Raw genomic sequence first — 72,089 nt, forward strand, 5'->3', positions numbered from 1 at the left:
AACGTATTAATTGGTAACTTGCCAGTAGTGTTAAGTAATTTAATGGGTGTTACAGAAATATTAATTGAAGAACGTTACCTGGTCAAGTTGGAGAACTTAATCTTTTTTGAAACAAAGTGTCTCAAGATGACTTCGATAGCCTCAATGTAGCTGATTGTCTTCATGTGTTGTATTACAATGTTGTAGTAATTTGTACATCTAAGTCTCCGAGACAATTCTTTATTGTTACTGTACACCTCTCCGAGTTATTGACACCTGGATTTAATATAAATCTATTTGTAACTGGAATTAAAGTATATCTTCAAACGACTAGTTATACGGCCTCCAGTTACACAACATGGATACTATACAAGGTTTTGTTTAGTATAGATGTAAGAATAAAGATTACTACGTGAAGTTTTGTTAACTATTGAAGTAAGAACTTAGATTATTATATTTTGTTCGATACAACACTGACTATGTAATGTACGTACAATGATTATTATTATTATATTTTGTTCGATACAACACTGACTATGTAATGTACGTACAATGATTATTATTATTATATTTTGTTCGATACAACACTGACTATGTAATGTACGTACAATGATTATTATTATTATATTTTGTTCGATACAACACTGACTATGTAATGTACGTACAATGATTATTATTATTATATTTTGTTCGATACAACACTAACTATGTAATGTACGTACAATGATTATTATTATCATATTTTGTTTGATACAACACTGATTATGTGATGTATATACAAAGATTATTATTATTATATTTTGTTCGATACAACACTAACTATGTAATGTACGTACAATGATTATTATTATCATATTTTGTTTGATACAACACTGATTATGTGATGTATATACAAAGATTATTATTATTACATTTTAAAAACTATGGTTGGTACAATTATATGATTTACTTCCCTTTTCCCTATTTTTCGCTTTCAGATAATAAATAATTAAATTCAAAGAAAAAGAAAGCTCGTAGGATTTTATATCATGAAAGAACTGTCAAAAACCTGACTGGCAATCAAATACTCACGTCACGTCATTAATTACATTTTCTAGGTTTCGGATGTCAACGTTCTGAAGAAGGTTAGAAGTGAAACAAATGGAAAACAAACAGTGAGGAACTAATTAAATTCAGGGTCTGCTTTGCTACCTAAACCACCAGGTGGCACATAATTAGTCCTGACTTATGTCACGTGGTTAGTCTTCTGGAATTACATTTCGTGACACTAATTATTTAGTGAAGGTCGTCGACGCTGAAAGTGTCAAGCGTCACCAGTACATAGCTGACAAGCGTACCGTCACTCTGTATTTCGGTAAATAAAATATAAAAGACACGAGTAAAGTAACAAAAGAACGAGTTTAGACATCAATGAAACAGATGTAACCAAGAACAAATTAAACATCAATAACTTTCTTCTTGTTTCTTTGTTTTGAAACACAAAGTTATACAATAGACTATTCGTGCTGTGCCCATTAAGGGTATCGAAACCCAAGTTTTAGCGACTAAACCCAGTTTTTTTTTTCTGTTTTAGGAAAACTGTTAGAAAGGCATTTGTTTTAGCCTTTCCTAAATTTGAGGTAATAGGTCAGAGGGAAGGCAGCTAGCCAACACCATCACGAGTAATTCTTGAGCTACTGACCGCTCAATTAAGCCTCCCTTATATATATTAAGCCTCGCTCACACACACACGACTGGAAAGGGCGAGCAGGTTTGATGGGTCCTGACCCATTAGGGACATTTTCTCTTAACTCTTTCATTGTAGCGTTTGTAGACAAAGAACTCTTTCCTTTAGCCAGGTTTATTTTTAGACAATTAAAAACATCCAACAAAAAACGCAAACGTTATTATATTTTATCAGTTGTCTGAAACTTTAAACTAGCATGATTGGAAAAGTTTCAAGTGGTAATATTCTTTCTTCATGGCAAAATTTCACGGACACATGAATAACATCGTACTTTCCAACACCGGAACAAAGGCAGTACAGCGTGTCTCGTATATTTGTGCCCCTAAGAATGTTCTAGATAGATCAGAGGTTCTTCACCTGGGTTCAATCGAACCCAAGGGGTTCGGTGAGTCAGTCTCAGTGGTTCGGCGGAGGTCAAGACACACACACTGTGTGTGTGTCCGTTCCGTTCACTCCACTCGTATGATTCGTGACGTCATGCTCCACTTGGCCATCATTGGCTGCGGGTGATCACGTCACATCACTTGACCTTAATATTTGTGCTGCAGGGAACTTCGTGCGCTTAGCAGTCGACTTTTGACTGTAGTAATCGTGCATCATTTGTGATTTTTTCCCACTATTTCAATCCCTTCATACTAACTATGTTGAGCAAAAACAGAAAGTGGTCGGACGAATACGTACGATATGGATTCACGTGTATAACAGAACATGATGGGAGACAGCGTCTTCAATGCATGATTTGCAATGCCATGTTGAGCAATTCTAGTCTACCACTGGCAAAACTAAGAGAACACTCCCTAAAGCTGCATGGATATGGGAAATACAAGAACACAACGCTTGCTGAATTCAAGGTAAAGAGAGCCAGATTCGATGAAAAGACTACTTTGCTTGTTCTCGGCTTTGTACCAATCGACAAACCGATCCTCACAGCATCGTACGAAGTTGCGTACTTGATCACAAAGCAGGGCAAACCACACACCATTGGTGAAGCACTCGTAAAACCAGCGGCGTTGAAGATGGTGAATATCATGCTGGGAAAAGCTGCTGAAAATAAGTTATCCCAAATTCCTCTTTCAAATGACACCATCAGCAGCATAATAGATGACATGAGCAATGACATCTTGGTTCAAGTAGTTGCAAATCTGATTTCAAGTCCAGCAAAATTCAGCCTTCAACTCGACGAGACCACCGACGTTTCCAATCTAAGCCAGCTTGTTGTATTTTTGCGCAATGTGAAGAACGACGAGATAAAAGAAGATTTTTTAAATTTGTAAGCCTCTTACAACAACAACTAAGACAGCCGACGTGAAGAAACTTGTGGATGACTTCTTCAGAGACAACGATCTTTCGTGGGATATGGTTTCTGCAGTTTGTTCGGACGGAGCTCCAGTCATGCTGGAACGAAACTCTGGTTGTGGTGCGCTGGTGAAAGCCGATGCACCACACATCACTGTAACGCACTGTGTTTTGCGCAGGCATGCGTTGGCAACAAAAACCTTGCCTTCAAAACTGGCAGAAGTATTAAAAATTGTAGTGGAATGTGTGAACTTTGTGCGAAATAGTGCCCTGAAGCATCGCATCTTCAAAGAGCTGTGTAATAAAATGTGCTTTGAATTCGGGGTACTTCTGTACAATTCTAACGTTCGGTGGTTATCCCGGAGATAGGTGCTGAATTGTGTCTTTGCCATGCGTGTGGAACTAGCTCTATTTTTGCGAGAGCACCGACATTGTCATGCAGATTGCTTCGCAAAATCTGAGTTCATTCTCATTTTGGCGTACATGGCCGATATCTTCAACGCTCTCAATCATTTCAATCAACAGATGCAGAGCGGTGGAGTCAACATCATCGAAGCGGAAGAAAACCTGAAGGCTTTTCAAAAAAAGCTACAGTTATGAAAACGACGAACAGAGAATGATAACTTCGCAAACTATCCCCTGCTGGACGACTATGTAAGTAAGATCAAAGATGTGTCTGAAATCGGAGACATTTCTGTATCTGGGGAACTGAAGCAAGCAATTGCCATGCACTAAGATGAGCTCGCAAAGTCTCTCGATGGATACTTCCCCACCAGAGATTCATATCCAGCAAGGGTGAGACAACCGTTCACGTTTAGTGTTGCGACAGCAGATGTGAATGATAAATACCTCGACGAAATCATTGAACTTCAGCAGAGCCAGGTTCAACAGCAACTTTTCAGAACAACAACTCTCTCAATGTTTTGGTGTCACCAAATCGTAGCGTACCCTCTTGTTGCTAAGAAAGCCCTTGAGATACTAATACCGTTTGTTACAACGTATCTTTGCAAGCAATCCTTTTTGAGGATGGTAGACATGAAAACGAAGAAAAGGAACAGACTTTGTTGCGAAAATGATATGAGTGGCACTTGCCAAGGAGAAGCCGCGCATTTCTGAACTTGTCTCTGAAAGGCAACAGCAAAAGTCACATTGATTTGCAGTAAATGTTCATTGAGTTATGTTTTTGTGTGAAATTCATGTTTTGTTGGTTTTGTTCTTTGAACATAGTGATATTGTGTGCAAGTGATGCATGGTTCATTTTGTGCACTAATAAAATATCTACTCATGTTTTGAATTTTAAAAAAATCATATTTTATTTTTCCAATTACGAAGGGTTCAGTGAATGCAAGTACGAAACTTTTGGGGTTCAGTACCTCCAACAAGGTTAAGAATCACTGAGATGGATGGTTCTCAACTTGAGGCCAGCCGACCACTAGGGATTCGTATACATTTTATAAACAGAGGGTCCGACGTTAAGGATCAAGTTCTTATGTCAGTGACGTTTCTGTTAATAGGCCTATCTGAAGACTAGAGTCTTTGGTTCACGAAGAAATCCATGAGAATAAAAAGACGCTAAGAAATGCTGCTCTAGACAAAAATAGCTTAGAGGTGACAGTGAAAGAAGTAGAAATTGATCGATCTCATAATGTGTAGGCAAAACTGAAACGGTTCGACATGGCCAGATGGTTAAGGCACTCGACTCGTGATCTGAGGGTCGCGGGTTAAAATCCCTGTCACACCAAACATGCTCGCTCTTTTAGTCGTTGAGGCATTATAATGTGACTGTCAATCCCACTATTCGTTGGTAAAAGAGTACCCCAAAAGTGGGCGGTGGGTGGTGATGACTAGCCGACTTCCCTCTAGTCTTATACTGCTAAATCAGAGACGACTAGCCCAGATAGCACTCGTGTAGCTTTGTGCAAAATTCAAAATAAACAAACAAAACTGAAACGTGTTGGTAAAGAACTGGATTTTAGACTTAGCCATTCATAATTTTGAACTGTAGACTATGTCATAGTTACCCTCAGCCACAAGTATTTTCTCCGGTTCTTTAAATCACATCTCGAACCCCGGATCTTTCGATCCTCAACCAAAATTGCTAAACGTTCGGTCAGTTTTGGCATACATTACATAGCTAAAGCGTTTTTCATGGAACTGGCGTACTGCATATTCATAAGATTTTCTGATAATAGCTAGCTGACTATACAGCTCAAATCTAACATCAATATATAAATAAACGTCAATATGATTAAACTTTGTAGACGGCTACTGCCTGTTATGGAGACACAAGTGTAGAGGACGACGTTTCGAAAGTCTTTCGCCTTTCTGACCTGAAGACGTCCTCTACACTTGTGTCTCCACAACAGGCAGTTGCCGTCCATTTTACAAAGTTTCGTCATGAATAATCTGCCTAACCAATCTGTCAGAGAAAACGTCAGTATGCTAATATCGCAATTTCCAAGACCGAAACGAAGGTTCCTTAAACGTTTCCTTATTTCTTGATCAGTCAGCAGATCTTGACACAGTGATACAGGATCACATGAGGAAGTTGATGATAGGGGTTAAACCCCTCATATAATTTCATATCTGATTTCACAAAAATTACCAAATCTTGACAGAGTGGCCCCCCGCTAGTACAGCGGTTAGTCTACGAATTTACAACGCTCAAATTAACGGTTCGATTCCTCTCGGTGGGCTCAACAGATAGCCCAATATGGTTTTGCTATAAGAAAACACACACATGAAGGGGTTCGAACCCGCGACCCTCAGATTACGAGTCGCACGCATTAACCCAACTGGCCATGCTGGGCCCGGTTTGTAAGATTTCATTTAGTCCTAAATTTACATCCCAAGCTGACAATGTACAGAGCAGCTTTATGTCTGACGGTTTGTGAGATTTCATTTAGTCCTAAGTTCACATACTAAGCTGACAATGTAAAGATCAGCTTTAAATCCTCAAATCTTTCGAACTTATTTTAATGATTAAAACCTATTAAAGTAACAATAAAGGTTATAACGGAGAAGAGGAAACGATATTTATCCATAAAACTTTTGTATTCGGTTTTATTATGTCAGAAATTGTTTCAAGATTAGTAATTATGTGCTCAAAACTTTACTTCGTTTTAATTATAAAGCTTTTAATAAAGACTGAAATTTTAAAGAGACAATACAGGATAAAAAGTATACTTTATACATTTCCTACGTGTCTGAATCGAGAAGCCCCCTAGTGACACAGCGATATGTTTACAGACTTATCCCACTAGAATCCGGATTTTGATACCTGTTGTGGGCAGAGCATAGATAGTTCTTGTGCTTAATAACAAACAACAACAACTAAATCGAGAAAAATCGTTTGGTAATATATAAAGCTACATTTCACTGGGCCTTGTTGTTTCTACACACAAAGCTACACAATGGACTATCTGTGTTTTGCCCAACGGATATCGAAATCCAAATTGTTAACGTCTTAATCTTGCAGGCTTACCACCGATTCACTGTGTAGGGAGCGTTTCATTGGGAAACAGCAGTTGTATTATTTCCCTTTTTAATGTTTTAATAATATATTATTTATTGAAATATTTCGACCTTGTCTTGTTAAGTAGTTTTTTTGTTTTTTTTAGGAACAGACTTTCGTTCTGAAATATGAAATTTAATTTTTACTTCTCGCTTGCTTACGCCTTGGCTGGTTAATCAGCTACGATCAATATGTCTGACAGAAGCTGGGGTTACTCTAGAAAACAGATAATCCGATTCCACTGGGATTTAGGTGGTAAATATTTTATTTAAAAGATAAAACTTAATTTTATGAACTACTGTAAGTAAGAAAACCTGGTGTTCTCAGGTGCTTAACTGATAATTTAAACAAACGGCCTGGGACCTGAGTAGAGCTGCGATCCAAACGAAGCATGCGCAGGAACTCGTTTTGCTTCTTGCGAGATCACCTCAGTTCGTCTTATCGTCGCGCATGATAACACGGGGAAGGAAGCGCAAAGTCTGAAATCGCGTATACGAAAGAACACGAGGAAGGAAACAGGAAGTAATTGCATCGTTTAATAAGGGAAACGTGGTTCGTGCTTTCACACACAGAGACGAATGTGCAGAAAAGATACGGTCAAGTAAAAATAACCGTAAGTTGCCACAACGTAAGTTAGTTTTCAAACACTATTTTCTTGTGTGTATATGCAATTAAGTAAACGATAGCGTGTGGCAATAGATATATATCTGGATTTAAGGAGAAAATGTCGCAATTCTGAACAAAGACCATTAAGCGGATAATTCTAAGATGTGAACATCCGTGTGGCATTACAGGTTTATTTTATCCACATACAAAGTCGATTTTGACAGAAATTCAAAACATCAGAAGCAAAGATAACGCCCTGAATATAACGTCAAATCTATCAGCCTGGACGAAAGATAAAAATTGTAGTTCAGAATTATCTTTAATTTCATTCGTTCGTATGAGAAATGGTTTTTGAAGCAGAATTAGATCTTGGGATCTTTTTGTGAATAACAATCAGTGATACGTAGCTGTCTGATCTGATCAAGTTTGTGGAAATGGACTTAATTTTATTTCCATTTGATCATTGATAGACAATTTTAGTTCGAAAGGACGATTCTCCGATGAGGTAGCAGTAAGTTTACGGATTTGCAACGTTAAAATCCAGGGTTTGATACACCGTGATGGACACAGCAGATATAAAATCAAACAAGCCAAAAACAAATATTGAGGAAATATTATATCTTTAATTTATTTATTTTTACATAGAACAGTTTATTTTACTAAGTTGTTAAATATACAACTGAGAGACCAAGTATCCAGAGGTGATACGTAAGAAAATTAATGCTTGATTTTATGTAATTATGGAACAATATATATGTTTGTTTTTTCTGTTTGTTCTTATTCTGCCTTTTGTTATCGCCATCTTGTTTTTACGAGCCAATATAGGCCCGGCATGGCCAGGTAGTTAAAACATTCGACTCGTCATCTGAGGGTCGCGGGTTCGAATCCCCGTTACACCAAACATGCTCGCCCTTTCAGCCGTGGGGGCGTTATAATGTTACGGTCAATCCCACTATTCGTTGGCAAAAGAGTAGCCCAAGAGTTGGCGGTGGGTGGTGATGACTAGCTGCCTTCCCTCTAGTCTTACACTGCTAAATTAGCGCAGATAGCTCTCGTGTAGCTTTGCGCGAAATTCAAAATATTCCAAAATAATAAGCCAATATAAAAAAAAAATGTTTTATTTCTCATGCATCTACTAACATTTTTAGGCTGTGATTAACACGGTTATTGGTTTGCATATTTAACCCTCTGTTCATAGTATAAACATTTTCAGGGAAATGTCCTTAATTTCGTGACATAAAGTAGTGAATATTTTGCACCTTGTCACATGATAACTAGAACTGTGCCCCTCTATTAATGTTATCGCAACATGTGTGAAGTTTCTGTATAGAGGGAAAGAAAATCAATGACCATGAAGTTATAAAAATCATCTGAATTTAAGAATGCAGCCTCACTTTAAAACAGTACCAGTACTAGCCTTTAGTGATCTCTAATCATTTGGGAGAAAAAACCTAAAGTAGACTAGTTGAAACATCACTGAAAACCTTTCTGTAAATTTATCACAGTTAGCTTTCCATTTTTCTATCTAGTTTTATCTGTTTATCAGTTCCTTATCTTTTATATGAGAGTCGATTATTAAAGGGAAACTGTTACGGTTGTTAGCATATAACGTTATATTGAGCACACCTATTTCTTTTCTCTTTATCTTCATCTGTACATGCAGGTACGAGCCTTCCATATTACACCAAGCTGACAAGCTTAAATGTATATTCAGTTGAACTCTACAAGTGTCCACCCACTTTATGTCATAACGTAAGAGGCGATTTTGTATATGAGTTTAAGAAGCTTTAATCAGTTACTTGTCCTGCTCTGCACTCGCGGTGCTTATCACATCTTTAAACAACTTGTGTTATATATGCAGTTGTTCACGGTTCGAACTATCATCTTTTCTCTCACGATACCGTCGACTGTAAATCCAATCACTTTACATAGATTTATGGGCATAGCTAAAACTTACTTAAAACTACACTACCATTACAACGCAGGTTAGGGTTGTTTGTTTCTCTCATTTCATTTGGATGAAATATACATGCAGCTTGATACCATATGCCTGTTCATCCTTAGAACTGGAAACTGGTATAAATATTAATAACTATTTTGTTATGTCACCCACTTTTTAAGATTGAAATAAAGCATATTATTTCACTGTTTATTAGCTGAACGCAAGATAGATAGATTTTCCTTATTTCTTATTTATAGAAGTAACAATTTAACAAACTAAATGCAAGACCTTTTAAAAAATGTGCGAAGTATATATGCAGTATATATGTATATAACAATACTTACATTTAATTGGTTATATCTATCTGTACCTTTCTTTGATTATATGACTGACAACATTGGTAACTGATAACTTGTTTAGGTTATAATCAAACAAGGTGTTCACAGATTTTGAAACAACAGTCTGTAACGTACGATTCGACATCAGTATATCCAGTGATGAATCATAAAATGTTAAAATGAAGCTTCATAAGAAACATATTTTAAAATATGATTTATAGTTAACTCGCAACTTCTAAAACTAGGGCGCTTAGGTCTCTTTGTAGCCTAATATTTTAGACAAAGGTTTTAAAAGCTAGGCCGTTCTTAAGACTTATAGTATGCAATAGATTTATATTAGTGTTTCCCACATTCATTAGATTAATAAGTAGTGGGTTTAACGTTCAAATAAAATTTTAAAAGCTTTCGTACACGCACACTTCTCTCATTACATATAGGTATGAAAATATAACTTCGGTCATTGAAAATTCATTCGTCTTACTACCTATTGTTATGGTTCATTCTTCGCTGGTCTCACGTGTTTTTTTTTTGTGGGTTGGTTAACAGTTAGAAGTTAATGGCAAAAAGCACAAAGACTATTTGTGCCAATTTCTAATAGGAATAGAACGTTGCATAGCAGGATACACTTTGAAGACGGGTAGTCGTATTTTGTATTGACCTGTCAAGTGGTACTTTTACGGTATATTCTCATGTTTTGCTACTGCGATGACCACTAGTGACACAGATGGTGCATTCCCTCTAATGAATACATTATGCAATTGCATACATTTATTGTATCGTTACAGTCTTATCCATAATTAAACTTGTGTTGTGTGCTGTCCATAAGTTGTGTTGTTGTTTAATAAAGCTGATTTCTCGCTTTTATCATATGTTGTATTTCGTCTCTTTCTTCAATAGGAGTTTTAGAGCTCAAATTTATTCCTGCATAACATTTGTAATATTCAACTAGCTATTGCGATTAGTGTTTTTATCTGAATAGGATAAGCGGTTTAGATGGAAATACGACAGGATAAACTAGTAACGACACGGTTTGGTGCCAAGGTCATGATTTTCTATTGTGGAGCTTTAGATAGAAGTTCGACAGGATAAAGTAGTAAAGACATTTTTTTGCCAAAGGCATTAATTTTGTTGTGGAGCTTTCTATGAATACATTTTACTGTGTTTCTCTTAATTATTGTGTGATTTAAACAATGTGGGGACATGAAACTTCTACAAATGAAAAAACATTTAAACAAGAAGAAGAAACTCACTGAAAGCTGATGTCTGTCAGTGGGGTTGACTGGATCTCCTCATGGATGTTGAACTTTTGCCTCTGCTGCAAAGTTCCAATACCAGAATTACGACAGGATAAAGTAGTAGAGACAAGGTTTAGTGCCAGGTTCATGACTTTTTTATTGTGGAGGTTTAGATGGAAGTACAGCAGGATAAAGTAGTAAAGACAAGGTTTAGTGCCAGGGTCATTATTTTTTTTATTGTGGAGCTTTAAATGGAAGTACGGCAGGATAAAGTAGTAAAGACAAAGTTTAGTGCCAGGTTCATGACTTCATGACTTTTGTTGTGGAGCTTTAGATGGAAGTACGGCAGGATAAAGTAGTAAAGACAAAGTTTAGTGCCAGGGTCATTATTTTTTTATTGTGGAGCTTTAGATGGAAGTACGACAGGATAAAGTAGTAAAGACAAGGTTTAGTGCCAGGTTCATGACTTTTTATTGTGGAGCTTTAGATGGGAGTACGACAGGATAAAGTAGTAAAGACAAGATTTAGTGCCTGGGTCAGCGTATGTTTAACGCAATCGTTTTAGAATACGTATTAAATTTTGGGCTTGCTTAAAAACATTTCAAAAATCTGGATGTTTAGGAAATATATTTACATTAGACGTAGCGACGAGCGTTGAATTAAATTAGATTATTTGAGTGAAATAGAGGTGGTTCTCTATGTGTTGATATAAGACATTACCACTCATTTTACATTGGTTCTGTATGAGTTGATATAACATTATCTTTCACTTCAACGGATAACTGGAATAGTTCTCAAGATTGTGATTGAAATACCATCTGATTAGAGTATAAAATTATTCAGATTTACATCTGTAATGTGTACATTAGTAACGTAAATGTGTGAAACGTTATAAGATAAGTGTTATTCAAATAAACAATGCATAAACGCGCCTAAAGTACAGAATTCTGAAGTCTAAATGTTAAAAAGGCTACAAGTAAAATTACAGAGTGTAGATCACATAAAAATTTGGCATTGAATGTATAAATTCAAACTTGAAAAAGGGTTTTCTGTTTATTATTCTGTTATAGTAATTGAAATTTAATTCGGTTTTGATCATGCATCTTTGATGAAAAGGTTTTTAATATGGTAATCTTTGTAAGCGTTTAAATGTATTACTATTTTAAAACTGCATCATTGTTGAAGGACTGTGTAATCTGCCTAGTCTATGAGCAGCGTTGTGAAAATGTTTTGTAGGTCGAGAGCCACTTATGCCACTTTCATAACCACTATAAGGTTTACGTTTGTTGTTGTTTTTTAACCTTTCTTTGTATTTTTTTCAGTTTAAAGTCAGGTATAGATGGAATGATTTAATGGTGAAGTAGAAAGGAAAAATATATTTTCTGATATATGTTGTTAGAAGTTTTGAGACAGTTTTATCATGCCTCAATCAACATGCTCAGGTTACAGAATTTAATTATGTTCAATATATACGGTTGAAAGCTCTTTGTAATAATAATCTTCTAGGAATGACATTTTTTTCTCATTTTGGAGGCTACAATTCTTGCAGGATTATTATTATTTCTCTTTATGATACATTTGACAGACTGTACAAGAAATGCACGTGGAATAATACAAAGAAAGATAACGCGTATTGTATAGTGCGTGTTTGTTTTTTTTTAAGAATATATAATATAAATACCTAACTGTTTCAGGAATATTGTATAATATTTACTACATGTAACTATTGTTAAACTATATACATGAATATAAAACAAGTTGTGTTTTAGTGAAATGTATATATTTTATTCATCTGTGAGTAGGTGGGGACGAAAGTTAAAATATTCACCTGCATCCAGGCGCAGAATCACTTCTATTATCAACCGAAGTAGTTAATTACGTGGTCAACTCTGCTCTGGACAACTTTCATAAGCTGGACTCTCTTGTAAGACTCTTGTTGGAAGTATTGACCTGTAAACCCACGGGCATTCTTAAGACGCAAAAAAGCTCATAAAAGAGTTTATAGCTTTGATTTATTTGCAGGACATGTTAAAACTTATACACACTGGCTTAAGGAATGAAAACTGTTTATAGAACATCAGTTAATGTATGAGAACTGTTATTTTACAACGTGAATTAAAAGATGAGAACTGTTATGATTTTACAACGTGAATTAAAAGATGAGAAACGATTTTACAACGTGAATTAAAAGATGAGCTAATATTTGAATTAAAGATGAGAAAATACAACTTGAGATTTTACAATATATGAGAAACTACAACGTGAATTAAAAGCTGAGAAATATTTGACTTGAGTTAATAAAAAACTACAACGTGATTTGCTAATATGAAAACTTGAGCTAATAAAAAACTACTTGAGTTTCTATTATATGAGATGCTGTATAAATTGTGTTTGTGGTTTTATAACATCTGTTGATAAATAGGAATTTCAGGTCCTCGTAATTGTGGGTTCAAATAATTATTAGACAATTTATGCACGATGCTAGTTGCCTTACGAAGTAATTTGGTGAACATGAATTGTTATAACTTTACGTGATGTGTTGGGAATATTTATACGCCAATAACTAAGGTACATAGTTACGATTAAACTGTTAGTACCATATAACTTTAGATTATGTGTTGAAACTGGTAGTGCTCCTATAACTAAGGTGCATACTTAGGATTTCTTACATAAGTGAGTCGGGTTTGGCAAAGTGGTGAGCAAGTTCAACAAGTGAATCTGAGATCCATTGTTCGCGACTCGTTACAACAAAAACGTTGGATCACTGACCAAATCCTACCATTGAGTGATATAAGAGCCTTGAGGATGGGTACTGTTACGCTGACATATAATAGCTATTAGTATCCCTAGAACGTGAGCTGACTTTTTAAGAATATTTACAGTTCCAAAATTAATCTAAGGTAACTGGTGCTGCTGTTATAACTTAGACTGATCGGTAGGAAGTGCTAATGACTGTATAACGTGAGCTGATATATGTGCAAAAATAGCTATGCTAGTTCCTCACAGTAAATACCATCTATTGTCTTATAACAAACGCCCAAGCTGCAGGACGTGTAGGGATGATGCTTTAAAAAGTAAGCTCAGCGTATATTTAACGCAATCGTTTTAAGATACGTATCGAATTTTGGCATTTCTTAAACACGTTTCAAAATACTGTATGTTTACGAAATATATTTACAGTAGACGTAGCAACAGGCGTTGAATTAAATGAGATTATATGAGTCAAATAGTTAGATCTTGGCAATGAACAGATTACCCAAAAGAGTATCTGAATATATCTAGCCCACGAGCTAAAATAGAAACGTTAACGTTGAATATCATAGCATTAAACTCCAAGTTTTAAGAAGCATAGATATTGGCAGATAACCTGGCATTGTAATATTTCATATCAGTAAACATATATGGGGTTTGGCGTCTGTGTGTATCACGTACATACAGTAATTATGTCGATCAACGTTGCCATGACGACTCACGCGTATATGTTTCTCCGCTGTCATGACAACACATAACACAAGAACAAGTCAGCTGAATATTTTTCAATCCTTTACTTCCGAAAATTAAAATAAAATTAGCATGAAATAATGTTTTAAGGGAAAGAATCTGGGTTTAACGATAAACAATATAAGAATTAACACAGTTCCTAAGAACCTAATGATTAGGGTCTAAGAGACCAAAAGTAGGGACTTTCACATTCACATAGACTTCATTGTAGCTTTTCGCGAAAATCTCAAACAAACAAACAATCGTTTTTTAGCCAATAGGTGAAAATCGTGAGTCCCACAGGAAGAGTTTTTTATATTTATTTTCAAATTCTTAACAAAGCATTAAGATGAGATGAAGGTGTTATGATGAGGATTATATATTTAACGTTGTATTATCATCTTGTTTAATGTGAAAATAACCACCACTGGTAGGCGGCCATTGAAGTTACCATAACTCGTGAACATAGTTTACGTATCATTAAAACTTTAAGGATAACATCTGGTTTGGGATATTAATACTTACTCGTTCATTATTGGTCTTATTAACAACAATCAAAGATGCTGCTAAAAGTATATTTCCATTTAGTAGTATCTAGCAAAAACATTCAGGAGAACTGTTTGTTTTGGAAGTTCGCACAAAGCTAATCGAGGGCTATCTGTGCTAGCCGTCCCTAATTTAGCAGTGTAAGACTAGAGGGAAGGCAGCTAGTCATCACCACCCACCGCCAACTCTTGGGCTACTCTTTTACCAACGAATAGTGGGATTGACCGTCACATTATACACCCCCACGGCTGGGAGGGCGAGCATGTTTAGCGCGACGCGGGCACGAACCCGCGACCCTCGGATTACGAGTCGCACGCCTTACGCGCTCGGCCATGCTAGGCCTTCAGGAGAACTAATGTGAATGGTGTTTGTTTAACACAAATCTTCACGTGGGATATCTGTATTGTTCCCGCCAGGGGTATCAAAAACTTGGTTTTTAGCATTATAAGCCTTTGGATTTACTTCTGACTCACTGGGGATAATGTGACGGAAGAATCATGTACAATCTACAATTTTGTAGGCAAACAAATGTTATAATATGTCTATTTAACAAAAGAGAGAAAATGTCTCTTTCGTAATTGGGTGTTGTTGTTTTTTTTAATTTCAAGCTTTCGACTAATATTTCGGGCATGAGCTTATTACGTTAATACCTGAAAAAATATATATATATACACACAAGGTTTATACAAAATTGTAAATTTAAAAAAAGGAAGAATAGGGATCGTCAAAAAAGTACAGAAACAAATTGAATCAAAATGTAATGATTATTTTAAAGCCTACAACTAGGCTGAAGAAAGTGTCTGTATTATTTGCTCGAGCTTCCAATTAATGCGCTGGAAAATACACAAGTTGTAGTGTCAAATTGACTGCAAACTAGGGAAACATTAGGGTTTTTGATGGCGAAAAGTAAAAGGCTTAGAAAATCTCGCAGGAAGATTAAACTAAGAGGTCAAATTAAATTTAAAACTCTAGTCTTACACTGCTAAATTAGGGACGGCTAGCACAGATAGCCCTCGAGTAGCTTTGTGCGAAATTCCAAAAAACAAACAAAAACAATCCTTTATGTTGGCTTTGTTAGTACACAGCAGTGGGCTGATATATACCTAGACTAAACTAAAACTCCCTCTTCATGCGCGTATAACATGTTATCGGTAGAAAATCAGTTTTTTCAAATACAACATATACGTTTCAGACGTATATGTTTTTTAAAAAGTTATTATTTATTGAGGCACACGATTTTGTGCCTGAGGTTCCGTGTAGACACACGCAAAGCCCAAAGCATGTTTGTTCTTGATGACGAGAAACCCACTTGAAATAAAGATGTATCTCAGAATGGCTGATATGGGTATTAACACTTTTATTGATACGGAGAGAACAACGTTTCAACCTTCCTAGGTCATCTTCAGGTAAAGAAAGAGAGAGTTTGCAATTGACTTTTTCCAGGCACATGTTTTAGGGACGAGAGTATAACCAGGTACAGTACTGTAGGGGGCGTTGCAGTGGAATGTTAGGTTATTAGTTAGTATAGGTATAAAGGTGTTCCTTTGTATTGGTTTTCATCTCCTTCTTAATAAAAGTGTGTTTATGTTTTCATAGCATCGCGCTATTTGTTGTATCCACCAATTAGAATCGAACCTCATTTTAGCGTTGTAAATTACCGCCGTCTCACCGAAAGATGCCTCTCATAAGAACAACACAACATTATGTATTTTTTTTGTTTGTTTTTGAATTTCGCGCAAAACTACAAGAGGGCTGTCTGTGCTAGGCGTTTCTAATTTAGCAGTGTGAGACTAAGGGGAAAGCAGCTAGTCATCACCACTCACTGCCAACTCTTGGGATACTCTTTTACCAACGAATAGTGGGATTGATCGTCCCATTTTTAACGCCCCCAGGGCTGAAAGGGCGAGCATGTTTGGTGTGATGGAGATTCGAACCCGTAACACTCAAATTACGAGTTAAGCGCCTTAACCACCTGGCTACCAAGCCTTTATGAATTTTCAACCACGTAAATCAACTTTCAATAAAAAAATGTCCTTTTTTTATTTAACAGACCATAAACATTCGCAGTGTTTCGTATAACATGTCTGTTTCGGTACAAAATATTTAGCTGATTTTACTTTTAGGTTGTGCAAAATCGCTGTTGATAACACTGTTGTTGTTTTTTTTATTTCGCACAAAGCTACTCGAGGGCTATAGTAGCTATAGTCCCTAATTTAGTAGTGTAAGACTACAGGAAAGGCAGCTAGTCATCACCACCCACCGTCAACTCTTGGGCTACTCTTTTACCAACAAATAGTGGGATTGACCCCCACATTATATCACGCCCACGGCTGAAATGGCGAGCATGTTTGGCGCGACGGAGATGCGAACTCGCGACCCTCAGGTTACGAGTCGAACGCCTTAACAGGCTTGGCCATGCTGGGCCCGTCTTCACTATTGAAAATATAGGTTTTAATTTTAGTTTCTGGAACAAATCTGCATTTTATGGTGATTGTTATCCAAATTCATGGGCGATCGTGGTTCATGACGTGTGTGTTTGTAGTTAAAGATAAAATCAAAGTAATAAAACTGATTTACATTTGTAATAACGAAAGCAATTAAGATTTGTCTTTAATTATCACAGCCTATCGTATGTTTAAATTTAAAGATAGCGTTTAGTTGTTGTTTTTAATGTGTATCTCTGCACTGTGGCATGAAAAATGTCTCGTCTACAAAAAACTAACACATTTATTTGAGCCTACCTTTGTACTCTACGCGTGTTTACAAGAAACTTCAGGCCCAAAATCACAGTTCGTCTTTCTCCACACATCAAATATGTATCGTCTATCTATACAAATATAAAAAGATACCGCCGAAAGGCCACATCACGTATCAACACATTGACAGTGTATACTTCCCACTTAGCTTGCTCGGCTTTAATGTATAATGACTTACTTACAGCACATCCTCAATTGCTTTACTGATGCTCTGAACATCAGTTGGAATGTTCTATATTTATCATAACTCTATTATGGTAGTGCAATAAGACAATAAAATATCTTAGAACTTTGGTTCTGCTTTGAGTTATAAAGTTTCGCATATTTTGTCTTCTGTTTAGATTACGTATAACTGAAGTTATAAGACTCCTTCAAATTCAGGATCTGTTTAGATTACTTACTGTATAATTTTGATGATGTAACTGGAATTATTAAGTTTCACATATTTTACTTCTGTTTAGATTACGTCTGCGCAGACATTTTTAGTGGTGTAACTAGAGTTGTAAGGTCCCTTCAAATCTGTGATTTGTTTAGGTTATGTGGTTACGTTTGTGATGGTGTAACTGAAGTTACGAAATTTCACATATATATTGATTTCTGTTTATATTACGCATACTATACAGTCTTTTCCTGATTCAAATGGATCTATAAGTTTACCTTAGCGTATTTATGATACTTTAATGTTTTACTGAATCTAGTTCCTAGTTATACAGATTATGTTTCTTTCAGAATTTTCAATAATGTTTATATTTACTGTGGACAGCATTATATTATTCACGTTCTTTGTTATTTACACAGTACTTTTGATTTTGCAGCAGCTAACTGTAGACCTTCATTTATACTTTCTTAATCGGACCCTCAAGCTTTATAGTTTACTATGGAGCCCGCGATTTAACACATATTTCTCTGTAACAAAAGGCACTCACTTGTATCTACTGTTTTTTATAGCAAATTCTTTTTTAACAATGACTACACTGTTATTATAAATATAACGTTTGACATCAGGAAGCCTTTTTACATATATTTCGTAAATTATGTTATAGGTTTCCAATTAGACGTGTGAAACATTAATTTCTGTAAAGCATTTCAGATCTGTTGGGATCACAATTTAGCTGAACATAAGAGTTCTTCTAATAAACAACAAATTTCCTTTTTAGTAATTTTTGGAGAGCAAGAGATAGGTATGAAATACTACTTTTACACATTTCTGATTCAAATCCATCACGAACTGATTAAAAGAAGTTTGCATACGAAAAATCATCGAATTAATTTGTAGTTGTTCGGAATTTTTGTAATGAATTCTACGCCTATTGGTTTCCGTTGCATCGGCGGCTTTAGTTTGACAACTCAAGATATTGGTGTCTACTTTAGTTCTGTTTAGATTTTTTTTCTTCATGTTTGCCTTCATCTCGTGTAAACCTTTGGATTTCTGGTTCATTTATTATTTACTCAGAACGTACCTGTAATTTGATATAGCCTAAGACTACTAACTTTACTTTATGTCATTCTCTGAACAACATGTAATTGCTAAGCTTAAGTCTAGAAAGTTTTTATTGCGTAATTTAAGCTCTATACGACACTCCTTCTATTATTAACAGTAATACTTCAAATCTTACACATTTTTTTAACTTTGGATTTTAAATCTTGCTGCACATTGTTTTTTGCAATGCTGCAGTTTAAACTAAACAGAGAGCTTACAAATTTCACTACTTTCTGTTTTTTATCTTTTTTTACTGCTGTTATTTATTCTGTTTTGAGACGTTCAAAATATTATTAGGCCTACGAAGGATCTAAAGCAAGAATATGCCCTCCACTTACAGCTAACTCTACTAAGTAATTAAACTACTAAACTAAATTATCACATAAGTATAATAAATATATTTCCTGTTGTTTCTTTAAATATTACAACGTGTGTGTGTGTGCCGAGTAAACTTCTGGTACCCCGAACAAGGTTAATTTTGTGTATCTTACTAATAAGTCTATAAGGCGCACATCAAGTAGGTTCATTTTAGGAGAGATCTCATTTTCAGTCTAGAAATTTCTCAAATATATTATAATTGATAAGAAAAGAACAATATTGATATTATCGATTAAAATACAGGTTTAAAAATTATTATATATTACAATATATATATCTTCCTTTTTGAAATATATATATTTATTTATTTTATGTATTGTTGAGAATACAATGATTGTATATTTCTTCTTTTAAATAACAATTGACCATCATTATAAAGATACATAAAATAATTTACAAAACATATCAAAATTAACTAAGCACTACTGGATAGCTATAGTCACATCCAAAAGAAGTTATTGTTTAGGTTAGTGTAGGTTGAATTTGTGCACCAAACAAAGAGCGCTTAGAACTGAAAGATTTAAACAGAGCTATATACTGTGTCCTTTTGTGTATATTATAACATTTACAGAGCGAATAACAAAAAATAATTATTTGCTTTATAGCATACCGACATTGGGCTATATACCAAGTCCATGGCGGGGAATCGAACCTCAGGCTTCGGCGTTGCAAGTTCGTAGACTTACAGCTGTCCCCTTCGGAGCATAATAAGTTTATTTCTATTTCGTAGTAATTCAAATTAGAGCTAAGTATATATATATATATGTGTGTGTGTGTGTGCAATGTTAGTAGTTTATGGTTAAAAGGAAGTAAGACTCACGCCTCCAGCTATCCCCTTGGGGTCTATACGAACTATAACGGAGTATCGTCAGTTTGTTTTGAATTTCACGCAAAGCTACACAAGGGCTATCTGCGCTAGCCATCCCTAATTTAGCAGTGTAAGACTAGAGGGAAGGCAGCTAGTCATCACCACTCACCGCCAACTCTTGAGCTACTCTTTTACCAACTAATAGTGAGATTGACCGTCACCTTATAACGTCCCCACGGCTGAAAGGGCAAGCATGTTTTAGTGCGACGGGGATTCGAACCCGCGACTCTCGGATTACGAGTAGATTGTCGTAACCACTGGGCTATGCCGAGCTGGTATCGTCAAAACTAGACCTTTCAAGAACTAGTTAAGTCAGTCGATCCACTGAGATAGCTGCTAAAATTATATGCTCCACTCACTATTCAAAACATAATCGCGTTTTTTTTTATTAGTGGGCTTTTAAAGACCTTTATAAGTCACCATGTAGTAACTTAAATTAATTTAAGTGTATGAATTATGTTATTGTGCCTAATTTATTATTGCATATTATATAATGGACCAAGTGTTTAATGATTTTATTATAGATGTATTTTCTTTTCATCAAAGGTAAAATTGAGGCCTGATGCATTATTTGGTTCGCCGCGCTCTCTAAAAAAGGTATACAAATTTAAAAGTGCTACGTTTATCAGGAACTCAGAATTATTTAGCTCTTCCTAAATGATGTATTTGCAGTAACGTGTTTAGATGCTACCCTTTTATACATAACAGTTATTTATTTTTCCTGGGTGGTGTATTTGAAATAAGGGTTGAATTGTTTAGCTTTATGCATTCCTTTCATAAACTGACTTGGTCATATAAATAAAACCTTATGTTAGTCATGCACAGGCACTTGCAAACTTAAATAAAAGGCTATCATGTTATAATACACTTGTAACACAAACTAAAATGAACTTTTTCGTATTGGAATGCTTAGGAGAACTAGAGGTGTGATTGGTTCAATCTGCAAATGCTAGTTTATAGCTAGTCTGATCGGTTTTAGTGAAACTCACAACAAAAACAGAATTTTTCCTCGTGCGCTCAATCGTAAGCTTGACAGTTAAATTTCTGGGTTCGATATCTGCGATGGACAAAGTGCATATACCACACTGTATAGCTTGGCGCTTGGAAACATATAAACAAAAAAAGCATCATATGGGCAGAAGACAGATGTATTGGTTATATGATAATTATAGACAGTGATCGGCTGAGGTATTATATAATGGTACTTGCTATGATGCATTATATAACGGTACTTGTTATACAGTGTATAGCAAAAAAGTATTGGAATAAAGTGTTTTGCTATATAATGTATAACACTTCGAAAATGAGAGGCGTTGTACCTTATTCTCAATTTCGATTCATCACAACGTTAATTCTTGTTACTAACACTTGTTACATATGGTGGAACAAGTTACCATTACATCTGGAAATAGCTTAAAGTGAGATTTCACGGTGTTTTCTGTCTTTCGACTAGTGTTAAATACTTATAGACTCAGTTGAACTCAGGCCGTTTCGGAGGGTTAGGGGACAAAGTATAATATAAACCGTTACTGGACACGACATTCAGCAACTATAGCATGTTACGTTATCATGCAGTGTGTTATTGACCGGCTGTAGCAGTTATTGAAGTCTGTTGACCGTGGGTGTGCAAATTCCGGTCAAAGGGCACTGTTATTAGTTGTGCTGTCCCGATATTTTTGGTAATAGATAGATGATTTTTTTCAAAGCACCAGCAAAGACGCTGTATTACAGAACCCAAAGGTTATAATCAGAGGGTTAGGTTTCAAGCTAAGCACAAAGCTATACAATGGGCTATCCATGCCCTGCTTACCACGGGTATTGAAATTCAGATTTAAAGCAGACGTCTGTTAGTTGAAAGATCGTATTGTTAGTGAATAATAACAATTTACTATATTACAACTTGTAAGTTGCTTCACCTTATACTTTTCGTATATTCCTAAATATATTTAAATTTTGTACGGGCCCATCATGGCCAAGTGGGTTAAGGCATTCGACTCTTATTCTGAGGGTCGCAGGTTCGAATCCCCGTCGCACCAAAACATGCTTGCCCTTTCAGCCGTGGGGACGTTATAATGTTTGGTCAATCCCACTATTCATTGGTAAAAGAGTAGCCCAACAATTGGCGGTGGGTGGTGATGACTTTCGTCTAGCTTTGCGAGAAATAAAAAAAAAAAAATTTGTATAGTGTTTATCGGAACGCTCTCCAGTGTCTCAGCAATAAGTTTGAAGGTTAAGACCAGGTTTTGATATCCGTGATAGGCGTAGCACAGATAGCCCATGCAGAATTCCCGTGCTCCAGAAAAAAACAAAATTTATCAGTTTTTTTTTTTTTTAACAGTCAGCATTCATTGTGGTTTACGACTCTCTTTTTCACCCTCCAAAGGAAAGTAAAATTCTCCTGAACTCAACCATCGTTTTCTAACGACTCCCCTGCTGGTATATGGGTAAGTCTACGGATTTAAAACGCTAAAGTCAGGGGTTCGATTCCCCTCGGTGGACTCAGCAGATAACCCGATGTGGCTTTGCTATAACAAAACACTTCAATGACTCATTAGCATCAGATCAATGACGAAATTAAGCTAGGAAACTATCTGTCGAAGGCTACTCAAACTAGAAACTTAACTCTTTGACGGTAGTTACCTCATTCTTCAAAAGTTATAACTTTCAACTCTATTGCCATTTTTACGCGTTAGAAACGTTTTTTTTTGTCTGTAATTTTAGACTCTTACAGGCAGACACAAGAAGGGATGGTCAATCCATCATGATGTTCTAAATGCCCTTTGTCCATGTAACGTCATAATGTATTTTGAATACGAAACTACAAACTGTAAATTTAATTTGCATGAAATCTAAGTAATTTAGTACCTTGTAAATTTTAGCTTGAAAATGATTACAGTTTCCAAAACTAGTGTTCATTGTAAGAAATATCCTAAAATGTAATAAATATACCGCCATTACGATTTTAAACAAACTATTATTTATTGGATATTAGTCCTAATTTTATAAGATGTGAATTAAATTTAACTATTTTTAGTTACAAATTTCTCTAAGTGTATAATATAATCCATTCCCACAGCGCAATCCAGATATCAGTTTACATACTAATTTACAAACATACACAGTCTATTAATTAACTAAAAATTCTGCAAGCTAAATTTGTCTTTTCACGGCTATAACGCTCAAATTTACATAACCAATCACAGAGCTACACTCGAAATTTATTTAACCAATTTATAAAAATGTTTTACGACTCACGAATATAAATATACTCTATTTTCACGTGCATTATTTTAAGTTTGTACTTTAATAGTGGTAATTATAAAGTAATCTAGGTGGATGAAAAGGTGCATACAAGAATATAACTGTATTGAGTCACTTCGTATTGCAAACCAGAAATACGTGTCAGTTTGCGGAAGTGCATGCTACAGTTGATAGAAGTCAGTTGTGTTATCAGACTATCATATTATTCACGAAGAAACTAAGTCGGTGTTAAAATTACATTAACAGTTAAAACATTAGTAATGAAAGCGGAATAAATAAACGGCGTTATCTCACAACTGATGTCTCGTTTAAACACTTACTGAGGCATCCACGTTCAAACACGCCAACCGTAAGAAATTGTTTTTCGTCTGATAATATTGCCGAAACCTCGTCTAGCGCTAGATAAAACAGTTGAAATGTCGGTAGGCCTGGGGCCAATGATCATTTGCCAAGGCTAAGTAACACCAGAGAAATAGGCACGGGAAAACTCCCATTAAAGTAAAATCTCACAGACTTCGAAACTTTACTTAAATGAGGTTTTTGTTTTTTTGGCTGAACATCTCTTAATAATCATTTAATAAAATTCGAAGATTTGTAGAAATTAGAAAGGTCAGAATTACAAACCGTTTTCAAGTTCGACAGTTTGTAAGAGTTGGCTTTCAGTGCTTTTTAAAGACTAAATACATAAAGACTATATGCAAGTTATACGCAAAATACCGAAGTTTTTTTTTTTTCTAATTTCGCACAAAGCTACTCGAGGGCTATCTGTGTTAGCCGTCCATACTTTAGCAGTGTAAGACTAGAGGGAAGGCAGCTAGCCATCACCACCCACCGCCAACTCTTGGGCTACTCTTTTACCAACGAATAGTGGGATTGACCGTCACATTATAACGCCCCCACGGCTGAAAGGGCGAGCATGTTTGGGCTACCGGGATTCGAACCCACGACCCTCAGATTAACCCACTTGTCCATGCTGGGCCGAATTCCGAAGTGAAATAACCTAATAATAAAATTAAAATTTAAATGGGTGATTACGTTTTCATGAGGCATTGAACGTTTATTCTATTTTTGTGATTTTTATTTGCTTTATAGAAATATTTATCTGAATTCTAAATTTGTATCTCAGTTATTCAATATTTCTTTCTACCAGTAAACTTCATGTTATTTATATTCGTATGTGTTTTTCTAATTGCTTAAATTTTGTTCCATACCCAGTAGCACAGCGGTCTGTCTTCGGATTTCCAACACTAGAAATTGGATTTCGATACTTGTGGCAGGCAGAGCACAGACAGCCCATTGTTTAGCTTTGTGCTTAACTACAAATAAATATTCAAGAAAATAAGATATCTATAGATCCGGCCAAGCCCACGGCAGAAAATATTCGTGCTAGCTACAATCCACTCGAATTTGGACAGACCAAATGCATCTATAGTCTGTCAGATCTTCGGATTCGAAAAGTTGAACGTTTATAATATTTCTGCGTGTTTGATATACTGTTATAAATGTGTTTTGAATTAAATTAAACTGTTAGAGTAGTGAATTTATGATTATAAACAGGGTTTAATAATAAATACAAAGTAAATTTGTTTAAAGGCTACCAGTTTAAAATTGAAAGTTCCCACGAATTTAACAAGTCCTTGGAATCACCGCTTATCAAAAATGGCATACTTAAATAGCATACTTAATGTGAGTAATATGTTTTTAAAGTTATCGTAGAAAAGTTTTGGCATTTAGGGAAGCTTTCTAAATTACCTTCCGTCTTTGCTTGTCTTAAGCGTCAACATTAATTTTACGAGTGACAGACCACGTGAACGCTCCAATATCTTTATTCTATTTGTGACACGTCAGTATTAAGCTTAGCTCAAGCGAAAACATCGATAATAGCGGCCTTTAACAACGACTCCAATCTACCTGTCCACTTATTGAAACTGTAAATCACGGATGATAATTTTAAATGGAAACTCAGTCTTTATTAAATATTGGTGCTTCTTTGTAATATCATGTCTGGCTTACTCAACGGATTGGCTTATTTTGAATTTTATACAAAGCTACTCGAGGGCTACCTGCTTTAGCTAGTCTCACTTTGGTCTTAAAAGACTAGAAGGAAGACAGATATTCATCACAACCACACTCAACGTTTAGGACACACTTTTACTAACAAATAGTGGAACTAACCTTTACGGAACAGCAGGAATGATCGTGTTTTGTTGGTTTCATTTAATGAAATAGTTCTTACTGCTTCTCATATAGGAAAAACACAACATTTCTGCCTATTCACAATACGAGGAAACACTCATCCCTAAGAAGAAATTTATTTAAAAAATTACTGTTTTTTACAGTTTGCTCAAAGCTACACAAGGGCTATCTGCACTAGCAGTGTCAGAATAGAGTGAAGGTAGTCTTCACCACCCACCGCCAGTTCTTGGCGTTTTATCATCGAGTAGTGGAAACGTCTGTGATATTGTTTAAAGGGCAAGAATGTTTGGTGAAGGAAATTCGAACCCTCGACTCTAAGATTGCGATTCGAGCGCCTTAATCATCAGTCCATGCCAGACCAAAATTCAACGGAATGTATTCGACAAGTGAGACATTGTTTTCATCGTTTTGGTTAATTCAGGACAATGAAATACGCTGGTGTATTACATGAACAACACGAAGTAGAATACTAAGCATTACGGTGGATACCCGACATTCCAATTCAAAACCAGATGATCAAGTCGATTTTGTTTCTTTATTTTTTACAAGTATAAGGCTGCATAAATGGGCGATCTGTGCTCTACCAGCTGCTGGTAGAGAACCTTAAATTTCAGTGTTACAAGCTCAGTGCTCTGAATGTCAAAGTGAAGAAATTCAACCAAGCGCGGGTAAACGGCGGGAGTAACTATGGGGGTGTTAAAACTCTCTTAAGCTTATAGAACATTGCATAGTACTCTCCTCAGGTGGTACATCCTTATGGTACGGCTGGATACAGGACAGCCTGTAACTAAACCTCCTTACGTGAAGGAGAACATTAAAAAACCAACGTAGTGAATTCGCCGCCCACTACGTGTCCAAAGGCATGGGAAGTAAATCTTTGTTGTTTTTGTTTTTTGAATTTCACACTAAGCTACTCGAAGGCTATCTGTGCTAACCGTTCCTAATTTAGCAGTGTAAGACTAGAGGGAAGGCAGCTAGTCATCACCACCCACCGCCAACTCTTGAGCTACTCTTTTACCAACGAATAGTGGGATTGACTGTGACATTATAACGCTCCCACGGCTGAAAGGGCGAGGGGAAGTAAACCTTAGACGAGGGACGGTAACCCATCAAACCGTAATGAGGACTTACGAACTCATCAGCTATTCGGGTACCTGGTAGGGAGTTGCAGCACTACCCTGTATTAGTATTTTATGGAGACCTGGCCGACCCCATATCAGAGTAGGTCGTTTTTAAAATATGGAAAGTTATTTAATAAATAAAAGCTATGGTTTGGCGTTCGTAAGGTGCCAGAGCGGCAACTAAACCCGAGCTACTTGGCACCAACCGGCAAAGAGGGAAAGGATAGCCTAACGTCAGGAATAGAGGCATTGATAGGTACCTATTCCGACACCGGCTCACATACCCAAAGTGAAACCGGTGCAACTGACCTTGCTACCACTGGAAGTGGTAGACGAATCACTCAGGTGGACGGCATAAGTTATATTATCTCACCTTGCGAGGAGAGTGTCAACCACACCACCACGGTGAATGGTACCTCCCCAATTAGTGACAGCCGCCGAACCACACAGGTGGAGGGCTCAAATTATGTAATCTCGCCTCTCGTGAACAATGACAGCCATATCACTACGGTGGATGGCAATTATGAGTCAAGAGAAGGAACAGACATCATTTTACACAACAGTATTTGTTGACCTACCTATAAGAAAAATGTCATGTGACTTGTGTCTACACGAGTTTACGACTTTTTCCAAATTTGCAGCCCACCTGGCAAACAAACACAACTCGTTGGTACAAGCACGATGTAAATTCTGTGGAAAAGATGATAGCAAACATCACGCTATCGCTTGTCATGTTCCGAAATGTCCATATCGGTGAACTTTAACATTCGCAGCAGATTCTAACAGCTTCGATTGCAAGATCTTTGAAATGTAATTTAAGACTAGGTCGGGCTTATCTCAACATAAGAGACATCGGCATCCTGCCGTCGGAAATGCCGAACGAATACTTATTCAAGGAGTCAGGACGCCGACGGAGCGCCCCCACCAGGTAGTATGGTCCAAGGAAGAAATACGAACCTTCTGGGATGTGGAAGTAGTATACTTGGGCAGTAAGAATATCAATGTTCTCTGTGCATGACAACTACCCGGAAAGACTCCTAAGCAAATCTCGGATGAGCGCCGCGACCTCAATAAAGGACAACCACCTGTCCAGATTGATTCAAATAACACCATGAGTCATGAAGATCCTGTTGATATCCTTAAGTTTGAGGAACTAAATTGGAAAGAGATACTTCTCCTTGAACAAGTTTCCAAATTCTGTTCGTACCTCAATCAACTGAGAGATCAGAAGAGACTCAATGAAGCAAGATTGCAGGAGGTTGAAATTGTGACCAAACAATGGGTTGGTGATCTTTCCCATTCACTAGCGTCTTGGAACAATGAAGGAACTTCGAAGCAAGAAATTAAAATCCCCAAACCTTCCAGAAGACCATACAATAGACGTCTCCACCGAATGTAACGTTTTAAAAGGCTTCATAAAATGTTTGATTTTAAAAGTAAACGTCAAGCTCAGAAGACACTGGGGGGCTCAGATGCTGTCCAATGTAGCCTCAGTAAAGATCAAGCAAAATACCACTACGAACAGGTCTATGGTGTTGCTAATGGTAACGAACATCAATGTTGACGGATGCCCACTACCACTCAGGGCAAACACCAATATTCTGGAACCGATAACACCAGATGAGGTGAGGGCGACACTCCAAGGTATGAAGAAAGTGGCTGCAGGTCCCGATAACATCACTCTTCCGTTCCTACTCAAACGTCTCAAGTGTGGTATAGACGTTTCTTTGACGAATGTGTCAATCTCTTGCAATTTTCAGATCCCATTCCTGAATGCATGAAAGGCAATAGGTTGGTGTTTATTCCGGAAGGAAAGAGTAATCTGCACGATGTCAAAAACTGGAGACCTATCACAATTTCGTCTATTATGTTTCGGCTATATTCCAGGATTATGACACACGACCTCGAGCAGACAGTGCAGCTGAATCCCAGACAGCATGGATTTATTCCTCAGACTGATTGTAGATATAATATCTTTCTGCTTCAGTCTATTACGAGGAAGGTCAAACGACATGGGACTCTGGCTTTCTTAGACTTCTGCAAAGCTTTTAATACGATTGGCCACAAACAACTATTAGCCAGTCTTGCCAGGTTTAAGATTCATTCACACTTCGTTCAGATTGTGGAGAATATGATAAAGAAAGTACGACAACCTTTCGATTCGGGATGCAGAACACCAACCAAATCAACCTATACAAAGGTGTCAAACAAGGGAACCCAATGTCTCCTATATTGTTTAATATTGCCTTGGACCCTCTTCTGCAGAAGCTAGAAGAGCAAGGCCAAGGAATATTGTTGGGTAACTAACTGAATCCAGTCTCAACCCTAGCATATGCCGATGATATAGCAATTCTGGCTAAAGACCATACTAGCCTCCAATCGAAGTTAAATATAATGAATGAATACTATTCGGGTAACGGCCTCAGCCTTGAACATCTCTAAGAGTGCCGGAATGCTGATTAGGGAGTCTAATAAGACCTTCACTATTAATGACTGCTTTCCATGGTCAATCAACGGTGAAACACTCCCAATGATAAGACTTTCACAGTCATACCGATATCTTGGAGTAAATGTTTGTCCATGGACAGGGGTTTGCAGTGAACCTGTAAAACCAACCACTACCTTCAAACCATATTAGAAGGTCAAAATGTTATGTAAATTTGCCGTGCCTAGATTTTTATACCAACTTGAACTGGGCAAAATAAATTTGAAAATGCTAAAAGAACTAGACAGTTTATTAAGAAAAGATGTGAGAAACTAGTGTCACCTACAGGCCCGCACGGCCGACGGTTTGCTTTACTCATGTCACCGTGACGAAGGTCTAGCAGTTATGAAGCTGGTGTCTCTTATTCCAACCTTAATGATCAAAACGTATTTGAGACTCATTTACTCATCCGAAAAAGTAACATCTTACTTGAGAGAAGAAGATGATTTGTTAGGAGTCATTGCTGGGAAAGCCAGACTTCCGATTCCTAAGCCTGAACAGAGATCTGGAACACATCACTCTAATTAGAGAGATATGAAAGGAAAACCTGGGAAAGGCTAGTTCTGCAAGGCCATGGTGTAGTGATTTTCATTGGTTCAATATCTGCCAACCACTGGTTACTTAAACCAGTTGGTATGAAAGCCCACCAATGGGTGAAGTGTCTGGCTTTAAGACAAATGTATACTCTACAAAGGAGGCTTTCAGCAGAGATAACCTCACTAAGAACAAGGAATTTGCCAAATGCCTGGGCTGTCTCGACACGAGAGAGACCCTATGTCATCTTAGCGGTCAATGGCCTAAACTGAAGTCGATAAGAATATGTCGTCACAATAAAATATGTGACAATTTGGTAAAAGAGGTTTCTTATAAATGGTGGAAGGTTCTTCAAGAATCCACTTTTGAGACAGAAAACGGAGAACGACGGTGACCTGATCTGATCTTCCACCGTGATAATAAAGCGGTTGACGTGACGGTTCGCTTATGTATGAGTCGTTAAAAGAAGCATACGAGTCAAAGGTCTCTAACTATGAAAATATAGCACCTCAAATAAAAGATCTAACAGGTGCATCTTCCGTTGTATTTCACGGTCTCTTAATAGGTGCCCGTGGTTCCTGGCTGCCTGAAAACACGGAAGTCCTAGCAGACTTGGACATCAAGTCCAACTATTTCTAGGAATTTTTATGCAGACAAACAATCCTCTACACGCTGGACATCCAATGGAAGGCGAAAAATGAATAATATTTCGCTTGGAAGAAACTGTTGACTCCATCAGAAGTCTCCCCGTATCAAGTTCCCATTCATGTTAAACAACATCTGTGTGTATCGTCAACCCCGACATAAAACTGAGTAATTTGATATATCGATAGTCAAATGCCTCATCATCTAATTATTGACGCGCACGAATGGATTAACGAGATTCCCACTATGCCTAGCTGCTATCTAGTAAAAACACAGCCTTAAATTTCAGCGTTATAAGCTCCAGGATTTACCTTTGAGCTTCTGAGAAGGAGCAGATGTTACGAATAGAAATGATTTTTCACTAAAAGTAATTTTTTGTCAATTTTCACAAATTTTTGCGCTCATCAGATTTCGACGGGAACTTTATGGCGATATTTCGGTTACAACTTCATGCAGCTACCGTGAATATTACTTCGTTTTCAGACGACCCAATTTTCAACCTACAATATGATTTATGAGGGAAATTTTCTAACTTTTAAAGAAGTACTAAAATAATACTAGCATGCATAACAATGAGAAATATTGTACATTGACAAGATGAAAACATTCCGATTAAATTAAAATATTGTTCTGGAGCTACTCATGAATTAAAGTCCTACGGAATATGATTATTGTTCTAAAACAAAGTCAAAAGGATTATGGCTTTTGTTTACTTTTCGCGCACAGCTGCACGAGAGCTATCTGTACTAGCTACTCCTAATCTAACAGTGTAAAACTAGAGGGAAGGCAGCTAGTCATCACTACCTACCGCTCTCTCTTGGGCTACTCTTTTTGCCAAAAAATAGCGGGATTGACTGTCACATTATAATTTTCTCGTAGCTGAAAGGGCAAGCATGTTTCATAGAACAGGTATTCGAACCCGCGACCCTCAGGTTAGGTGTCAAACGCCCTATCCACCTGGCCAATACAAAAGCAAAGCAAAAAAAAAAAAAAGAATTTCTATTTGTCTAATCAACACCCAAGTATAACATATACTGTTGCTATTTTAACTGTTTCCATTGCCAAGGCCAGTTAATTATAAGTACGTGTTGGATGATGACCGTGTGGGAACGTTAAAGTGAGTATTTGCCATTTTTGTGTACATGAAAATGAAGTGACTTCTGCTTAACGTCGATATGTAACGGTTTGTAGCTTTGATGATTTAATTAACAAAATCAGGAAAAGAAGCTGACAAATAACTGATTTTTATGGCTTAATATATTAGTCTTTTATCTATTAAAATTAAAAATTCACGATTAAAAAATTATAGTTTTAGATTGTATAGGGCGATTGTTTGTTTGTTATTAAGCGCAAAACTACAGAATGAGCTACCCGTGTTACTTACCACGGGATTACAGAGTTTCTCCTTTTTGTTTTGTTTCTTCTCTTTACAGCACCAGGTTACTTCCACATAGCCACGTTTAGAACCATGAGTGGTGACAGTGAATATCGTGCTCGGTTAGTTGTCCTAGGAGGTGGTGGCGTCGGAAAGACCGCTATTGTCAAGAGGTTTCTGTTCAATGCTTTTTGTGAAAAACACCAACCAACAGTTGAGGACCTACATTATCGAGAGTTTGACCTTGGGACCATGACCTTAAAAGTGGATTTACTGGATACTGCAGGGGACCTTCAATTTCCTGCTATGAGACGATTATCCATTGCTAACGCCCAAGCCTTTATGATTGTTTACAGTATCGAAAAGTCATCCTCTTTCGACACAATGAAACAATGTTTCGAAGAGATTCGTGAACAGCGAGAGGACTTTCAGGAAGTCCCCATGATGTTTGTGGGGAATAAATCCGATTTATCACCAGAAAATCGGGAAATTCTCAAAGAAGATGTTGCTGAATGGGTTTTCTGTGATCTTCCTCGACTTAGGACCAAACTTATGGAGTGCTCTGCTAAAGACAACGTAAATATCAAAGAGCTGTTTAAAGGATTTCTTCAGTTAGCCAAGATCCCTCTTCCTTCTGAAATGAGACTAAGACGTCGTTCCAGCGCTCACGCCTCCAGGGGTAAACCAAAACTACTGACTGCTCATACCCCACATATGGAGACATTAGAAGGTGCTGAAGGTCAACGGGCCAAACCCCGCAGCCGCAGCTTGATTCGTCGTAGTAGCAAGAAAGCCTCTGCAAAACTAAAAGAAGAAGCCCCTTATGAACCCAATGATTGTATGATGTCTTAAAGGTCCTGGTGCCCTTATGTTTAAAGTGACCATTCAAAGCAATCATGGATTGCTTTTCACAGACTAATGAAATTCCTTAAAGGTTCTAATTTTGCTGTAATGCAACAGGGTAGAAAAACAAAACAACACAAAACACTATATATATATATATATACACACACACACACACAAAACACAATTATTTGAATCATTACATTACGTGATTAGTATTTGAACTGTAATTAAAATCATACAAATTTCGGTAACAACTGTTGAATACGTACATTATTATCGTGTGACCTTTTGTTTGAGTTAACCAAAACTTCTTAAACGTAGTCGGTTTCCGAACTAAATTCATCTTGTTAACCCTAACAACTATTTTTTGCAGTTTGACACAACTCCTTCTCCTGTCGATCTAACAAGAAAGTACTTGAAATTCTGAAGAGTTATTAAGGACCAACTGGAATATTTAAGAGTCGTTAACAGGAACTAGGTCATGCATTAGTACACTAGTCAACTGATACCACATTATTTAAACCAATCCAAACTGAAACTGCACTAATTATACTTTTTTTGTAGCGGTTTCTATTGCTGGGCCGATATATTTGGATGATTCGCTAAAAACGACATATATATATATATATACACACATTTCAATTTAAAGTTCCACGATTAATATAACCAACATACACAGATAGACCTAACTTCGCCAATAAGCTATGTCTAATGCAAATTTCATTTATTTGCCAAGTTCATACCAGTATTTTTGTGATGAAACGCAAACTTCAGCGTTATGCTCGCAACAATCATATGAGTAACTGACTGACTAGATAAAATGCGAAGACTGCTTATTAACTAACAGACTCAACTCAGTGATGTAGATAAATATATAATGTTTTCTAACATTATACGCACACACCTAGACAGAAAGCAAAATCAACCAACAAAAAGTAAATATATCTCACGACTCAAAAAATCACGAAACCATATACTGCTGCATACCATATATTCCCGACATCAGCAGATAAATAACCAACATTTGGCAAAAACTAGTTACAAAATATGGCATTCCAGTTAATACCAAATTGATTCAAAAACCAGGCATAAAACTGAGATCTATCCTAGGTAAAAACTATAAAATACAATGTGATAACTGCCACGACTTCTATATTGGAGAAACAAGTAGAAAAATGGAAGCCAGATTTAAAGAACATAAATAGTCACCTTCACACGTTTTCGAACACTGCAAGTCAACTAAACACAAAATAACCATAGAAAACACTCAAATACTAAATAAAGTAACAAACATAAACAAACGCAAAATTAAAGAAGCCTTACTTATACAATTTAAGCCCAAAATAAACCAATACAAAGGAACACCCTTATATCTATATTAAAAAATAATATAATAAATAATAAAATAGATAATATAAAATTATATATTCAAACATCTAACACCGCCCTCTACATTCCGACACTCAGTTACACAACCTCTCACAAACATGTGGTCACCTTCCGGTCAGTTACTCTCTCTTTCTTTGTGAACCTGACGATGATCGAAGAAGGTCGAAACATTGTACACTCATCTACGTAAAAATTTTTCTCAACCCAAATGAGCCGTTTTTACATATATATAACAGACTCAACTATTTGGTCTGGTTCAGCCTACTAGTTGTGTACGGTTCAAACTATTTTCTAAACTTCTTAAGGCTTAACAAACCATTCAAATTTGTAGAATCTTCGAGATTAATTAATCAAGCCTGTAATGGTACTTTTCAACTTAAACCCAGACTATTATAATTCTTAACAGCTGAAATCAGACGAGCTAAGTCAATGAGATCAGACCAATTAGGTTATTCGACAACTGTAACTAGATTAATTAGAATAATTGTCAATTGAAACTAGGCCAGTTACTATTCGTCATCTGAAACTAGACAAATTAGAATAGTCTTGAACTGAAACTATTCCTCTTAGATTTCTTGTCAAGTGAAACTAGGGCTATTATAATACTGGCCAAGTTGAACTAATCCAATAAGTACTCTTCAACTGAAAATAGGACAGTTAGAGTGCTTGTCAATTAGAGTTGAGCCTATTATTAAACGTTATCTTGAACTGTGCCACTAAGTTCTTGTCAACAGAAACTAGACGTATTATTGTACTAATTAGTTGTAACTATGCCAGTAAGTACTCGTCACTTGTAACTAGGACAATGAGAATGCTAATCAGCTGAAATAAGCCAGTTGGAGCATTCTTCAACTAAAACTAGCTTAAACAGAATTTTAGTCAATTGTTAATCGACGAACAAGCATAGAAAAGACTACATACAAATAAGTTTATTATCTTCTTTCAAAATCAAACTCTTCAAATATAAGAAGTGTCTTCATGATTTATTTATTCGCAACATATCTGTTTTTGATTAGTGTTTGATAAACATTTTAAAGGAACTACACTATTCGATGCTTGGCCGAGCCTAAAGTGTGTTTGAAAGTTTTTGCAAAATTAAAAAAAAAGAAATATAAGACACGAAAAAAACTGGCAAGACACCGAAACAAACAATTTGAATTGGATAAAAGAAGCTAGATGTTCTGTATATTCATTAGGAATACACTCAACTGAATTTCTAAAAGCGTAGTTATACGTTACAGCCCGTGATAAAGAGGATTTAAACTTTATTCTATTATGTGTATTTTTTAGAGTTGTTTTACGTGTTTAAAAATTTCCAGTTGAGAAACCTTCAAGACAACAATAAAATTAAAAATAAATGGACGATATTAAGTTATATTCTGACTGCTTAAATTGTGGATAGCGTTCTCATCTCAATCGCGTTGAGAGTAATGCTTATAACCTACCCTACCATACCCAATAAAAAATTCATGAAGATGCTTCCCATTTCTGATATTCAGGGCTGAAAGCAGTATTCTTACTGGAATAGAATTATGTGTTAGTTACATGAGGATTCGCAATACTTTTATTTAGAGCCTTATTATTATTATTTTGTAGACACATCATCACACGACAAATTTAGAAACAGTTATGTCGTCATTATGGATAAATACATAGGTTCATCAGTTCGTCTGTATTACTAACAAAAAAAAAAAAAAAGGTAAAAGACACAATGAGGGAGTTTTCTTTCGCCTTCGATCAGTAGCGTCATGAGCGAAGAAATTGTTTTTCAAACTGGCGGTGTCGAATATTTTAAAACTCATAATATGCCTTCAACTACAAGACCCCACTTCCTGCGTCTCTGCCTGGCATTTATCTCGATATGGGTCCCAGTAAACCACACATAAAAACAATACACGCTCGCTAGGAAGTCCAGATCAACAGGTGATTTTTAAGATTATTTTATTAGAGCGGGCAGGTAACCCTAATGGGGTGGACAATGAGAGAAACGTGGTTGGAGACGAGCGCTTTGTTTCATGCATAGAAGATATGAAGGTCCTCAAGGTAATTGGTAATTTTGCTTTGCTGAATGTTATGCTTAGTTGCACGAATCTGACAATAACATCAGCTACAGTTGCGATAGGTTTACTCGCGCGCACTTCACGATTTCACGAATGTTACAGCTGATGTCGCAAAGCAATGGTTTGTAAACCAGTTACAAACTCGAATAACATACTAAATAAGTTCATAGCATATTGTGAATGTCTTGTTATTAAATCAAATATTATGAGATGTGTATGCCGTGAAGTATATAATGTTTTATGGTGTATAACTGCTGTAGTAGTAACGAATGAATTATTGATTGTAATATGTGTGCATGATATTGGATTGAAACGGATAATTATAAAACTATATATCTATCCAATCTTGTATTGAACCAACCACTAATCACTGAGTTTAGGAGGTTCAATCCTCTCATTACTAAACTTGAACAAGGGTAAATCAAGATAATAAGACTAGGTCTCTTAAATTAATGGACTGAAAATACCATATAGATGAAATTTATAATGATATTTATCATGTCCTTCTTTACTACTATTATACAGGTTTCTTGTATTACTTTGTTTATCGGTAGTTTGTGTAATGTTTCATATGGATTATCAGTCATGTGGGAGTTAGATAATTATTGTTCACATGCTATCAGGATATTTGTAATTGGCGTGGGATAAGATGATTGTCTTGTCTTGTCTGTGGGACATTGAAGGTAATCAGTTACGTACTTTTAGGATGGTTATCACTTTTACTTGATTAGAATAATTATTTTAAGTTTATCGTTCGATAAGTTATCAATAGATACAGGTTCATCTAGCACGATCTGGAAGTGAAGTATTTTCATCTTATAGTAAAAATTGTTTCAAGTTAGGTATCTGTTGGAGATATATTGTTTCTGTGGCTAATCAGAGCCATCTGTAAGAAATGAGCAAAATTCTTCAAAGTTAGTTATTTGTTGAGGGTTAATAGTTTCACTTTAGATTAATATATATTTGAAACTGCATAATATCGTGCTTAATTAGGCATTGATTAATGGGAATTATTAGGTTTAAATTTGAACAATATTGTTTCCAAAGTAAAAACTATCTATCCGACCCCGTCTTCCCTGTAATGCATGCATCCCAGACTTGAAAGGAACACTTTGCTTAACTGCACTCTTTTGTTTTTACTTGCTCTCGATGATCATCTTGGGTCATGAGTGACGTAACACTTAAGGACAATGTATTTATTGAGTAAGTATTCGTATTTTACTTACTTCAAATTATGTTTTTAAAGTCCAATCAAATTAGGGAACTAATTTTGTTTTAAATAAAATGGAAACGCTTTTAGCAGTCGTATTTAAACAAGATCCAGCTTTCTAAACTACTCAAAAATGGTTGCAAATCGTTGACATAAAGGAGTCAGTTTGGAACAAGTTTATGATTTATCTTTGCACCTTAGAACCTCCTCTCCTTATAAATTTCACAATATATTTATACTTTGCCAGTATGCTGTGATGAATATTCTGAAATATTTTTGGGAAAAACTTGTAGATTCGTGTTAGCTTTGTAGAGAAATGTTGAGTAAACACAAACTCTAAAACAATACGTACATGCCCAAAAACTACATCATTGTTTAATGAAAAAGTTACATGTTTTTTCTTATCTACTTATCTGTCTGGCTCTCTGTGTATTCTGGCAATTTTCAGAAGCCGTTTTTGAAGCTTCGTTAATTAATACACTAAGTTTCATTAGGCCTAACAACTGGCGTACTTGCATAGATGATTAGGAATAGAACTAGCTTAACTGCATCTAATATTACATGTTTTGATCGACCGACAGTACTTAATTTGCATAAAACAAACAGTGTACTTGTATGAGTACAAATCATAGGAGTTCAACTGAGCTGTAGTTACTACTGCAGCTGTCACGTGCAATGGTGTTGGTTGTATCATAACGTAACACCTTTTTGGATAGAACGTGCTAGACAGATCGATTTGGTTTGAATAAATTGTTGCTTTCTTGAAGTGTACAACAGGTATCTTTGTTACTCTAATTACGTCCTTTAATATTCAGTTTGAATAAGATAGCAGTAAACAACTTCTAAATTCTGTTTATAAGCTAAGAAAACGAGGCTTAGTGCTTTAAGTGTGTTCGTAAATATTTATATGTAGTATCCTGAATAAAACACTCTTTTTATCATTCATTTTCTGCTCTGTAATCATTTTTTTCTGGCTCAATGATTAAAAGCGAAAACTGTCATATGAACTGTTGTTTCAAGACACTTCTCCGGTAGTACAGCGATAAGACTGAGGGTTTACAACTTACAATGCTAAAATACGGGTTTCGATACCTGTGTAGGTACATAACAGGTAGCCCTTTGTGTACCTTTGTGCTTATTAGCAACAAAGTTTCTTTGACCTTCGTAATTAAGAAATAACGCTCGTTTATGGCTAAACTGTTGTCTCAAAGAATGTTTGTTTTTAAGTACAAAGCTACACAATGGGCTATCTGTGTTGTGCCTCCTGGTGATATTGAAGCTAACTTATTTAACTTTGTAATCTTCAAACTTACCGCTAAATCATTATATCATCAGAAGAGAGCAGGAGAATTCACTGACATAATTAAGTATAAACAGTTTTAACCAAGTCGACAAATTCGTGTATTGTGTTGAGAGTGAACAGACCATCTCATAAATGTTCAGATTCTAGGTGAATCAGCGGTAGGTTCACGGACATACAATGCTAAAAGCTGAGGTTCGATTTTTCGCAGTGAACAGAGCGTAAATAAACAGATATTCGGAATTTCCTTTTCTCTATTGCTAGTTTGGAGTAGAATCAAACCAAAACTTGAATTTCCTTTTCATTTCTGTTAAGAATATGTAGATAGAAATATCAGTTGGGAAATAGGTTCAAGTGTTGATACTGCATTTAAGCTACAAATAAAATGTACTCCGTTGTCTAGGAATTTACAACGTTAAAATCAGGGGTTCGATTCCCCTCGGTTGACTCAGCCGATAGCCTAATGTGGCTTTGCTATAAGAAAACACACATACAGATAAAATAATATTTATGCTTACCACCATCTGACGGCTGAGAACGTAAATCATATTGCTTAGGGACGACAGGAACTTTCTTAAATTCTTCTCAAAGGTCAAATTATTAAAAATCTCTAATCTTGATTTTAAATACTAACTACTAGATGGCGTGTGATATGTTTTTCTTTCTCTCAATTCTTTGTTGTTGTCATTGTTTTACGTGAATTCAGTTTATGAAACTTAATAATTTTATTTTTATACGATTATTATGTATTCAAATCGAATTCTTTAAGGTCTCAAGTGAAATAATTATTCCAATTGCATCCGTATTTATAAATCTTTTGTTTTTATTTTTCGTATGCTTCTGCCACTAGGTAGCACAGATGTATATCAGCGGAATCACAACGCTTGAAACCGAATTTCGATACTTGTGTTGGGCAGAACTCAGATAGCCCATTATGTTGTTTTATGTTTAATTATAAACAAACTTATGTTAACATGTAATCTGTTGTAATATTACAATCATCGCTAACTTTATTAAATGCTGAGTAAAAGATATTGAATCCAGCACATATTAAACTTGTTTCTAAAATATTTTCCAGGCGTTAAACATGGCAGATAGGCTAACAGTTTTGTAAAAGAATTACTCGGAACTCTACCTCCTTATGTTTTGTTTGTTTGTTTGTTTTTGGAATTTCGCACAAAGCTACTCGAGGGCTATCTGTGTTAGCCGTCCCTAATTTTGCAGTGTAAGACTAGAGGGAAGGCAGCTAGTCATCACCACCCACCGCCAACTCTTGGGCTACTCTTTTACCAACGAATAGTGGGATTGACCGTCATATTATACGCCCCCACGGCTGGGAGGGCGAGCATGTTTAGCGCGACGCGGGCGCGAACCCGCGAATTACGAGTCGCACGCCTTTCGCGCTTGGCCATGCCAGGCCCTCTACCTCCTTAAACACTAAATTGTATCCTATATAGTTCAGTTCTTAAGACTTGTATTATTATCTATAATTTAAATCAGCGAGTACTTTGAAACAAAATTCCTTATTCTGTTTTTATTTCATTCAAATATGACGTTAATGCTTTGAAATTGCGTCGTTAACTCAGATCACGTGTGTATTACGTGGTTCTTAAAAGCTGAAAAATAAGAAGAAATATTCTACACTCAAATAATGTTGTTTCACAGATCCTTTATACATATCATGTATTAAATTATTATATTTAGCGCAAAGCTACACAATGGTCCGTTCGTCTACGCCTGGAATCAAACCACGGATTTTAGAATTTTAAGTCTGGAAACGTACTGCTAACCCATCGGGTGACTTTGTTTCATTACCCCGAGCCATGAATATTCATGGTTTAATTATATGAAATGTGATTTGAGAAGATAAGATATATGACAAATATTTCTCTCTAATATGGCAGTGCCCGGCATGGCCAGGTGGTTAGTTTGTTTTTGAAATTCGTACAAAGCTACTCGAGGGCTATCTGTGCTAGCCGTCCCTAATTTTGCAGTGTAAGACTAGAGGGAAGGCAGCTAGTCATCACCACCAACCGCCAACTCTGGGGCTACTCTTTTACCAACGAATAGTGGGATTGTCACATTATAACGGCCCCACGGCTAAAGGGCGAGCATGTTTGGCGCGACGGGGATGCGAACCCGCGACCCTCAGATTACGAGTCGCACGCCTTAACACGCTTGGCCATGCGGGGCCGCCAGGTGGTTAAGGCACTTGACTCGTAATCTGAGAGTTGCGGGTTCGAATCCCCGTGACACCAAATATGCTTGTCCTTTCAGCCGTGGGGGCCTTATAATGTGACGGTCAATCTTACTACATGTTGGTAAGAGTAGCCCAAGAGTTGGCGGTGAGTGGTAATAACCAGCTGCCTTCCCTCCAGTCTTGCAATGCTAAATTAGGGACGGCTAGTGCAGATAGCCGTCGAGTAGCTTCGCACGAAATTCAAAACAAAATCATGTGGTAAGTCATCTGTTTCTATGGCTTGTGATATCAGTGAATGATGTCCACGTAAAACTTATTTATTTCTGATGGTTTACGCTGAAAGCTGTTTTAGTTCCAGTGATACCCAGTGAAGAATGCTTTGCCTTTAGTGATGTTCAGTGAAAGTGAAGACTGTTTTCATATAGTGATGGCCAATGAAGACTGCTTCACCTATAATGATGTCCAGTGTAGATTGCTTTAACTTTAGTGATATTCAGTGAAGACTGCTTTCATCCAGCGATGTCCAGAGTAGGCGCTTTAACCCTAGCTACATCTAGTAGAGGCTGCTTTAATCTTAGTAGCATCTAGTGTAAGCTGATTTAACATTAGCGACATCTAGTTAAAAATGCTTTAACCTTAGTAAAATCCAGAGTAGACTGCTTTACCTCCAGTAATAACTAATGAAGATTAATATACTTCTAGTGATATCCCATAAATATCGCTTTTACTTCTAGTGACAACAGTAAAGAGTGTTTTACTTTTAGTGATATCCAGAGAAGATTGCTTTACCTCTAATACTGTCAACTGAAGAATATTTTACTTGCAGTTATATCTAGTAAAGACTGCTTAAACTTTAGTCATATACAGAGAAGACTACTTTATCTATAGTGATATCCAGAGAAGATTGCTTTATCTCTAATACTGTTAACTGAAGAATATGTTACTTGCAGTTATATCTAGTAAAGTCTGTTTGAATTCTAGTGATATCCAGAGAAGACCACTTTATCTATTAGTGATATCCAGAGAAGACTGCTTTACCTACAGCGATATACAAAGAAGGCTGCTTTACCTCTAAATTGTCAACTGAAAAATACTTTACTTCCGGTTATATCTTGTAAAGACTGCTTGAACTCTAGTGATATCCAAAGAAGACTACTTCATCCATAAGAATATACAGAGAAGACCGCTTTACCTATAGTGATATCCAGAGCAGACTGCTTTAATTTAAACGTTGTCCAGTGAAGAATGTTATATTTCCAGTGATGTTTAGTGAAGAATGCCTTTTGTCTATTGATGCACAAAGAAAGTACTTTTACTTCATGGGGGTTCGTGGATTACTTCTTTACCATCAGTGGTATCGAGAAAGACTGCGTTTCCCCTCACTTTCTCTGACTTGCTACCTAATACAGTATTAGCAACATTAACAGCTGCGTGAGATCAGTAATGGCATGAAATTTAGTTTGTATATCAAGTCAATGTTTCTTAAAAAATTAAGTTATGTGCTCAAAAACTATTTTTTTCTATGGAACGGCTGTTATTGAATTTAGTTTAATTTCAAACTCTTCAGAAAGTGGATTTGGAGAGTGATCTTTATCAACTTTGTCAACTTAACTTTATCAATAGTTAAAATATTTTATTTTCATCTTTATTATAATAGGTGATTATTTATATAAGATAAAGAAGGAATAGAAAGCTGGCAATACTTAATACGTATCATTCTTTGTAGAATATGTTTGTTAGTTTACGAGTCTTCAACAGCAAGTTAATATCACATACAATATAAATATAATTTAGGACGATTTGTTTTTTGCACTTTCTGTCTATTTAAAGCAACAAATACATGAAACTGTATTGATTTTGTGGACTAATATTGTATAATTTGTTATGTAGAAATTAAAGTGAGGTAATACTTCCAAACACTAAAGTAGAATATTAAAAAACAGACTGCATATAACAACCTAAATTAATTATTAGTTAAGCATTTATTAACTACATCCTTTATCTCGATAGAGAAATAAATTAACACTGTAACTTCTCTACGTTTTTTTGCTTTACTTTAGTTAGAACTAAACTTTACCGTACTTAATACAGTCTTAACTAAAATGTCTACTTATTTAGCAACAAATAATATCATTATCATTATTATGGACTGCAAATACAGTTAGAGCTGTCAAACTGAGAAAATGCAATTTGTATAACGATTCGTTAGAATAGCAGAGATTTTTTATCAGGCACCCATACAAAGATATGCAATTCAACATTTCACCTATCACAAGAAAACCTTATTAAAACATGTATAATGACAACATATAACATCAAATTATTAGAAATAGTGTCTGTAACTTTATATCAGTTCGTGTTAAACATATAATACTTGGTTGGTCCACCTCTGTTAATAGCCATTGCAAGGCGACATGGTATGCTGTTGATGAGGTTATTGATACAGTCCATCATGATTTCATCCCAGCTTGTCACTAGAAGGCGCTGCAGTCAACTATAGTAGTTGATTTATGATCATGATTGGCAATTTTCTGACTTACTTTCGTCTAACAGTTCAGAATGGAATTACAATACGTAGACATTACAGGCTATGGCAATTTTGTAATATCCTTCTACTCAAGATAATTTCTTACAATACACACACTACGGGAAGTCGCATTGTAATTTTGTAACACAAAGTTATTGTAAAACATTGTTATTGTCTAGAATATGAAAGAAATACCGTCTCCATGTGACGCCTGTAGGAAGCGCCATTGATATCTCGCTGGAAGATGTGTATTTGTGTGTTCATCTTATAGCAAAACCACATCGGGCTATCTGCTGAACCCACCAAGGGGAATCTAACCCCTGATTTTAGCGTTGTAAATTCGTAGACTTACCGCTGTACTAGTGGGAGGCAAGGAAGACATAAAGAGCAGTTTTCCACCACGATGAATAGTTGCCCAAACATGTACTGAACCACCTTTTATGTGGTCTCTGTTGAAAAGATAGTTTCCCTCATTTGTTCTCCTGGTAAACGAGCTATCCAGTAGTACAGCGGTATGTTTGCAGGCTCACACCGCTAGAAACCAGGGTTTGATACCACAGATAACCCATTGTATAGCTGTGTGTTTAATTCCAAACAAAAACAAAACAAAACCAGGCAAACGATGAATATAAATCCTTTCATCAGCTTTTACAAGCAGAAAAGGGGACTCGTCAGAAAAGCTGACATTCTGCCAATATCCTGTAAGATGGCATGACTGTCTTGCCCAAGTAACACGGTGATGACGATGAGTTCTTGATAATTTCGATTTGCAGAAAGCCCTACTTCCAAAGTAACCCTGTCTTGTCAGTCTCCTATACACTGGTATTTTGGATACCTTGGAATGAATGTATTCAAGCCATTCGTTTCGATCTACGTATTAACCTGATCAAAACACGCTGGTGCAGTTTTTTACGTCGTCTATTAGAATACTTTCCTCGAATGTTTTTTGTAGTCCGATAACCCTTCATAATTCTGGATGCAGTATATTTGAAGTACCCTATTGTTCTCATAATGCCGGTTGCTACAGATCATTTTTGAATAGTGGATCAATTTGATGCTTTGTAACTTACAGCATGAGACGAGGAATAATTTTACAGATAAATAATCTGAACAAAGCGTTGATCTGTTTTGAAAAATATTACACCAAAAGCACTTTCTTCTATATAAAACAGGAATATATGTGTGTGTTTGACGAAAAAAAAACTCAAAACAATTTATACAAACCACTATAACAGCTCGTGCATTATGTTTGTCCAGTCACATGTTACCTTCGTTATACTCGGGCATTTATTTACTCAGTAACTACTTCATGCACGTAGACAATAAAGTCAATATAGAACTGTACACAAGCATTTTGATCAATATTATACTATCAGTAAATAAACTTATAATGTTATTGTACAACCTAACATTAGAACCTTTTAGGAACTTTAATCAACTAAAAGTCTACTAAAGTATACTTACATCTGTCATTTGTTTGCATCTTTTGAAATGAAGTATCCACCCATTTTCAGTGAGCATCATTGTAATATATACACAATTACAAATACATAAAACTGCTTTAAAAATAGTGATATCAGATTACTAACCAGAGTATGAAAAGGTAAAAAAGTACTCTGGACTGTTTCTTTGTTTTGAATTTCGCACAAAGCTACACGAGGGCTATCTGTGCTAGCCGTCCCTAATTTAGTAGTGTAATACTAGAGGGAAGGCAGCTCGTCATTACCGCCCACCGCCAACTCTTCAGCTAATCTTTTATCCCTATATCACTATATCCCATTCGGAACCAATCATTTTTTTTTAGGTACTTTTCGTATAAATTTGTAAATTGGAATTCAAATTTTAAACCTGGGCCCCAATTTATGCGCACGTGGACTCCCAGGACTCAGGTTTAACTGCTTTTAATTTTGAACTTCTATCTGACACGAAGCAGCTAACCATCAGTATTCGTCACTATAACGACTTTATCCTGTTTTGTCAATTAACGGAATTTTTCACAGCTACAAGGTTGGAACGCGTATAGCAGTGTCACCTTGGACGGTACCATTCACAGCCCGAGATGCTAACGCCGACCGGACCACCACACTCGCAAAATTAAAACTGTATCTATAAACAGCATTATTTGTTTTATTTAAGGTTTCTATATTACACAAAACTGATGAATGTTGCAATCAAGGCCTTATACTGATTTATTAATTAATTGATATTTACAGGCAGGACGGCTGACTGTTTTATAACAACGTAAAATGGATTATTATCGAAAGAAAATGTTATTATTTTACTGGATATTATGTAGATTTGGAATAACAAGCAAATATAGTAATTATTTAAATGTAACATGTTAAAAATAACTTTTTTAAAAACTTTGGTAATACTAATCACAGCTTATTCAGTTAACTTGCACCTAATATTGGGATATGTTCGTAAAATCGAAGTTTTTTGCAAAAATGTGGGCCTATAATATTTTACAAATAAATTCAAAATGTATAAAAGTTTGACCCACATACCGTAAATTAGAACATAAGTGACTGAGGAAATAAAAACAATTTAACTTATATACAAAAAAAAGCATAGTGTAGTTAATGAGATTTATATGTGGGTCCTGGAATTAGTAGGAGATGTGGGTTCTGCAATGAATAAAAGATGTGTGTTCTGGAATTAGAAGTAAATGTGGGTCTTGGAATTAGTAGAAGATAAAGGTCCTGGAATGAAAGTAGATATTTGTCCTGGAATTAGTAGTAAATGTTCTGAAATGAGTGTGAGATGTGGGTTTTGATGCCCAGACCTCTCCAAATCCAAAACTATCAATCTCATTTCTTCAGTAACTGTTTCTATGGAAACATAAAAATAAATAAAATAATTATAAAATTGTATTAAGTAATTTTTTTAGACTATCACCACCTCCAAATAAATTATAATATAATTTTTGTATTAAGTTATTTACTTGGACTATCAACACTTACAAATAAATTATTAATAACATTAGTACAAATATAAATGTTTGTTTGTTTTTGAATTTCGCACAAAGCTACTCGAGGCCTATCTGTGCTAGCAGTACCTAATTTAGCAGTGTAAGACTAGAGGGAAAGCAGCTAGTCATCACCACCCACTGCCAACTCTTGGGCTACTCTTTTACCAACGAATAGTGGGATTCACCGACACATTATAACGCCCCCACGGCTGAAAGGGCGAGCATGTTTGGTGCGACGGGGATGCGAACCCATGACCCTCGGATTACGAGTCGCACGCCTTAACATGTTTGTCCATGCCGGGCCCAACAAAAATAAAACTGTGTAACTATACGCGCAAAACAATGGAACTAATAAGCAAAATATGTTCCAGTTGTTATAATAATCAGTCTCCAAACGGCCAATGAAACTTAAGATATCAAGAATACTGACTACTATTGGCGTGGGCCCTTTTCAGTTGGGAAAATTTCTAAGTAACCACGCCTTATCTCTAACGTTCATATTATAACGGTCCAAGATAGCTCGTGACGAAAAATATGGTGTAATTAAAGTAAGATATATTAGTACAGGTAATTTGCCGTAAAATATTTTAGTAGTTCTTTACCACTCTTATCGGATCTTTGGAATTTTATTCGCAGTTGATATTATTTGTTGTTAAAATGTTTTAATTACTGAAAAACAATCTTTAATTTAGGTCTTAAATTAAAAGATTTGCTTTAGAATGAAAATATAATTTGTATTATCTGAGTTTGTTGTTTCGTTGTTTGTTTTTTGAATTAGCACAAAGCTACACAATGGTCTATCGGTGCTTTGCCCACCACGGGTATCAAAACCCAGCTTTTAGCGTTGTAAGTCCGCAGACATCCCGCTGAGCCACTGGGGGGCGTTATCTAAGTCGCTATAAAAAATTTCTGAAGAGTTAAAGGAAAGTTACTATATGATGAAAGAAGTTCATAAGTCGAGAAAAATAATTTCGGTGTTTATTAAAAACTAGTTGGAGTATCTGTCTGTTAGAAGTAAAAACTCGTTTGTTAAAAGAGATAGGAAATTGTGCTTCTATTTCTTTCTCTTTTTTGACATAATAAACGTTAAATGCGGTAAAAATGCATAACAGTACTAATAACACTGCACGACAAAATTTTTGTCGAATAGTGAGATTGCTCGTAACATTATAACGCCCCACTGCTGAAAAGGAGAGTATGTTCGGTGTGACGGGGATTCGATCCCGCGACCGTCAGATTGCGAGTCAAGCGTCCTAACCACCAGCCCATGCCAAGCCAGATATAAGGAACAGATATGAAATTATGAGTATATGATAGTATTTTTACCCGCGGCATAGCGGCCAATGGAATGATTCTGAGTTTTTTAAGTACAAACATTTGGCTTATAGCGCCATTTTTGACCAAGTTTTAGATATAATGCAGCCGCGGCGAATGAGGATTCCCTTTTGGTTTTCATCTACATAGCTCAACTTTTTGTGATCTTTTGACCGATTTGAGTTCTAATTACAGTTTTAGACTCAGGAGGTCGAACTCTTTAGATTAGTGCATCTGACCACGCCCAAAGTCTCATAGATTAATGCTGTCTAAAATAATTTCAATTACAGGGAAGGCTACCAGAAATCGAACCGGGTATACCCGCGTTCCAAGTCTGATATCACTGGCGCACAAAAAATATAGCTAATAAAAAGGGAAAGAAATTGTCTCTTACATTATTTTACTCTAATTACCCAAAATAATAACAAGTGCCGCAGCTGTTGATGATTATTTTTTGCTTTCCTGGACATACACTGTTTTATATAGTAGGTTATTATAACCTGTCAGAATAACTACTGTTTATTATAACTAAATCACAGTAATAACTGTGATTGTCAGGTACTTTCCGCTTCCAATACAGATCCGTATACAGTTGTGACGTGTAATAATATACTGTATACGGTAGCAACATCTGTCATAATATTTTGATCATTCTAAGTAATTAAAACATCCGTATATTTGTACGTTCACAATTAATGTCCACCAGTTGATTAGCGCTACCAACGGAAGACTGAGGATTTATATTTTATAATTCAGGGTTCAATAATCTTGGCGGACACGTCACACTCAGCCCAATGTGTATTTTCGAGGTAAAACAGAGTTAAAATAAATTTGAATTTATATTTTGTCACAAAATATGTAATAAAAATATAAATTTAAATAAGCTGCTTAGTGACTAACATGTCGCTAAGAGTGTCACACAATCAACTATAATGTGTCGTAAATAACAGTTATAAAAGTCGCAAGAATGGGTCACAGAGAATTATAAGTTACAAGATAAAAAGTTGTTAAAAAGGTTTGAATTCCAGCACACAATATATATTACATTCTTTTTCAAGAGATAGTATGTGCTGTCATTCCCACGCGCGTTATAAGTACCCATGGTTTTATGGTTTAGTCTCTACAAATAAATGCTAGAAACATAACCTGCATGATGTCAGATACACGTTTTTATAATTATTTTTTCAAATTATTAAGATAGTAATTAAGAAACAAATCCAACCCTAACATTGCATATTACAGCAGTGAGGATCAGGTCTCACTGTCGTTACTATAGCAGCGTTAAGCATGTCAAGTTTTGCTTCGTGTAGCTGAATATATTACTTTGCTTTATGGAGACTAGGTTGACAGCCTGCTAATCATATATAACGCTGAATCGCTATTACTAACTGTTAATATCATCATATACTTCTGTTTTTACGATACCATTCCAGAGACTCGATGTGAAATTCCTTTTGTAGCAGAAAAGATATTCAATGTCAAACGTAACAACTTCTCGAGCTTGAGAAGACAGCCCTGAGAGGGCTGAGAGGGTTTCATATTCGATGGGCAGTTTAACGGTTGAATAACTGATTAACCACGTATGTTAAGTGAAACATTCACTCACAGATATGTACTTCACAATGTCCGTCTGATACGAAGAGTAAGGAAAAACGTGCGTAGGAATACGATGCAATTTTCACAGTGTTTCTTTGAGCTTGGAACAATATCGATGCGAGTAGTTTTCGAATTAGGCTTCGGAGTATACAACGAAACGTGACATTTTCTGTCTCCTCTTACCTCGAGGTTAAAAGACTGGATGTTTAAATTTTCTCTAGACTTTGGAGCCTTTTACGATCGCCTTCAAAAAAATTCTTTTCTTTAATGTAAAGTAAATATCCTATATTTTATACGATTTAATAAATAATATTATTTCTTATTCTATAAACATATGAGCACATTGATTAACATATTCCATAGTAAATACTTTTATTTAGAGGAAGAAATAAAACAGGGTAAGAATTTTTCAGTCGATCAGATTTATTTACGCAATAAAAATATATATATTTCTTATTACTATTTAAGTACGCCAGATTTAAGTATGCCAGGTTTTGTTTTAGAGTTGTCTTAATTAAAGATATATGTATTTCCTATTATTATTTAAGTATGCCAGATTTTGTTTTAGAGTTGTCTTAACTTAAGATATATGTATTTCTTATTACTATTCAAGTATGCCAGATTTTGTTTTAGAGTTGTCTTAATTAAAGATATATGTATTTCTTATTACTATTTAAGTATGCCAGATTTTGTTTTAGAGTTGTCTTAATTAGAGATATATGTATTTCTTATTACTATTGAAATATGCCAGATTTTTGTTTTACAGAGTTGTCTTAACTTAAGATATACCCATTTCTTATTACTATTGAAGTATGCCAGATTTTGTTTTAGAGTTGTCTTAATTAAAGATATATGTATTTCTTATTACTATTTAAGTATGCCAGATTTTGTTTTAGAGTTGTCTTAATTAGAGATATATGTATTTCTTATTACTATTGAAATATGCCAGATTTTTGTTTTACAGAGTTGTCTTAACTTAAGATATACCCATTTCTTATTACCATTTAAGTATGCAAGATTTTGTTTTAGAGTTGTCTTAGCTTAAGATATACGCATTTCTTATTACTATTTAAGTATGCCAGATTTTGTTTTAGAGTTGTCTTAACTTAAGATATATGTATTTCTTATTACTATTCAAGTATGCCAGATTTTGTTTTAGAGTTGTCTTAATTAAAGATATATGTATTTCTTATTACTATTTAAGTATGCCAGATTTTGTTTCAGAGTTGTCTTAACTTAAGATATATGTATTTCTTATTACTATTCAAGTATGCCAGATTTTGTTTTAGAGTTGTCTTAATTAAAGATATATGTATTTCTTATTACTTTAATTTTGTTTTAAAGTTATCTTAACTTAAGATATATGTATTTTTATTACTATTTAAGTATGCCAGATTTTGTTTTAAAGTTGTCTTAACTTAAGATATACGTATTTCTTATTACTATTTAAGTATGCCAGATTTTGTTTTAAAGTTGTCTTAACTTAAGATATACGTATTTCTTATTACTATTTAAGTATGCCAGATTTTGTTTTAGAGTTGTCTTAATTAAAGATATATGCATTTTTATTACTTTTTAAGTATGCCAGGTTTTGTTTTAGAGTTGTCTTAACTTAAGATATATGTATTTCTTATTACTATTTAAGTATGCCAGATTTTGTTTTAGAGCTGTCTTAAGTAAAGATATATGTATTTCTTATTACAATTTAAGTATGTCAGATTTTGTTTTAGAGTTGTCTTGACTAAAAATATATGTATTTCTTATTGATATATAAGCATTGTAATTTTTGTCCTAAAGGGTTGTTTTAACTCAATGGCTGAACTTAATGAAAGAAAGTTAGACAATATTACAACTTATCCAACATAAAGTCGCATATGTAAATTTTATACGTTGAAATACGTGGTGAATTAGAACTAACTAGTGCAATGGTTGATGTTTGTTTTTGGACGAATTTGAATTTTGAACGTTGATCTCTGTCTTCATTTCTCTTCGGGAAGAATATTCAAGGTTTATAATAATTGATCGATACACTCATAGCAGCAGGGGTCGTCGTGTTTTGTTGGTTTCATTTAATGATACAGTTCTTATTACTTTCATGGGAAGACACAACATTTGTATGTCTTCACATTCCTCCTTAAGACGAATTTGATAAAAAATATTTACTTGCATGCAGTTAGGCTTAGCCTGTAATCTTCTGGAAAAAAGCAGTTTATTCAACAAAAAGGCCCCGGTATATCTTCCTATTTACAATGTTAGAAACCTGGTTTCAATACCCGTGGTGCACAGAGAAAAGTATAACTTTGTGCTTGACTTCAAACAGACAAATAATTCAAGAAAAAAAAATAAGTTATTTCTAAAATATACGTTAATATTCAAGAAAACAGTCCACAGTACTGAACAAAATAACGTTTCCAAGTTTGAAGATAATGCCGTTAAAGATACAGTCTACAGAGAGCAAACAACCGCTTATTCATGAAGTTTTTTTGAAAACGGCAGAATATTGTCAATATTTCTTCACCCGCTATTCGTCGTAAAGTTCATGAAATTACTTCTGGTACTAAAAAAGCTTTATGTAGTTTCTGCTTGAGAGAAATTGTTGGAGGTTTCAGTACAATTAGATTTGGTTACCATCAGCGATATATAACTTCGTACCGATCGAGCGAAAATATATGATAATGTGGAAAAGAAGGTATCTCCATTCAGTTAAGTCGTGTCATTAGTGCTCAAATAAAAGGTTATCTCCATTCAGGTAGCTCGTGTCATTAATGCTTAAGTAAAAGGTTATCTCCATTCTGTTAACTCTTGTCATTAGTGCTTAAATAAGAGGTTATCTATATTCAAGTAAATTGTGTCATTAGTGCTTAAACAAGAGGTTATCTCCATTCAAGTAACTTGTGTCATTAGTGCTCAAATAAAAGGTTATCTCCATTCAGGTAACTCGTGTCATTAGTGCTTAAATAAAATGTGGTCACACAGAGAACGTTTCACAAAACAAAATAATAAAACCCGGTATTAAAAAATAACACATGCTAACCAGAAACAAAGTTTGTGTTACATAGTGTAATTATCGTGTCATACTGGTACTATACATGTATACATCGATCTTAGAATTGTCTTAAAATTCAACTTTTATATAAATTTCTTTAATAAATTAGGTATTTCTAATTGAGATCATGTGATTGGCTTATTTTTTATTTATGTAGTTGTTCATTGGAGTAAAGTTAAAAGAGTATATAAAGATTAAAACTTTACAGCGAAATTTTAATTGTAGATATAATCATGGAGCTTCAGGTATCAGAAATTTCAGGAAAAGTTTTGATAACGGTGTGGGAGGATATTATGAAATTATTCTGACGTTGTTGGTTTTTGTGTCTGTATAAAAATGGTTTAAAAACCATTTTTGTTTGTTTATTACGAAGTGCTTTAAACATTCGTAGCGGAAAAAAATATATCGACGAATAACATGCAGAAATAAGTGAAACCCAAACTGCCTGTTAGAAGTAAATAATTCTGCGAAACGAACGACGTGCTCCCTCCGACAGCATGTAAAAAAAAAAAAAAAAAAAGTACTAAATATCTAATTATCGATTTATCAAAGTAACGTGAAATTACTTTTGTTTAATCACTAAACTGTGTTTGTCACCATTGGCTCATCCCTCGTAACACGTTGTAAAACATCATGGATTCTCTAGTCACTTATTATTGAAACTTACTTAAGATAAATCCGTTGGATGATTACAATGTGTTTGTAGTAGTTTAGTCTGCCACTATAGAACTTCCTATAGACGCGGACTGACACATGAATACTCATTGTTTTGCGGCTACATCTTTTGATAAAGTAATATAATCTTGACTTGTGAACCCTAGAAGAGCAAATCTATGCTTTGTAAGACATTCCATAAAACAGAGACTACGAACAAAACTACATGACCGGATGAGAAAGAACAAAAAAGTTGAGAACTGTTTTCTTCTTACATTGAAGATTCATGGCTCTTTGTAGACTAGTAACTTTGTACATTAGAGGATTGGAAATCTGCCAAATTGCATAACAAGAAACTCCGAGGAATAATTTATCAACTTGTAATAAAGTAGGCAGATCAACGTACAATCAATCTGGATTGAGTAATAAAGTCTTATTTTAGGAACTCAGCTAATCGAATCAAATATCTTTGTTGCTTACTAAGAGTCTGAATTTCTTTTCCATTTTCTCTCTTGTTCCTTACATCTTTTACCATTTAAGATACTACTTTCGAGATTCATTGGTTTTGTAAACAGTTTCCATGTAGTCTTCAGATGTTTCAGGGACAGGAAATTCGCTCAAATCAAAGAACATTTCTTGTTTAACAAGTTTACTTGTATGATCTGTCCAATAAAAAGTTTTAGTTTCTTTTATTTTTCCTTTATTTCTATATACAAAATTACATCAGACAGTCTTTATGTTTAGTCACAGTGCATTTACTTTTAAGTTATAAGATTAGGTAACATTGAACCTTACTTTATAGAATTGAAGTCGAAACAACGAATAAGTTTGTTTATACGATATTTAATGGAAAAGAAAAGCTGGTTAAATCAACAAGACCATTGAAGGAAATCAACCTACTGAGTGCACAAACAACTTTAGCACATAACCCTTACTCTAATTAGGTGTTCATTTTTCTTGTTTTTTTTATTACGCGTTGATGTTCGGGACCATCTCACATTACCTGACTCGAAAACTTCTTTCATGACGCATTATAACAGCGTGAAATGTAGTTTAAATTGTAATTTGTACTTAAAGTATCAACTGAAAACTGCATAACATCAGTAATTTATACTCATGTTAACGATTTCTGGTCCAGTAAATTTAAATAGTTAAGTTTAGTTAATTATGAACGTACATTAAACAAACCAATCAAGCACGTTAATGTATCCGCAGAAGGCATTAAGAGGAAAGATAGCTTCTTTAACGAGTGTCTAGAGATGCAGGAAAGCTGGCCAGATGTGAGAGGAACCAGACAATTACAATTTCCGAGAGAAGTTTTTACTCCATAATATAAGTTGAATGATTCCTTTTCCTCACTTTCAAACGGGGCCCAGCATGGCCAGGTGGTTAAGGCGTTCAAATCCCTTCCCACCAAACATGCTCGCTCTGTCAGCTGTGGGGGCATTATAATGTAAAGGTTAGTCCCTATCTTGGTGGGTGCAGCTGACCTATGCCCTTCTCTCTGATCAGGGTAATCTAGCTGTTTAGCTCACGTGCCGCACATGGCAACCGGAAAAGGCAAGAAGTGAAAAAGAAGTTTTTGTTATTCGGTTAAAACATTTGTATTTTTTAGCTATTTTTAAAAAAATATTTTTATGGATAATGACTAAAATCGAATTTAAATACTACTTGAAAATATAATGCATATATAATAGAACACTGCACGGTGACTCCTGCCTTATTATTTGAATTTTTCTAATTTTTCATGTTGTGTCTGTCATACATATTCTGTTTTATTTCTCAGACCTATAATGCATATCTTAACTCTGTGATCTATTACACAAATCTCGTTTTACCTATGTAGTTTCACACATATCCTATGTATCTATAGACTGTCACATTCTATCTTGTCTTGTACTTAAGATCTTCGCGAATATCTTATGTTGTATTCGTTGTCTATCACAGATATCCTGTGATGTATTTATTCTTTATCACAGATATCCTTTGTTGTGTTTGTGGTATATGACAAATATCGTGTGTTTTATTTATTCTCTATCACATATATTTTGTGACGTATTTCCTGTCTATCACAGTTATCTTGTGTTGTGTTTGTTGTCTATCACAGATATCCTGTGTTGTGTTTGTAGTCTATCACAAATACCAGGTACACAGAGTTCCTGCAAGCTAGTTTACAACTGATACTAACTAGAGATTCGGTAGAATAGGTTTTATGGAACTATTTGTGTTGTGAATCAACTACGTTAAGGAAGGAAAGTGGACACAAGTTTAACGGTAAAGCTAAAGAACTTCATTTATTCAATAGTACAAGAGACAACCATAACTCAATTAGACGAATTACATAACATGAATTACAACCGTGCTACATTTATTCAATACCACAAGAGACAATCATCACCCTATCAGGCGAATTACAACTGTGCTACATTTATTGAGTGGCACAAGAGACATTCATCACTCAATTAGGCGAATTACATAACACGAATTACGGCCGTGCTTCTGATTATCTGGGCCAGGCATGGCCAAGTGTGTTAAGGCGTTCGACTCGTAATCCGATGGTCGTGATTTCGGATCCCGGTCGCACCAAACATGCTTGCCCTTTCAGCCGTTGGGACATTATAATGTGACAGTCAATCCCACTATTCGTTGGTAAAAGAGTAGCCCAAGAGTTGGCGGTGGGTGGTGACGACTAGCTGCCTTCCCTCTAGTCTTACACTGTTAAATTAGGGACGGTTAGGCAGATAGCCCTCGAGTAACTTTGCGCGAAATTAAAAAACAACAACAAACAAACAAACTGTTTATCTGTAGAGAGATAGATCGATACTTTAAGAAAACTTTTGGTCAGACGTACAACATCAACCATTATATGCCAAATAAATCTCTCCCAGATTGTTTACACTTTCTGAGTCCCAACGAAGCGCCTCGTGTTTCCCGCCATGAATCACGTAACAAAAAAATCTATCATCGAGCATCTTTTACTGATCACAGATATCTTTGAGAGCCGGATACAGAAAAACATACAGTTGCATCACATGGTATTGAGATTTCTAAGAGAGAGATACTTCCTTAGATTAAACATTTACAAAGTTAAAAGATTCTTTGTTTATCAGAAATTTTTATAAACTTAAGAAAATTAATGTGTTTACTTTTGCAAACTGTACACATCGTTGTTTGTGTATGTATTTATAGATTATCTTTTTATTCGGATTTAATTATGATAGAAATCTTAGATCAGACGTGTCTACACGTTTATATGAAGTCAAGGGCAGAAAAATAGAGAACTGTTTGGATACAGAAATGACTGTAAAAGCGCGAACTAGCAGTTTGATATTTAGAAAAGTTCATTTAGATATTAACACCACTAATTCCAAATATGATTTGGAGCTAAGATGAAATATGGATGGTACAAAGATAAACTCAGAACCTACTATTGTTCTATTTGTATTTATAAGAGAGACGTTTTCATGTCAAATTCTTTACATTTCAGATTCTTAGATGTATGTTGAACGGGTAGCTGAAGTAACAGGATGTGGAGAAAGGTACAAGTGTTCATCATGTATTAAATATAAAACATTCCTAATCCAAATATTGGTAAGGAAGTGGTTCATCCTACTCTAATTACAAGCACTTTTTCAGCACCGTATTCACGACACTGGTAGATGCACATTACAAAAGTATTTATGTAGAAGTAGCCTAATTTAAAACGGAGGTGTATGTTTATAAGAGCTTATCAGCAGAAATAGAAGTGAATTAATTCCACAATTCTGAGCCTAGATCTCTACCTATCATGACGTTGTTACTCTATGGCTGATGATGTCATTCCTCTAAAACCTTACATCATGAATCTATACAGAAAGATGAAGTTTGATGCCACTAAAATAATTTTCATCTACATAATATCTATATGTAGACATGATGTTGAAAATAAACTTGACATTTTAAGCAAGAAGTTTCGAGTACTCAAGTCCATCTTCTATAGAACTTGAGAAACAACAGATTTAAAGTATTCAAGATTCCAAATACTGTTTGGGTAAAAAGCAACATATTTAAAGTCTTGAAAATTCCAAATACTGTGGAACCAGAGAAGTAGCAGATTCCTCTCACTGTGGAACTTATGTATTTTTCTATTCTTTTATTTTCTCTCCTTCATCTCTTTTTAACTGTTTTATCACGTTCACTAAATCTTCAGTTTCACTTAGAGTGCCTGTTAGTGACTCAGTGATAACTCTGCAGATTTATAAGTTAAAAATCAGTTTCGATACCCATAGTTGGAAGAAAACAAAACCATTATATGTGATGTGTGCTTAATAATAACCATACCCCTTAGAGAAAGATTTCATTTTCAAATTATATCTGGATTTTATTTTGTAATCCTACTTTTGACACCAGTATTATAATGCTTTCTGTTGTTAAGGGTGTTCTTTTGGATTATTTATTGAAAATAATAATACAATGTTGAGTCTACTTAACTTTAAGAAAACATTTATTTCTTGAACGAATTCGCTGACAAGTCTAACTTCATAAGTAAACTATATAGACATTTTATACCCTTGCCAATTTCGATCTATAAATTTCTAATTGAAATGTAATCTCAGTATTCACAACTCTGAACTAACGAATTGACTAATAAATCACTAACTCATTCTAATTAACTTCAACCTAACTTGATTTTTACACGTGAATCAGCTTGTTTCCTAAACTTTGGAAAAAACTTCAAGGAGACCAGGCCCATAAAATTAAATTTCTGTCTGAATAAACAACAGTGAAATTTCTAGAAGCACAGACATTAACATTATATGCGTTATTACTGCACAAAGCTGCACAATAAGCTAGTTGAGCTTTGCCCACCATGGGTATCGAAACCCAATTTTGAAGTATAAGCCTTAAACGTATTGCTAAGCTCCTGGGGGCATAACCAGTGATGTAACTAAAAAATATTAGTTTCATTTTTAGAAATATAGAAGTGAAACAAAAAATCAAAAGAGAGAATGGTAGTTTTTTTTTCCTTTCTACAAACATAACTATTTTGTTTATAAAATTAGTTTAGTACTCGGGTGAGACAAAAACAGTTGTCAGAAAGATTAGAAAAATTAAACAATCTACAATAATAATAGTGCGAGCGTACTCAGGACGGAAACTAAACTAAGAGATCTAAGCTGGATAAACAGATATGTAGTTTATTAAATGCTTCTGAATTAAATCAAAATCTCATTAAATGAAATAAAAAGTGAATTAATAAGCAGTTAATAAGCGAACAACAAATGATAAGTAAAAGCAGTAAGAACTTGAATATGAAAGTGTAGGTTAGACGGAAACTATTGTTACAATACATATAGCTTATCACGTAGCTTTGCAAGAGTTGAAAAAGAGCAAATATGTTTACACAATATTAAGATACAAAAAGAAAATCCGAAGAATCGAAAAATTAGTACATAAATTTTATTGTACTGAAGCTGTCAAAATTAGTACATAAATGTTATTGTACAGAAGCTGACAAACTTAGTACATAAATTTTATTGTACTGAAGCTGTCAAAATTAGTACATAAATGTTATTGTACAGAAGCTGAAACATTGGTACATAAATTTTATTGTACTGAAGCTGACAAAATTAGTACATAAATTTTATTGTACTGAAGCTGACAAAATTAAAAGACGAAGAATAAAACGTAAAATGGGTTCAGCATGGCCTCAACTCATAATCTGAGGGTCGCGGGTTCGAATCCCTGTCGCACTAAACATGCTCGCTATTTCAGCTGTGGGGGCGTTATAAGTGAGGGTTAATCTCACCATTCCTTGGTAAAAGAGTAGCCCAAGAGTTACGATCAATCCCAACTTTATAATGCCCCCACGGTTGAAAGGGCGAGCATTTTTGGTGCGATGGAGATTCGAACCCGCGACCCTCAGATTTCGAGTTGAATGCCTTAACCCACCTGGCCATGCCGGACCTATAAGCGAACGAAGGTTTGACTTAGATTAAGTTAACTAAAAGGGATTTTACAAATGAATGAATAATTTATTTAGATTCCAACTAATGCCAAAACATTCAAAGTTGGTTTTGAGGTTTTATTTTAAACTCTTTTTTATCGTTTAGTTATTCTTTAAAAACACTGTTGGTTTTCTATGGTTGGTGTGGAATAACTTGACTGGTCTGCACAGAACCCTGACCTCAACCCCATCGAATACCTTTGGTATGAATTAGAACGCCGACTGCGAGCCAGGCCTCCTGGCCCGACATCAGTGCTCGACCTCGCTAATGCTCTTGCGGCTGATTAGGAATGAATTCCCGTAGCCATGTTCCAAAATCTAGTGAAAAGCCTTCCCAGAAGAGTGGAAGCTGTTATAGCAGCAATTCATTACGGTTTAGTAACTGGGTATTGAAACTTAATCTAAATACGAAAACACAGTGTAGTAAAAAACTCTTTTACTTCTGACCCTTAAGTTATGTACTGAGCGTAAGTGTAACGTTATGAGTAAACAAGGAAGGCTGCAAGTATCTGCAGCTTTTATGTTGACGATGGGTTCCTTACGTTAAAATAAAACGTCGTCTTGTTTGATAAAACACAAACCTTTTTGATGGTCGTTATATAAAGATATGATAATCCATTGCTGATATTAGTCCTTGAAGCTCTTTTATAATGATCAACCAAAACATTCAGGATTCCAGTATTAGTGATTTATTTTCGCAATGTTTATCCACAACATTCTCCAACCTACTAAATGTAATTATAATGAGATCTACTAGGAAAAAAGAAGGGAGGGAGAAAGAAACGAACACTAAAACAGGTTACGCATGACATGAGAGAGAATATGATACATCGTGTTTTTTTCTTAACATTTATGTTGTTATTGTATCATAAAGAAATCACTGATTGGTGTTAGGTTTTCCACGTTGTTACTTTAAGGTATCCACGAGTAATGTACAATATATCCCGTGATGCTTCTCTTCCCGATACTATCTCGCGCAACACCAACTGTACTTTCAGTCACCTATTACTTGGTCATGAAACTGTCTGTCGAGTTCAGTAATTTTTATGTATTTTAGGAATTCATGAAAAAAGGGTATTACGTTAAATATTAACGCTTCCTCAATGAAATGAAACTTATATTAAACTTTTCTGAATGAAAATTTACTTAGTTACGTTCATCAAGGCTGTGTATTTAATCAGTCAATCCGGTTGTAGTTATGTGTAAACCAATTAAACAAAATGGTGTAGGGTTATAACGTTTTGGTTTGATTTTCATACAGAAAAAAAAAATCCATTTAGAAATCAGAGTGTGAATATGAACGGGACTTGAGAGTTCTCTAAATATATATATATATATATCGCTTTTAGACACGAGTACGACATAAACAAACGAATTACAAAACACAATAAACTGTTTATTGTTTTCTTTATTTCAGGTGTAATTTAAGATAGGATGCTACACGTTGAAAATATTAAAGAGCAAACTGATTGCTAAAGTCATCCGTCACTAGTTTCATTAGTGTGTGTAGATAAAATGGATTGATCTGAAAATATAAAATAAAAAGGCTTGTGACGATAAACGAAATCCATTAAAGTAAAACGTAAATATCTCCTTCATCTGTTTATAACTTGTGGCTGGATAAAAACACCTAACCTTTAATGTTAGAAAATCAGGCCGTGTACAACAGTTACAGATTCGGAATAATAAATGCTAACCCTAATCAACAGAGCGAAAACTAATGTTAAAAGAATGTTCCATAGTTTGTTACAGGACTAACATTAAAAAGCCTGGGGTACTATGACGTGAATGTCGTTTCTAACGAAATGTTATTGTACTCATCTACGTTTATCAAAAAGCAAGAGCGTTAGCCCAATTGTAAAAGTTACGGTTTAAATGTTGAAAATTGGCGAAGCAGGGTCAACGCTATCTGATGGGGTGGAGAAGGGCCCGGGCTCCCCTGAAAGTCGTTGTCCCTCTTCTAGGCTGATGGCAGCCATCCATTTAATGTTATATTTATTTTATAATTGGCCTCGTCGTATGTTTCATTTGACATACCCCAGTTAAAAAAAAGCCATAGCCAGGAAAGCCAGTAGGCCTAAAATCTGAGATTAGAAAATGTTAACGGCAGATGTTTTATTCTTTTTCTCGCATACTTCTTTATCGATCCACACGGATTGAATATTAGAGGGTGCAGAAAGAATGTTACAAACCTATACTTTATCTTTCACAGTTCATTGCTCAAGATATCTTTCATTATTTAGCTGGACTGGACAATGAAAAACAATACATTCTGCAAATTACTATCATACTTTATCCAACATTTAACACGTAACGTGGCCTGGCATAGCCAAGCGCGTAAGGCGTGCGACTCGTAATCCGAGGGTCGCGGGTTCGCGCCCGCGTCGCGCTAAACATGCTCGCCCTCCCAGCCGTGGGGGTGTATAACGTGACGGCCAATCCCACTATTCGTTGGTAAAAGAGTAGCCCAAGAGTTGGCGGTGGGTGGTGATGACTAGCTGCCTTCCCTCTAGTCTTACACTGCTAAATTAGGGACGGCTAGCACAAATAGCCCTCGAGTTGCTTTGTGCGAAATTCCAAAACAAACACGTAACGTACGCCGGGTACTAGTCTGGTGGTTAGAGAACTTTATTTGCAATCTGCAGGTCGAGAATTCGAATACCGTCACTGAACATGATCGCTGTTTCACCCGTGGGAGTGGTATAACGTGTCGATCAATTACAATTTTAGTATATCTGAAACGCTAAGCAGCAAATCAAATTGAATATTTCTTAAATTTTTCAACAACGGGTAAACTTATTATATATTCACGAATGACGAATGTTATTTCTGGTCTTTAAAAGCAAGTAGGTAAGAGGGTAGCTTATGTTAAAATATTGCCTGATACAATTTTGTTTAAAAATGTATACGCAATTACGTCCCTCAGATATTTGGTAACAGCATTCAAGATTTTTCATTCACGGTATATTACACTTAGATCTTTTACCCCAGTATAATTTGTGTTTTTTGTCATTCGTCAATCACTTAACATCTCCCCCAAGTGGCTCAACGGTATGTCTGCGGACTTACAACGCTAGAAACTGGGTTTCGATACCAATGGTGGGCAGAGCACCAATAGCCCATTGTGTAGCTTTGTGCTTAATTCAAAACAACAACAGTCAACATTTTTTTTCTGTGGTTGTTCCTTGTTGAATATTACAGCTTGCACTAATTTCTAAAAAGTTAATTCAGCGGAGTGGCCGTTGTAGTTAAAAAATAATAATAATAAATTTGAATTTAATTGAATACATTTCATATAAAATGCATGTGAAAATATAGACACTAACAATTCCATGCGCTAAAATTGTCACATAAAGTAATTTTGGAAAATCAGATTATTAATTTATAGAGAAATCAATTTATACAGATGCAGATAATGCTGGTTTAAAACGCCTACGTCACTGGCAAAAAACAACAACAAACTGCCTGTTTCGTGCACGACTACCTCTTTTTGATAATGTATGGTAACTATGGTTAATATTGTTCTCCATCGAATGTTAATATAGAATGACAGGAACAGGAAGCTAATAGGCAGTAGTTATAGTTTGAACCGATACTGATGTTAAGGCAGTCGACTCGTAATCCGAGGATCGCGGGTTCGAATCCCCATCATATCAAACATGCTCGTCCTTTCAACCGTGGGGGCGTTATAGTGTTACGGTCAATCCCACTATTCGTTGATAAAAGAGTAGCTAAAGAGTTGGCAGTGGGTGGTAGCTGTCTTCTCTCTAGTCTTACACTGCTAAATTAGGGACGGCTAGCGCAGTTAGCCCTCGCGTAGCTTTACGCGAATTTCAAAAACAAACAAACAAACTTATGTATAATGTAACACTAGAAGCAGAAGTACGTGAACCTTGAAATTCGATACTTCAGTCTCGCAGGAGGTGCTCTGCTATTAATTCTACTAACAGAGACAACACACAAACACACACCATCTGTGCACGTCATTGGTTGGTTTACTGATTGCGGCGCTAGTTCAGTTAGAGCTGCGATACAGGGTAAATTATTGAATTGAATTTTGATAGCAATTTGAGAAATCGTTTTAAAGTTTCGTGTGCAGTTTTGCGACAACTTTTTTAAATTTTATTTTGAGGGTTATATTACGGCATTAAATATTAATATAGATGTAGAGCAGTTTTAAGACTAAACAAGTTATGCTTTTGTGTGTTGGTTCACTGTAAATGTAAAACTAATTAGTAGGAAACAGCATGACCGCATTACAGACTATTTCATTTATTGTTTATATTGAGGGTTAGAATCCCCCGTCACACTAAAAACATTCTTGACCTATCAGCCGTAAGGGCGTTATAATGTTACGGTCGTTCCCATTATTCGTTGGTAAAATAGTAGCTCAAGAGTTGGCGGTGAGTGGTGATGGCTAACTGCTTTCTCTCTAGTCTTAGATGCTAAATTAGGCACAGTTAGAGCAAATAGCCCTTTGCGCGAAATTAAAAAAAAACAAAAACATTTTGTCTATACTGTGAGTGTGTACATTGAAAATAGATATAATATTTTGTTCTTAAGACTGTAATATTAGTTACATCAGTACGTATAGTACATCTTTTTCAGAATTAGCGCTTGTCAAGCACCAGATGATAAAAACGTTCAATTTTAGCTAATGTCATCGTTGACAATTTAAACCCGAGTTGGCCCGGCATGGCCTAGCGCGTAAGGCGTGCGACTCGTAATCCGAGGGTCGCGGGTTCGCGCCCGCGTCGCGCTAAACATGCTCGCCCTCCCAGCCGTAGGGGTGTATAATGTGACGATCAATCCCGCTATTCGTTGGTAAAAGAGTAGCCCAAGAGTTGGCGGTGGGTGGTGATGACTAAATGCCTTCCCTCTAGTCTTGCAATACTAAATTAGGGACGGCTAGCACAGATAGCCCTCGAGTAGCTTTGTGCGAAATTCCCAAACAAACAAAATAAACCCGAGTCGGTCATGGCTTGTTGGGTTAGCATGCCTGGAAGTTACAAGGTCTGTACAGCTGAACAGATGAACTCTGTTATTCTTTTAAAAACTGGATAAAATTCTTTTGTCGCAAGTGCTGCTAGTTAATTATCAGGTTTAAAACACAAGTTTTTAACACCAGTTTTAGCAGTTTTGATTATTCAGTGTGTCCCTAATTAAACCTTCCTGGTACCGCAAAACAGTATACAAAAAAAAAAAAACACGCCTTAGTAGCGAGGTAATATTGAAAGTTAGTGTAAATACTAAAACACATATTTATCAGTCACTTATACCTCCAACTCTTCCTAATTATCATTCAAAAATATATAAGTTTTCGCAATCATAAAATGTTTACTGTCTAACAACGATATCAACAACAAAACTGTCTCTACACAGTATAGCAGGTGAGGCTTACAACCTGAATATTATAAAGTACCATGGAGGTAATTATAAAACTACACAAAGTGCAACGGAATTAATTAATAATATAAAAGATAATTATTATAAAACGCAATAGGTATGACTGAAACTAAATTTAAAAAAAAATATTTATTTCACATATATTTTCATCAATTGCTTCCACGATATTCGATCAATGATCAAACGTTGTCACTTAATTCTTTCACACTGAGAGGACACAAAGAAACGATATTTTAGTAAATTAAAATATAAAAAAATCTCCAATCTCTATCCATGACTACTAACGTGAACTCAAGTTACAATGTGTACAAAACACGTGTTAAGTTTCACATTTAACAGTCGTACTAAGAAAACATCTTAATCTTAAGCCTAACAAGAACGTCGACAAAGTGTATCTGTTGCTGATATGGTTACGTTTGAACTATTGCTTATTTACTGTCATTGTGAATACAGTTGTCTACTAATTATTTTGTTTCGGCTACACTACTGAATTTTTGTCTCTCTGAAAACCTACAGTTATTGGCAAATATATTACTTATAGGTCATAGTTAAAACCACCCTGACTTTGTAACTATGGTAACTATGTCAAAAGTCTTATTTTAAGGGTCAAAGTAAGTGTACGCAAACAATATTGAAGTCAAAACGGTCTTCAGAATTTACAACACAACACGACTACAGTTAATATAAACCAAACCTCGAAAAGATCCAATGGAGAACAGAAATATCACTTATAACGATCACGTTTAAATATGGACTGTAAAATAACTGAGAAACAAACACACAGACAAACCATAAATCAGGACTAGAATAGACGTAAAACACATTCTAATATTGAACTATATACGATAGTCCATCGTATCAGGAAGGAACAACGTTTAACAAAATGAGAAAAATAAACACATACGAGAAAATTTGTAGTCTAGGTTTAACAGTTTTAGTCCCTATTCATTACCATTATATCAAAAGAAGTTGGCTTTCAGTGTGAGACTGACCTTTAACCTACATTCACCAAAAGCGGACATTTAGCCTTAGTACTAAATCTGGTCAACATTAAGTGAAATATTTTCGAGCTAATTTAATAATTTACAATTTATACTTTGAATATCGAAAACAGTTACAACTTCTAAGTATCACTTGGATATAAAAGTTTCTTTAAAAACATATCACAAGTGGAAATGCGTTCGACTGAAAACATCTCAAAAGCTAGAACGTACTTCTGAAACAAAAGTTAAAACATATTTGGTTAAGCTTAAATCATTTCAGAAATTGTATGACAAGCACATATTACGAATATGTTAAAATATAAATTGTATCCTGGACATAGATCTTAAAATATTATACTTTTGTCTCAGAAGCTTATCCTTCAAACATACCATAACTTAAATCTTGTTCGGACTGCACACATTTGAGGGGTTGAAACGTATTCTGAAAACATTTTGAAAGTTAAAAGTATCATAGAAACGTAACGAAATGTAAGGTATAAAACGCGTTTATCCTAGGAACATAATTAAAAATGAAACGTTCGTTACCTGGAAATACAGTGGTACCTCGATTCTCAAACAACTCCCTTCTCGAACAATTCGGTTTTCGAACATATTGTTTGAGAAAAAAATGTCTCGGTTGCCGAACATAAACTCGATTCCCGAACCAAGCTGTCGTGGCCCAAACCCCCGAAATAACCCGACTGATGAACAACCCTTCGACCATTTTCGACCCACGCCAAGCTTGCCCAAAACATTTTACCCGCACCTGTCGCTCAGTCCACACCTCCGCTAAATTCTGCTGTGAACGTTCTCGGTTTTGTTTTTGTTTTTTGTTTTGTTGTTTTTCTAAATATTCTGATTAAGTAAGCCACCATGGGGTCAAAGAAAGCTAATGAAAGCAGCAAACCAAAAAGAAAAGTTGTGAGAGCCACAATAGATGTTAAAAAGATCTCATAGCAAAGTATGAGTGGTGTTCGCGTGTCTGAACTTGCTACACAGTTTGGTATGGCGAAGTCTACAGTCTGAACCATGCTGAAAAATAAAGAGGGTTATCAAAGGAGCTGATGTTGCAAAAGGAGTGACAGTGCTTACGAAACAAAGATCACAAACAATGGAAGAGGTAGAAAAACTGCTGTTGATTTGGGTAAACGAAAAACAGTTAGCTGGTGATAGAATTTCTCAGACCATCATTTGTGAGAAAGCAAAGCAGTTGCATGCTGACTTCCTGAAAAACACCCTTGGAACGAGTCCAGGGGTACAAGTGATACAAGTGATGCCTTTAAGGCTAGTAGGGTTGATTTGAAAAATTTAGGAAGAGAAGTAGCATACATAGTGTGGTGAGACATGAGGAGGGAGCCAGTTCTAACAAAGACGCTGCTGATAAATTTGTTAGGGAATTTAAGGACTATGTAGAAGCTGAGGGTTTTATTCCCCAACAAGTGTTCAACTGTGATGAGACAGGCCTCTTTTGGAAGAAAATGCCAAAGAAAAACTTCATCCCCAAGGAGGAGAAGTCACTGCTAGTACACAAGCCAATGAAGGACAGGCTAACTCTATTGTTATGTAGTAATGCAAGTGGGGACTTAAAACTTAAGCCTTTGCTTGTATACCATTCTAAGAACCCGAGGGTTTTTAAGAAAAACGATGTCCTGAAAAGTGAACTAAATGTCATGTGGAGGGCTAATAGTAAAGTATGGGTAACCAGGCAATTTTTTATGGAGTGGGTCCATGAAGTGTTTGCCCCAAGTGTAAAGAATTACCTCACGGAAAAACCAATTGTCACTCAAGACCCTTCTTGTGATGGACAATGCACCTGCTCACCCACCAGGCTTGGAGGACGGGTTGATGGAAGAGTACAGTTTTATTGCCCCCTAACACAACTCCTCTGATTTAGCCCATGGACCACCAGGTCATATCGAACTTTAAGAAACTCTACACCAAAGCACTGTTTCAAAGGTGCTTTGAAGTGACCTCTTACACAGAGTTAACCCTCAGAGATTTCTGGAAAAAAATCACTTTAATATCCTCCATTGCTTGAGGATTACAGACAAAGCCTGGAGGGAAGTGTCTTTGAGGACCATGAACTCAGCCTGGAAGAAATTGTGGCCAGACTCAGTAGCAGATACCTTGAAAACTTTGAGGCTGAGTCTGTTGTCGAGGATATTGTCTCATTAGGCAAGTGTATGGGCTTGAATGTGAGTGGTGATGATGTGGAAGAGTTGGTGGAAGACCACAACACTGAGCTCACCACGAAAGACCTCCAAGACCTTCAGAAGGAGCAGCAACAGAAAGCAACTGAGAAAGTGTCTTCAGATAATGAGGAGGGAAGGGAAGATGTTTCTAGTTCACTAATCAAGGAAATGTGTGGAAAATGAAGAGTTACAAAGTTTTGCGGAAAAATTTCACCCAGACAAAGCTGTAGCAAACCGCAGCATAAACCTTTTCAATGACAATGCCATGTCTTACTTCAGAAACATTTTAAAATACAAGCAGAAACAAACCTCATCAGACAAGTTTTTAGTGAGAAATAGGTCCAGTGAGTCTCAAGCAGGTTTTAGCGGTGCAAAGAAACAGAAAAAAGAAAGAACCCCAGAAGGAGAGTTACCTGACGTTTTTATGGAAGGTGAGTCCTCTTCCAAACAATAATAACCCTACTACTCTCCACGTTCCTCACCACCTTTCACTTACGTCATCAGCTCTCCTCAGTACAGGTAAAGTACAGTTAAATTTTCATTTATTGTTTTTTTTTGTGTTTATAGTTTTTGTGGTTGACTTTATGCATGTAAGTATTATTATACAAGTATAAATAAGCAGGATTTTTACTTAAAATGCTTCATAATGCGTAATTTTTGGAGGTCTGTAACTAATTAATTTAATTTAGAGTATTTTTTATGGGAAAAATTGATTCGGTCTTCAAACAGTCTTCTGGAACGGATTACGTTCGAGAACCGAGGTACCACTGTATATTAGATTTGACGTATGTAACTTGAACCTGACAAAAATTGTAAACTTATCAAGATATTGCGCATGCCCTACTAAACCAATTTTTTTTTTTTTTTTACCCTGTGGAGCTCTAATCAGATAATGAAGATTAAGGTGTACATAACTAGTACTGTTGCTGACCACGAGGCGAGTAAAACATTTGTCAATGATGCTTTCTGAATCATTGTATCTCAGAACAGCTGGTACGTGTATTATTAGTACGTTTACTATTAAATCAGAGAATAACGTTTCAACCTTCTTAGGTTATCTTCAGGTTAACAAAGCGAAAGCTTGAAAGCGAGCTCTTTGTTAACCTGAAAATAACTTAGGAAGGTCGAAATGTTATTCTCTGCTTTATTTGTGAAAGTGTTAATACCCATACCAGCCGTTCTGAGATACATTATTATTTCAAGAGGGTTTCTCGTCATCAAGAATTTCTGAATAATTGTTTTGTTTAAGAAGTCAACGTTCTGTATCTTGAAATATGCACTTTAAGCCAATAATCTGATAACTTTATTGATAGTTGCTATAACGATGGAGATAATTTTAATGAATACTAATACTCCAGTTTTGCACATGTACGAAAACGTTACTTTGTTCCACTTGAACACCCTGAATTTTAAACCGATCAATAGTACACACATGTGAAAAATTTGTGATATCTATTGCAGATAGACGGTTCGTCGGTTATTACATCAATAAATGTGCATATTTTACTCCAAACATTCATTGCGTTTGAGAGAAAAAAATAGACTAATGTATATGTTATTGTTTTTTTTAAGAATGATAAACTGTGATAATGAGATTAAAAGTGTTTTATGTTCTAACATTTCGCGATGAACTCGAATATTAATATTTTAAAAGACTTACTGAATCACGTAATTTGTTAATGGTCCCTAAAGCTAATAAAGCTTAATCTTAGATGCAGAAAACAGAAGAAAAGGCACCACAAAATCAATCAAAATGAAGAAAGTGTTAAAGATGGCAAAGTTGGAGAAAAAATGATAGAGATAAGGTAAAAAATCTTGAAGAGAGATAAAAATGCTATTTTTACTAAAATTCAATGAAATTACATTGCTCTAAATACGGCCATAGAACTAGATGTTAAAAAAAGCAAAAGAAACCAGACATCTTAAATAAACTTTGCATTATATATGGAGTAGTTAGTCGTTTTATTTCAATTATAAGCCAAGAATCTTTACAATTCATGATATAATGCATTCATTTGTTTCTGTATCGCTGTGGAAACTGTCTCGGAATTTCGTCATTTTCTTACTAACTCGTCGAATGACACTGCTGCTGCGCCGTTGAACGGAACTTTCGACTAGTGACGGAGATTTGCTACTTCCAAGAGCATGCGCGCTTGAGTGTCGGTACAGAGCTGTGGTGTCTGTTGGAAATGAAATTTTGGAAAGTTGTAGAAATGTCTTAAATACCTCTTCGAACGTTAATATTGTTCCTAGCGGAACATTCCATTACTTTTACCCGCATATGAGATATTTTACAAAAAAATCCATTCGGTGACATCCTCTTTAAGAATTTCTCTTCTGCCAACTACCAGATCCAACAATGATTAAAGGGATTTCTGAGAAATCAATTCGCTATTCTCGAATTTCTCCAAAACATTTCTTCATCTCTTCAAAAGAGCCATTACTGTCAACACTGTAAACCAATTGGAATGTATGGGCATTAGCGATGGACAGTTGTCACATAGCAGGTAATTGGTTGTCCCCCGCCATATCCAGAAATTCGACTTTCAGGATGAAAGCCCCTAAATCGAACTCCCTGTGATGCAGGTCTTCTACAGTAGGAGAATGCTTCTTGCTGAAGATGTTGAGCAGAAATCGCTTAAGAATAGCAGGTTTTCCAACGCCTCCTTCCCCATATACAACTAGTCGAGCATGATAGGTTGCTTTCTCCCCCCGTTTCTGACCAATAGTAGTTTGAATCGTAGGTTCTATAGGTATAAATAGAAAGAATGAGTGAATATTTCGTTTGTGGTTTCGATTGACATATGAATAAGAAACAAAGAAATCGAACGAACAAAACCGACGACTAATTCATTAAAGATGAACAAATTACGTTCAATCGAATTTACAAGATTGAAAAAATTTTCAAATGAAAAATGAAACGGAAAAAATCTAGAATGTTTTCTTATGCCACAAATATTCTTCCATTTTAACATTCTATAAGAAGCGAAGTTTTAAAAGTGACTTTAGTTATTTTATTTTACTCGAGTTATGCCGACTATACCAAAATAACATTATAAGTCACAAAAATATCTATAATAATAGTTTCTTACTGGGCCCGGCACGGCCAGGTGGTCAAGGCGTTCGACTCGTAATCCGAGGGTCGTAGTTTCGAATCCCCATCACACCAAACATGCTCGCCCTTTCAGCAGTGGGGGCGTTATAATGTAACTGTCAATCCTACTATTCATTGGCAAAAGAGTAGCTTAAGTGTTGGCGGTGGGTGGTGATGACTAGCGACCTTTTCTCTGGTCTCACATTGCTAAATTAGGGATGACTTGCGCAGATAGCCCTCGTGTAGCTTTGCACGAAATTCAAAACAAACAAACCAAACAAAAAATATATTATAGCAAATAATAACCTCTTTCTTTTTGGATACTAATTGTAAAACACTGTTTGGAATAATAATTTCACTAAATGAATCAATGGTAAATTTATGAACTTGCAACGCTATAATTTGGGACTTGATTACTTATAGTGATAGCCCATTGTGTAGCTCGATGAAGAGACACAAACCCACAAAACAAGGTCGTAAAAATAAATGTAATTATAAATCGTAAAGACATTAAATTTCTGCTGTTGTTTCGTTCTTATATGTTTGTTTATTTGAAGTTAAGCACAAAGCTACACTACGGGTATCGAAATCCGGTTTTAATATTGTAAGTCCGCTGTGCCACTGAGGGACTCGTTCTTATAAATCGTATACACATTTTAAGCGACTTCAATAAGCTAAGTAGGGTGTTCTAAATAACCACGGGCATTTAATTATTAGAGTGTTTTAAATCATCACTGGCACTTAATTATTATAATGTTTTAATCACTACAGACATTTAATTATTAGAGTGGTTTATATCACTACGGATACTTAATTATTAGAGTGTTTTAAATCATTATGGGCATTTAATTATTAGGGTATTTTAAATTAGTACGGGACATTTAATTATTACAATGGTTTAAATCACTACTGGCATTTAATTATTATAGTGTTTCAAATCATTAAGGGCATTTAATTACTCGAGTGTTTTAAATAATTACGGGCATTTAATTATTAGAGTGTTTTAAATCATTACGGGCATTTAATTTCTAGAATGTTTCAAATCATTACGGGCATTTAATTATTAGGGTGTTTTAAATCACTTTCCATAATAACAGAACACGAAACATGTGTCATGTAAAAACTCTATGTTTATGTTTCATTTCAAAATAAGTTTCCTTTAGATATTAATGGTGATATGACGTAGTGTCGTGCACATTCGTGTTTTATATTTTACGTCAGAGTTTGTGTAACATAGAAATAAGGAAAAAATCTTCTTCGTCGGACACAATTTAATATTTAAAAATGTCACACTGCATAATATAAACATAGTTAATAACACATTCACTGATTAATTTCAGTCACACTTTTAACCAGACTTCTTTTGTCAAGTAACAACATTCGTTGATTTCGTAGTTGTCACAAACTAATGAAAAACAAAGTACTTTTAATCAAAATGTTCTAAAATTGTAGTTGTTGTCACTTTACAAACAACGCTTCCTCGAAGTTCTCTGAAAACGTAGTTGTCGTCACTTAATTAACAAAAAACACTTATTCAAAATTCTCTGAGAACGT

General features: G+C 35.5%; 1 protein-coding gene across 2 annotated transcripts; it reads left to right on the forward strand.

Annotated features, from left to right (window-relative positions):
- The first annotated feature begins 6,981 nt into the window (after positions 1 to 6,981).
- On the forward strand, positions 6,982 to 38,188 carry LOC143239154 (ras-related protein Rap-1b-like). Of its 2 annotated transcripts, none has more exons than XM_076480003.1 (2): positions 6,982 to 7,143; positions 31,820 to 38,188. In XM_076480003.1, exon 2 carries the CDS (start codon positions 31,855 to 31,857, stop codon positions 32,611 to 32,613), a length of 759 nt encoding a protein of 252 aa, XP_076336118.1. In that variant the 5' UTR covers positions 6,982 to 7,143; positions 31,820 to 31,854; the 3' UTR covers positions 32,614 to 38,188. The 2 variants fall into 2 exon arrangements, with proteins under 2 accessions (XP_076336118.1, XP_076336119.1); XM_076480004.1 differs by having other exon boundaries at positions 6,982 to 7,128.
- The last annotated feature ends 33,901 nt before the right edge of the window (positions 38,189 to 72,089 follow it).

The sequence above is a fragment of the Tachypleus tridentatus genome, chromosome 13 (assembly GCF_004210375.1).
Source record: "Tachypleus tridentatus isolate NWPU-2018 chromosome 13, ASM421037v1, whole genome shotgun sequence".
In the NCBI taxonomy this organism is placed as follows: Eukaryota; Metazoa; Arthropoda; class Merostomata; order Xiphosura; family Limulidae; genus Tachypleus; species Tachypleus tridentatus.

Coding starts and splice junctions, on each gene's coding strand:
- LOC143239154 (XM_076480003.1), top strand. CDS start 31,855: ATGAGTGGTGACAGTGAATATCGTGCTCGGTTAGTTGTCCTAGGAGGT.